This window comes from Canis aureus, chromosome 8 (assembly GCF_053574225.1).
Source record: "Canis aureus isolate CA01 chromosome 8, VMU_Caureus_v.1.0, whole genome shotgun sequence".
Classification (NCBI taxonomy): Eukaryota; Metazoa; Chordata; class Mammalia; order Carnivora; family Canidae; genus Canis; species Canis aureus.
Genome location: NC_135618.1, coordinates 73498055 through 73570143, shown reverse-complemented (window position 1 = coordinate 73570143; position 72089 = coordinate 73498055). Strand labels below are relative to the sequence as shown.

Below are 72089 nucleotides of genomic sequence, written 5' to 3'. Positions count from 1 at the left end.
CCATGCCCCACACAGACTTACTGTGTGAACCCTCAGGTCTCTGTGGGCCTCGGTGTCTTCATCGTCTAAAGAGGAGGAATAAATCATGTGTCCTACATGCTTCACGAGACTCAGAAAGATGCAGAAATGCATGTGAAGCCCTTTGCCCTTTTGAAACTATAAAGAGAGTGAGATATTAATATTGGCTTTGATGTTGTTACCATAATTTTTGGTGTATTTTAGAAGACAAAGCATTCTGGTTGGATCAGGACCATGCCAAATATGTATCTATATTCCTCAGACTTTGTTGAATGAGCAATCGTGGGGACAGCAACTGGGCATTTTGTGAGGAAAGGAGCTGAAATGGAATCCAGTGGAGCATTCTAATGGATAACTGAATGGATTCCATGGACCCTAAAAAGAGAAAGATTGTCCACCATCTTGGAGAGACTCTGCTCCTTTTACAACGACAGAGGCAAAGGGAATCCAAGTCAGTAAAGCTTTTTTTTTTTTTTTTTTTTCATCCCCACAAAGAAATGCTCATTTCTCAGTGCATGGGGGAATCAATTAGCCACAGTGCCGTGTTCAGGTAGACTTTAGATTAGCTCGAGACCACTCCACTATAGATAATTAACCTTCGTACCCAAATTAGCAGTGAAATAAGCCAGTTATTAGTTTTCATAATGAACAAAATTGAGTATTTTGGAAAGTTAAACCCCTAGAGCTTAAATTAAAATAAGCATCTGGGAGAAATCCCTAAAGTATACTTCAATTCATTAATACTACAAATTCCACACTAGATTGAACTGACAATGTGCCTTCTCTAAAGGAAATTGAGTCTCTCAAATAATCATCTGGATTGACCTCAGAGAGTGCTTCGACTCAACGCCCAGAATCTCAAAGACTGGCTGAATAAGTGAGTTGACGTCCTTTTCTTGCTAGGAGGCAAGAAGCAGGCAGAGAAGACGAGATCCTCTGTGTGGAACTAAAACAAACAAATGGTTTTATTAAAGGTCTCAGAGAAAATTGTCTTGACTCCAGCCTGGAGGATTGGCTCCCATTGACTTGACTTTTACTTCGAGAGCCAGCATGCCATGGATCATTGAGCTAAGAGTCAGAAAGACTGGTGCTCTCTCTTACTGGCCATGTGACTTGGGAAAAACCATTGAACTTCTCCACATCTCAATTTCTTCCTTGGTCAACTGGGAATGATACTGGCTGCCTTGCCATATCACAGTTTAGAGGATCAGCACGCCAGACTCTGAACGCAGAGGGGTGTTAGAAACATGAATGCATTCTTCCCTTTTAGCTGGAAATAACTTCATCTTACCCATCCCTGTCCTCCTAGGAAAATGACATGTCAAAATAATCAAGGACTTAGATATTAATAAATATTTATTAAAAGTATTTGCTGAATATTTCACATAGATTATCTCTTTTAATCCTTACAAAATCCTATCAGTTTGATGATTATGCTCATTGCCTGCCAAAGATCACTCAGCAATCAAGGGACAAGAGCGAGATCTGGGCATAGGCTGTCGCACTCTGGAGGCATGAGTCTCACCACGGTGCTGGGGATCCATGTCCTGCGAAGATGGGCCTCACCCAAATCCACAATGCCTGGAGGATTCTCAATACTGGTGAAAGTTCCATAAAATTGCCAACCACATTGGCAAACCCAGAAGGTCATCACCAGCATAGAATCCTTTGGAGAAGGGCAAATACCATAATCAAACACATCCCCTCATTTCCTTTGTAAGGCAATCCTGTTACATGACTATTATTGCCTTCATTTTATATATAAGGACATGGAGGCTTGCGAAAATTGAATAACCTGTCCCAGATGATGCAGCTAGAAGAGGTGGGGCCTTTTGCAAACACACGGCCTATGCTGTCTTCCTGGCCCATTGGCCTCCTAGGGAAGGACTGTGGTTATCATCCTAAGCTTGCCCCGGTGAGGTTTTTTTCCCTGAAACCATGTCATAAGGGAAGGCTCTTCAATTTTATGTAGGGGCAAGGACAATTTTCCTTATCCTAAGTCCCTATTTGGATTATCAAGACTGAAATTCCTCCTTCTGGTGTCTTTTGGAATGTACAGGAATGTGATCCCATGGAATGTGAATGGTGGAGCAGAGTAACATAACATCCAGCATTTCTATAGTGCTAGTATTTTCTCTTCCAAGTGCCCTAGACCACAAAATACTCAATATTATCTCTCAGATTTTTAAACAGAATAATGCTCAATGTATAAATAGGCATCCCCATCTGCCTCAGGCTTAGGAGACCCGCATTGGGATGGGAAAGTTCTAGGGTAGCCTTGGCCCAGACATGGCAGCCGGGGGCCAGAGGAGCCATTCCACCATTCTGCTCACCATTTGAAGTCACATCAGCCATTCCTGATGAGGGCAGAACTGAGCTGAACAGTTTGTGAGGTTGGGCTTGGGGTTGGTAACTACGTGTGTGGCATTGGGCTTTCAGGGAAGCCACTGGCTGAGGGTTTCTTTGCTTGGGCAGAGGCTTATTCATGCAGGAGGCAGACCAGCATAAACAAGGAAGGAACAAAGTTAGCAAACTTTTCTGGGGGCTACACAGTGCGTTAATACCAGACAGTGGAAGGAACATGCAGACGGTGGAAAATAATCAAAGCGAGGTTGCAATGGAGATGAAGATAAATTCAGAGGGATTTTTCACACGCATGAAGAGCCTGGAGTTGAGTAAGGGAGACATGGTGGCCTCAAAGAGGAGACAGGATAATTTATTGAGAGGGGAGGAAAACAATGCAACAGAAATTCAATGAATATTTGCCTAAGTATTCAAAAGGAGGCTGTAAGCAGATGCTTGGATTGAACACACATCCCCAAGGGAGAAAACACTATAGAAAGAAATCAAGACCAAATCGGAAAAAGATGATGAAGAAATTAGAAATTCTAAAGACAAACAGAACGTGGACGGCCATGGAATCCGTATGAGCTTCCAGGGTCCGGCAAGGAGAGAGACAAATCCTCCCCCTGGCCCCCGGGCCTGGCCCCTGGTCCTTCAGGTGGGATTGAGGCGTAGGTATCACTTAGCTCCAGTCTGAGGGTGTCAAGTCAGGGCCAGACAGGAGCCAGGGACTGGGGAGGGGAGTTAGAGCCACACCCAGGCTGGAAGTACAGCAGAACCACATAAAGAACTGGGTGTTATGCTGTATGTTGGCAAAGTGAACACCAATAAAAAATAAATTTATTATAAAAAAAAAAAAAAAGAACAGGGAGAGAAGCACAGGGCAAATCAGAGATCACAAAACCAAGGGCTCATCGGAGAGAGTGTGACCTTCTAGATGTTAGGGATATACCAAGATTCACTACAAAGGCCCAATCAGAACCCATGTATGATCAGAATCTGTGGCCCATTTCTGTGTTGCTGAGGAACACTTAGAGAAACTACTAGATTGAAACACACAGTCCGAGCTCAAATGGTTGGCAGGGTAGAAATGAAAGCTGAAGTCTGTACAAAGCCACTTCTCCTAGCCTCTCAAACTGTAGGAGTTTTGTTTCTGTTGCGCAGGCCCCTGAGTCCTCACTGTGACTGATTTACAAGGGTAAATCAGGATTCTAGAATTTCATGGGGATAAATAGGTGGACAAAGTCAGTAGGGAACATTTGAAAGTCCCTATAAATATTTTCTGAAGAAAGGAAGGGGTGCCTGGGTTGCTCAGTTGTTTGGGTGTTCGACTCTTGGTTTTGGTTCAGGTCATGATCTCAGGGTCCTGGGATCAAGCCCCACATCAGACTCTGGTGCTCAGGGTGGAGTCTGCCTGTCTCTCTCCCTCTGCATACCCCCTCTGCATAAATAAAAATAGAATCTTTAAAAAAAAAAAAAAGAAAAGAAAAAATGGCTTACCCAAATATAGAGAATATGAATTGAATTTTATATGCTTTCATTTAGTAATATTGCACCAATTTTCATTTATCATTCTTTCGTGCCCTGGAAACTTTTTAGAGCCCCCCTTCTTCGCAGTCTTAAATGGATTTGTTTTGCTCTGCTGCGGTTAATGTACGTGCTAAAGGCACTTACTGCAAGTGGGATCCTGCATCCAAATTCGGTGTGTTTCTGATTTTGCTGTGGTGAGTTCTCTCTGCTTGGATCTCACTTGGAGTCCCTGAGTGACCTGGATGCTTGAGGTAGTCAAAATTCCGTGTAACCTTGTTAGCCTTGCAAACCTTTATACATTTTCCTCAAAACTTTGCTTCTCATATGTGGGTTTGCATGGTAATTTGGAGCCAAAACAGAGGCTGGCAGACCTTCCACACCCATCAGCTCACTGCCCTCCACCAGACAGCACTTTTTTAAAATATTTTTTTAAAGATTTTTTATTTATTTATTCATGAGAGACACAGAGAGAGGCAGAGAGAGGCAGAGACACAGGCAGAGGGAGAAGCAGGCTCCCTGCAAGGAGCCCGTTGCAGGACTCCATCCCAGGACGCGGGGATCACACCCTGAACCAAAGGCAGACACTCAACCACTGAGCCACCCAGGTGCCCCCAGACAGCATTTCTGAACCCTGGGCTTATTTCCTCTCTGTTTTATGTGTGTCTCACTCCGAGTATTGCTTGTGCTCCACACCTTCCATACCATCTTATTCACCACAGTTTTGTTTCGACTTTCAATGCCCTCATTTTGAATGTCCCCCCTGGTGCAAGACACGACAGCACAGTGTTCCCAAGCATGAGCCTTTGCAACAGGCAGACCTGGTTTTGGATTCTGGCTCTGCGTTTCAATGGACATTTGTCTTAGCATCCAGTATCTGATGTGCTGTATTAGTTACCAACTGTTGCTGTAACAAATTGGCACAAAGTTAATGGCTTAAAACAATGCAAATTTATTATGTCCTCATTCTGGAGTTCAGGAGTACAAACCAAGTCTCTCTCCCTGGGTGAAATATGTTTGCAGGGGCTGTGTTCCTTCCTGCAGGCCCTGGGGGAAAATATGTTTCTTGCCTTCTCCAGGTTTCAGAGGTCACCTACATACCTTGGCCTGTGACCTGTTCCTTCATGTTCAAGGCCAGCAATGGCTGGTTGAGTCTTTTTCACGCTCCATCACTCTGACACTGACCTTTCCATATGCCTCTTCCACGTATAAGGACCTTTGTGATTACACAGGATCCATTTGGATAATCCAGGGTTATCTTCTTGTTTCAAGGTCAACCTTGAACATTGATTAGCAACCTTGACTCCATATGCTTCCTTAATTTCTCTTTGCCTTGTAACCTTAACCTAATATATTCATAGTCTCTGTGGACATCTTTGGGGCGGAAGACATTCTGCTTTCCACACCTGCCTGCGTTTCAGATACCTGGTTATGGACAAAGACCCCCTCCCACTCCAAGGGCTGACAGTGCTGGACACTCAGTTTTTCAGGCTTGGGTTTGTGATGTAGGTTCAGTTGATCAGAGGTGCCCACATTGGGCTTGAACTTAGGGCACTTAAGAACAAGGGAGAAAACTTTTGAGTCAACGATGGGGAACTTTTCCTGGCTGCATCAACTCAAGACTGGTGCTTCTGCCTCTCAATATTTCTATGAGTCTCCTGATGCCACCCTCCCACCCAAAATTATTTTTTCAGTATTTAGTAATATCAGACTCATCTTTCATTAACTGTTTTTTTTATATCTTTTTAAGAAATCCCTTTCCTGCTAACCCACAGTTGCCATTTGTTGCTTATAGATATGGCCCCCAAATGACAGAAATCTGCCAGCTGTGTGTCCTTGAGCAAGACACTGAACTTCTTTGCCCTCAGGTTTTTGTTTTTGCTTTTTTAAGATTTAATTAATTTATTTGAGAGAGAGAGCACAAGAAGGGGGAGCAGCAGAAGAAGAGGGAGAAGCAGGCTCTCATGGACCTTGAGATGAAGGCAGATGCTCAACAGGTTGAGCCACCCAGGTGCCCCCCTGGCCTCAGTTTTTTTTTTCTCATGAGTTTTGGGGACCGTAAATGAGTTAAGATGTAAATATTGTGATACAGAGCTTGGCTGTACCCTGAAAAACTCAATAAATTGTAGGGAAAGGCAGAGAATGGCATAATTACTATGTCCTGTGTGGAGAAATTAAAATCTCACAATGGTGGATGGTATACAGAAGTAAATTGGTGCATGGAAGCAGGAACAAAGCATTTCATTTCTAAGTCTTCATACTTAGAAGATGTTTTGGGGAGCGCAAAGTGCCGTTCAGAGGTTATATATAAGCCCATGCTATAAAGACAATCGATTGAGACACAGTTGTAGAAAAGATAAAGCTAAGTCGGTTGAGACATAACAAAAAAGGTCAAACAAACAGGTGATTATCACGGTGACAAAGAGTCTACAGAGAACTAGCAGGACTTCTGTGTCTTTGGGGACCACAGAGCAGATAATTTGGAGAACCAGCCCCAAAGAAGCCAAGCTTTGCAAGCACCGAGCGCCATCTTGATACTAAATGCTTCACATCCTCGGAAGTGACCCAGCTATGAGTTGTTGGCTATGCCTGATGCAGAAGGTTCCAATCACATGACGTCAAGAAGTCTCCTTTGAGATGGCATCTCTTACAATTGCTGGCTGGCCATGGAAACGAGTTCCATTGGTTGATCACTTAACACCACCACCACCTCCACTCCTCTAAGCACAAAGCAGGAGTAGAAATGCAAACGGTGGCTAATATTTATTGGGTTACTTACCATGTACCGACTCTGGGCTCCAGACTCCACCCATATTGTCTTACCATGGTTCTCCCAGGTAGACCTTTTGGAAGCAGATGCTCAGAGGAAGGAAGGAATGTGGAAAGTTTACTAGGAGTAGCATCTAAGAATCTAAGATGAAAGGAAGCAGGATTGGTCAGGGGGAGCTGTCGGGCTCTCTGCCAGTCCAGTGGGGAGTTCTAGAGCACAGGGTCCCATTTGGGGAATCCTTTGTGGGGTGGAAATGGCCTGGCCCGAGTCCCACTGCCTGATGCAACCACCGAGCAGCAGATTCCTTGAGAATAGTATGACCACAGCCCACTAAACTGAGGTGTACCCCCAAAGGATTAAAAACTGGAGGTGTCAGCTACACATCTGTGCTCCTCGCTGGTTCTCTGAGTCTGCCAGGTGAGGCCGAGGAAGCAGGGACCAGTTAAGGAATGTGCCTGCAGGGCCCAATGGGGAGTAACAGAACCGGAAGGCCAAACACCCCCCTCCACATCCCTAACCACCTGTCCCGCACAGAGGCCTCTCTCAAAAACCTTACAGAGGTCTCACAGAGATTAAATGAGATGAGGCATTTGAAATTTCTTTGAACAGAATAAAGGTCCATAAATGTTCAAAGGATTTGACAAATGGATATTAACGAACAATAGGCAATATCCCATTTATTAATTTTCCTCAATTTTCCCTGCCTGCTATTTGAGACATTTTGCTCCAGTTCCCAGAGAGGCATGAAGGAAGACTTTTTACGGCATATGAAGAGTATTAATAATTTGGTATGGTCTTAATTCATTTCATGATTCAGTTCTGCCAAACCTACAGAGACTGCTTCCAGCCTAGTAATTATGAAAGGTGCCTCCAAATCAGTTCTGACTTGATCTTACACTATTTGATCATTTTATTATTCCACTTTACTTTATTATTCGGTTTGATTTGGTTCTGTTAAGAAACCTAAGGCTACGTAAACCGTATATTTTATATCTTTAAAAGTTCTGTTGAGATAAATTCTTCTATAAAAAGGCTCTAATGATAAATCAATGTCATTTATTTTTAAATCTGAGGATATTGCTCCAAGAGCAGAAGTCTTCGATACTACTTACTCCTGTAGCACAGGCCGATACTACATATACAGCAGGTGTGACTCCGTTTGAGTGATTTTTTCCCCTTTTAACCAATAAATAAATTAATCACACTCTTAAAGGTTACTCTGTGCCAATGTCGAATGCACTACGATATGATTTTATTTTATAGTTTAATGATTTTGATGGAAGTGAAGAAGCCAGGAGGGAACTTAAGATTCATGGTGGTGGGGAACATTCAGGGAATAACTAGAAAGTGAGTGAATGCAAAGCTTTGGAGTCATACAGAGCCTAGGTTCGAATCCTAAGCATGTTCCTTTCTAGCTAGAACAGTGAAACACATGGGAGTTAGTTATGTGCTTCTTGGTTGACCAGTAACCTGAGATGAATAATCCTTTCTTTCAGGGCTCTGGGGAGAATTTAAGACTGTGGTGCATATGAATAGAATCTTCCTTACCCTTCTGTTGCCAAGCACAGTGCCCTGCTGTGATGGTTTGAATGTTTATGTTCCCCCCAAATTCTTTAGTTGAAATCCTAACTGCCCCCAAAATGGTGGTATTAGGTGGGCCTTTGGGGGGTGCTTAGGTGGTAAGCACCTCCACCTCCATTCCTCCTGAATGGGAGGAATCCCCTTTAAAAAAAAGGTTCCAGAGAGATTCTTAGCCCCTTCCTGCATGTGAAGAGACAGCAAGAAGGCGCTGGCTGTGAACCGGGAAGAGGGCCTTCACCCAACCATACTGTGCCTTGATCCTGGACTTGTAGCCTCCAGAACTGTGAGCAATAACTTTCTGTTGTTTATAAGCCACACAGTCTGTGGTATTTTGACTAAGACTCCAGCACATGGTAGCTTTCAACAAAGGACAGTTTGCAAAATCCTCCTCACTCCATTCCACCCTCCCTTTCCCTGTTCCTATGGAATGAAATGTTTTAGCAGAATTGACAGGTTGTGATGCTGACCCTGAGTGAGTCTCCCTGGAAAATCATTTTGGTCCCTTTGGATGGGATATAAATCCTACCAATCACTTTGGTGCTTTTTCTTGATTTGATGGCTTGTGTTAGTATTATCTGGAAGCATGTCATTTGAAGTACATACACTCTTAGCGAGCATGTGCCTGGTGCTGGGCCTTACCTTAGTGCTTTCCATGTAATCCTCACAATGGTAACACACTTGTTTGCTTGAGATGTAGGTGCAATTACCATGATTTCCATTTTACAAAAGAAGGAATTGGAACACAGATAATATCTTTAATTGCTACCAGAGGTACAGATGGGATTTAAGCTGGGCCACCCGGTGCTGGGACTCTCCCTGCTAACCACTATCCTCTCCAGCCTTTGATGAGCAAAGATACCACTAGAGGTATGTTGCAGAAATTAAAGTCAAACCACTGGCCTGAACGGTCAAATAATTTTTTTTTAAACAACCTCACTAAATCATCTGATTCTATTGGAGATGGGTAGTTCTTTTTATTCTAAAGCGAGTGATACCTTTGTCTTGGAGCACACAATCACACACACACACACACACACACACACACACACATCTTTATTGTCATACAGCCCTGGTTCATCTGGGGGTTGTGTGTGAACCACTTATCCTACCTGTCATGCATTCTTCCAACAAGCAGGTCCTGTGTTCATCCTGTGTACAACATATGATGCTAAGTACCATAAGGCACAGGGGTAGGTAAGAGCTATTCCTTGCTCTTCGGAAGGTTAACAACAAACTAATAAATCATTTGATCAGTTTTACATTTTGATATCTTTCTCTCAGCCTGATAAGTGTCTGTCTCATCTAGCATTTAACAAATTAAGTCTTTTCAGTTCAAAATGGCAGGAGACATGCCCCTTAGGTCAAGTCACCATTTGAGTGATGTAATTCTAGCGAATGAGTTTAAGCAAATGGCCGGCCAGTTAAACTCCAATCAGTGATCAGGTTGGGTGGTTGCAGTTGAATAGGGAGAGGGAAAGGCGGAGGGGGAGATGTTTATGAAATGTTTACAAAAGCGCTCCGACAAGCAGGCAAACTTGCTTTTTGATTTGCTCTGGGTTTGAACGAGCCTTTGTTCTGATAACAAAAGAAGTCTTGATATCATTATGGGAAGAAAGGCTCAGTGGATTGAATTCTGTATGTATTTGGCTACCTGCTCAAGCCACTGTCCTCCCGGGAATATGCCACTGATGCTTGATAGCATCCTGACAATAAGAGTCCTTTTTTATTAATCAGCATTTTCAAAGCCTCTTTGATTCTCAGAACACCCCCACAGAGATATCATGTCCTTTATATGGTAAACAGGCAACTGACACTCAAGGCGGAAGCAAATGTCTCAAGGTAGTGCTCTTAGGGAAGTGGTGGAGTCACAGTTCAAATCCAAGCTTCCAGACTCTTGCCCTCCTCTGGCCTTTCTTTGCCCTCCTCTGATACAAGGTTAACTCATGAACCAGATCTCTGTTTTCAATCTTCATAAACTAAAAGCTATTGAATGGGGTCCAGAGCAGATAGCTCTCATCAGGAATGGCAAATACATGTTTCCATGCTGCCCTCTTAGTATGGTGGTCTGGGCAGCCACCACTAACTGGAGCTGAGTCCCTGAGCTTATTCCTGAAAGTGTTCAAGCAGAGACTGATGTCCACTAGTCACTTAATGTCATAGGAGGCCTTTTGTGCATTGAATCAGGAGCTCAGGAACAGTGGTTCTCAGGCATGGTTGTACCACAGAATCTTCTGGTGGCCTTCAGAAAGGTGTTCATTTATTAATTTTTAATTGAGATTATTGAGGTCCAGCCAAGACCTGTGCAGCCCAGGAAGCCATCATTTATAAATTGTCCTGAGCTGATTTGGATGCAGTAGGTTCATAAGTCATTGCTTGGGAACTGGACCAAATGACCTCTAAGGTCACTTCTGAATTTGAAATCTGAATTTCATGACTTACCACAGCCCAGCACTGGAGATTTGATACATCATGCATATAGGATCAAGGGCATGGAGTTTCTAAATCACACTGAAGACAATTAGCCAGAACAGGTGAAAGCACCAACTAGCCTGCCATCCGCATATTAGTGGCAAATTAGACTCCCCATGTTAGCTGTGTTCTTGGCGATATTAGTGTTACAAGCCCTAATGTATTGTATTTTATACTTCGGAGAGCTGGAAGAGAGTACTAATTACATGCAAGTTTCCCAAGATTTCAGCTGGGAGTATTTCACATGAAAGTTAATTGTTCTTTTGGGGTTTTACCACTGGTTTATCCAATTAACACAGAGTTTGCCCATATATCATGGTTTTGCTTACAGAAGGGAAACTCTTATTATTCATTTGGTTAAAATGGGGCCAGTTCTAAGGGTATTTTGAAATCAGCTTGATTGCTTCTGGAACACATGCACAACCGTGTTCACCTGCTGCTGCCTTCTGAGCTGGAATGAGGTTTGTTCTGCAGGAGGACAGTAGAAGTTGCTGGTGAAATGCAGTGATTAAGAAAAAAAGAGGCCAAGCTTATTTGCTTCCAAGGTTTTCCCCTTCCTGTCATCTCTATAAACCTGGAAATGGCCTTAGATCAAGTGCAGGAATGGAACAAGCAAGCTTTCCATTGATATTATGCATTATTCAGTTCACAGGTCTTTGAGTACTGGTATTTTTCCCTATTGGCCCTTATGAATTTGGCCTATACTCTTGGGCGAATTCCAGACATTGGTGTATGACTTTTTTTTAATGGGCCCTGTTGTTTCCCAGAGAGAGCAGTGGGTACGGTTGGTGTGGCCTTGCCGTTAGGCTTACCAGTCTTACCATCTCTGCTTGGCCCTAGTTGAAGCTATGCATCTGCACCAGTTCTTGTCCTCTTTGGAATCTCTGGAGATTCAACATGGTTTTGGCATCGGGAAGAGTTGCAAGTCAGAAGCCCATGGGATCAGGATTTGAGATCTGTCCACTCAAGCACAGTCTGAGTACAGAATCAGGAATAATATTCAGGGTGATTGCCAGAAGGGAAAGCACAGTGACAAGGAGGGATCACCAAGAACTGTGGGTCAGGGAGGGGACAGGACCAAACATTGAGAAGTGGAGCATGAGTGCTTTTGGTGTCTCATGACACGAATATATGATTGTTGGGGCACCTGGGGGGCTCAGTCACTTGAGTGTCTGAGTCTTGATCTCAGTTCCAGGCTTGATCTCAGGGTCATGAGTTCAAGCTCAGGTCCCTCATTGGGCTCATTTTCTTAAATGGAGCCTACTTCAAAAAAAAAAAAAAAAAAAGAATATATGGTTGTTTGTGCAGAGTCAGCTAGTTCTTGTGGGATAGAGGCTGTTTTTTTTATTGGGTGGGTATCACTCAGCACTCAGGTTCACTCTTCTGAGGAAGCGTCAACTTCATTGCCAACTTGACTCATATTTGTCTGTCTACACCTCATAGCCCTAAATATCTGCGACTCTGAAGGTTGGGGTATCAGTGAATGAGTGGAGATCCTGAATGTTGTGGTGATAATTAAGTCCTTGTTACTCAGCACCAAATCCCCTGGCACCAGTACCCGGCGGTACCCTGTTCCCTTGCTGCCAGCACCAAGCTGGGCTCTGCCAGCAGGGGGCGCTGTGGGGAGGGGAGCTTGGACACCTGCCCAAGAAGCCATGAGATCTGCTTGCTTCTCCTTGCTTCCCCCTTGTTCCTGTCAGTAACATGCCTTTCTAAGGAATTACTAAGGAAGTAGTACCCTCCTGGGGCTCTACTGGAGCCTGGGGGAACCCTACTGAGAGTTGACATCAATATATGAACTTTGAGAAGGAGCCTTTCTGCTCAAGAGCATAGCGCCAGCTACTGGAATTCCTCTGGTACTTTTGCCAACAAACACTTCTTATGGGCCCCACATGCATCTGGGATCCTGGGGTCAACCGGCAGGCATCGGGACTTACAGGCAGGGCCGCATAAACATGGTCCTTCACTTGTTGGTAAGTGCTATCATTCAGCGAGGAAAGCCATTAACTTGGGGTTGGCTTTAACCCTTCTTTATCCCGCTGGCTCCATCTGTGAACCGTCCCCAAACAATCCTTCTTTTTAAGATTTTATTTATTTATTCATGAAAGAGACAGAGAGACAGAGACAAGGGCAGATTGTGAAGCAGGTTCCCTGGGGGAAGCCCAATGTAGGACTCAATCCCAAGACCCTGAAATCATGACCTGAGCCAAAGGCAGACACTGCACTGCTAAGCCACTCTGGCATCCCCGTCACTAAGCAATCCTAACACAGACAAAAAAATATGCTCATCCCTGTCCATTAATAGCCACCTGCACCCCCACCATTCTGCTATGGTGACATTACTGCGAACGACCTTCTCAGGTTGAGCTGACCACGTTTTCTCTTGGGTCTTCAGGGTCCCTTGTACTCGGCCTCCAAATGAGCCCCCATTACACCTGGTGACATTTATGTTTCTAGTTTTGACTCCGCAGTCATGCTTCCTGGCCGTCGCTCTGCCTCTGTCCATATGATGGGAAGGAGAGTACAGCTGTCTGCATCTCTTTGTGACTTGCTTTTTGCTCAGAGCATAAACAATCTTTTGTGGTTCATTCCTCTAGGCCCTGCTCAGTGTCTGGTTCGTGGTGAGTCAGTTCCCTGAGAGATTCGATGCAATGAAGCGGAAGTTGACCTGCTCTGAGGTTGAGGGAGGGAGACATGGGGCTCGCTCAGCCTTAGATGATGATGTAGGAAAACTTCTCTTTGATACTCAGTCTCATCCAGGTTCCATTGTGAGTCTTGATTAATGACCTTTTGGTTTAGGACTTTATAGCAGGAGTGGTAAGGAGGAGCCACCCAGAGTTCCTTGCAAAGAGGTACTGCTTAACTATTTTGAGATGAGAAAGTTCTCACCCTTCTTGGGCTTCTTGAATCTTTTAATGCTGAGCTGTGGTTGGCATCGATGATACATAAATAACACCAACATCCGTAATATCAAAAAACAGGACTAGAAAGAGAAAACCCGAGAATCACATCAGGTTAATTTTTTCTTTTGAAAAATATTCTGTCCTTAGTGAAGAAAGGATCCAAATGGCTGATGTTTACCTACTTCTGGAGTCTGGGTAACCAGAGGGCTTCAAGCAGAACGGAACTGTTTGCTGTTGCTGGCTATTTGTGAAGTCCCCCACTAAGACGCCAGCTTGGTGATGGCCAACAAGGACCGACTGTTCGTTATCAGACATCATGATGCAAAGCCAACTCTCACTTTGTAACTGCCAGTGGGAGGGACAGACAAGAGAGCCAAAGAGGGACCCTCAGAAAGGGTTTTCTTCCCTGTAAGGCAGGGAATGTGCATCCAGCAGCTGGGACAGCTCTGGATACGCTTTCTCTTGCTGCATGACTTACCGTTAACCTTGGAATAATTCTAAGTCCTGATTCCAGAAAATCAGCTACAGATTGAATTTGAGAAATTCTGTCCTTGCTCCAGCCACGGCAGTCTGACGAGCACTGGAGTGGAGTGCATGCTACAGATCCTCTCTTAAAACTGGGGTGCTTCAAAGACCTCTAGTGTGCTCACTGTCCAGTGGATTGGATGCTTTGCAAGACAGGGTGGTTTCTCCAGCAGAAATGACAAATGGAGCTCCGTGGCATCCCTCTCTTGTGCCAACAAGATACATCTCAGTGTTCTGGAGGCGCCTTCCAAGGAGGTGGGGCTGACTGTGTGGAGAAACATGAAATTTTAGAGCTGAGGGAATGTTCATCTAGTCTCTTCACTTTATAAAGGTGGTGATGAAGTACTCAGAGAGTCAAACAGCTAAGCTAGCTAATGCCGCACAGTTGTTGGTGACATTACAGAAGATCCCTCTATCTGAGATGAGAAAGTGTGGTTGCGTCTAGAAATAAAAAGCAGAAAGTGCTTCCAAATGAAAGTTGTTATTCTTATTCTAAATCTGAAAATCATGGGACCTAGAATTAGCTTACATCCTAATAGCATGCCTTGTTTTTTTTTTTTTTTTATTATAAAAACCTTTCTCCATTTTTCGACATTTTGAAGATAAAGGAGCAATTAAATGTCCCCTGGAATTTTATCACTGAGAGATAAACACTGTTACTACTTGAGTATACTTCTATTATCAACTCCTCACATTTTGGGAGGCAGGCTCACCATTTTACAGAGGGCTTCCGTGAGATCTAGAAAGGCAAGGACACTCAAAGAGAAAATTGTGGGACGGGGGCTAGAAATTGGGTCTCTTGGGGCCTCGTCTGGTGCATACTGCATAGAGCCTCATGAAGACAGTCCCCTGAGGAAATAGGCCTTAGGACCTTCAGGGTGGGCCTGGAAAGGGCATTTCAATGAGGAAGCCCACAAATGCTCTGGAAGGTACAGGGCCTGCAGGGTGATAGAGCTTTGCATAAGTGCTGTGAAGCCCAGGTGTCCCCTGCCCCCTGCTTCTCCTGCATCTACGTGATGCCAGGCCCCATGCCATACCCCTGGGCTAGCAGAGCTCACAAACCAGACCCAGTTCCTTCATTTATGGAGCTAACATGGAAGAGGCAGAGCTCACATGGCTGTGTGTGTGTGTGTGTGTGTGTGTGTGTGTGTGTGTGTGATGACCGATTCTTCTGGCACATTCAGTTCTCTTCCCTGTGACCTACCTTTTCCCTGTGTACCTGAGAGAACACAGCAGGTACAAGATCTGTTGTGAAGGGAGCCAGGTGGAGCATTTGTGTGGACACTGGCTTTTTTTCTTCCATCCCTGGCTGTGATAAAGTGGAGCGGCCGGGGGAAGTGTGAAGTCACAAAGGTTTTTGTGATGATGATCTAGGTCAACGCTTTTGCTTCACTGGTAAGAAAACCAGAGCCCGCAGCCTCACCTCTACGTAACTTAGCTAGAGAGATGGCAGCAAGGATGGACCTAGAACCTAGTGCCTTTGACTTCTGTACAATTCTTTTAATCACAGGAAGTAACTATGTTACAACTCTGCCATCAGCAAAAGAGGCCAGTAAGCTGCGTCCTTGGACAGTAACAGACAGTGGGTATTGAGGGGGTCCTATGTGTTAGGCACCGTTCTCAAGGTCTTACATTAAATAACTCATTTCTTCACACTATGAGGTAGTGCCACTCTCATCTTCATATTGCAGACCTAAGACACATGCATAGAGCATTAAATCAGTCATACAGGTCAGAAGCAGAAGGGTGAGAGGTGAAACACACGGGCTCATGCTCAACTGTGACATTGGGCCTTTCTGTCATGTCAGCTCACAGCAGCAAAGAGTAGTCTTGGGACACGGCTTCTAAAGTGTATGAAGCCCAGATCCAGGGGAACTTGTCTACCCAAAGCTTTAATACATCCTCCCCTGCCAGCGGGAATGGCCAAAGTCTAGGTGCAGAGAGTGACTCTCACCCCAAGGCCACAGTGATACTGAGATAAAATTAGCACCAGGTCACACAAACTCCCACAAAATCATAAGAAAAAGGCAATTCAAAAGAAAAAGAGGCAAAGAGACCTAGCTTTGTAAAAGGAGAAATCCAAGTGGCCTACAGACAGATGAAAAGGTGCTCATGCTTATTAGTAAGCTGAGAAATGCAAATTAAAACCGTCATGTGATGTTACTACACATCAACCAGAATGGCTAAAATGTAAAGACCAAGGATTTGGAGCAACTAAAAAGTAACATGCATTGCTGGTGGGAATATAAATTGTTTTGACCAGTTTGGGTGTCTGCTTGGCAGTATCTACTAATATGATACCGGATGTATGCACACTTCATCATTCAGACCCTCCATGTCTAGACTTACACCCAATAGAAATGTATACATATGTTTACACGTACACCAGAAAAGCAGAGCAACATCCAAAAGTCAGGCAGACGGAGAGGTGAGTTGTTTGCTCTGAATGGAGTCCCACTGGGCACTTGAAAACAGCAGGGGGAAAGCCAGATGTGAATATGTTATATCAGAATTGAGTGACAGGGAGCAGAGTCCAAAGATGAAGGCTTTGAGCAGTGGCTGAGCAAGTCAGCAGGAGGCAAGTCCTGGCTAATCCAGGGGCAGGACTGTGAGCTCCAGTTTCTGTTTCTGTGTTATTTCTGGATGGTGCCTGAAACCCAGTACGGATCATGGGCACCTGCCATAAGAGCCAGAGAAGGAGACGGGGCAGGAGGAGGTGAGAGCTATACCTTTGGGTGGGTCATGGTGCAGGTATCAGGAAGAAAGAAATGTGATTAGATGAAGAGCAGGCTCATGATTTTCTCTTTGCAGATACCCAGTACCTTAAGGATATGTCCTAGGGCATGAAATTGAAATATGCCCAGTAAAGATAGGCTGAAGCTTTTGAAGAAAGGGAGGAAGATAGAAGTTGCTAAGGGATGGGGTGGAGGAAATGAGGAAGCCTTGCAGGTGATATGGTGACATTGCTCGTGACTGTATCAGGCCGTAAGGAAGGAATCAACTCAGGTTCTCAGTATTAGACTTCAGCCCTGGGGACCATTTAAAGGAGGGATAGTAACACAAACAAAGCACCCCCAGAATCTTTGGATGTAACATTTACATATGCTTCCCCCCCAATTGGATTGAACCCATATTGTTGAAAAGTAGAGCTTGTCCTGTCAAACATTTAATTTCTACTTTCTACCAAGCAAAATATAGCAGTGTTCTCTCTCCTTGGTTATCTGTCACCAGTAAGACTTTGTGGTGTATCCAGGTGCTGAGAGATCCGTGTGGTCTCAGTCTCTAGCCATGAGTGGAATTTAGAAGGACATAATTAGCTCCTATTCTAAGACCACAGAAAAAGGATAAGATGGCTGTTATTGCCATCATGGGCTAAACAGTTAATATTTAATCATAAAAGGAATAACTTCAATGTGCTTGTCAGGCATCTTAGAATACTGGAAAATGCAGGGATTGCTAGAAGTAGGCTAAAATCTAAGAATTCGATGGAAAGTCTAAGAAAGGCTTTTCTGTTTTTTCCATGACTGTTCTCCCAGTACCTCTCAACCAGGAGCCCTCCCACCCATAGTGGGCTTTGGCAACACTCGTCTGTGCAGGTGTGTGTGTGTGTGTGTGTGAGTTTGTGTGACAGAGAGAGAGAGAGAGAGAGAGAGACTCACAATGACTAGGGAGCATTACTGACATTTCTTAGGTGAGGCCACAAATTCTAAGTAGTTTGCGATTCTCTGTATAATCCAGGAAAACGAAGAATTGTTTTGTTTAAAATGCTATCCTATTGAGAACACCAGACCCAATTCCAAGTTGCAGGTATAGCACTGGCATAAAGTACATCGCCCAGCCATGCTTGTCGGATGAACCTATAAAGTTGTGGACAGATATTCCGAAGGCGGCACTCCTAATTTTTTGCAGTTTCTCTTCTGAAATCTACTGGAGGGCTGAGCCCATGCCTTATGTAACTTTGTATATCCACAGGGCTCGGTGGAGTGTCTGGCATTCAGGAGGTACTCTGTAAGTATTCCCCAAAGTGTTGAATAGATAAATACTTTCATCAAGGCATCTCCTGTTTGTTTAGTCGATTGGGCCACTACTGTAGTACTAGAATATTTTTCCCATTTTATTTATTTTTATTTATTTTTTAAAGGTTTTATTTGAGAGAGAGAGAGAGAGAATAGAGGGAGGGAGAGAGAGAGAATCCTCAAGTAGACTTGTCACTGAGTGTGGAGCCCCCTGTGGGGCTCGATCCCACCATCCATAATACTAGAAGAGTTTTTAAAGATCAGATGCATCTGAACCCACAGAGGAGAAATAACAATAGTGAATAAGGTACAAATGGTTGAAAGGGGCTTTGCAGTGTCTCCCTCATAATCTTCAGAATTTACCTTGTGGGATGCCTGGGTGGCTCAGTGGTTGAGCGTCTGCCTTTGGCTCAGGGCATGATCCCGAAGGTCTGAGAATCAAGTCCCACATTGGGGTGCCCAGAGGGACCCTCCTCCCTCTGCCTCTCTCTGTGTGTCTCTCATGTGTGTCAAATTCTTAAAAAAGAATTTACCTTGTGTTAGGCAAAACAACGGTTAGTAACCTAGAATGTGCACATCCTAATCCCTGGAACCTCTGAATATGTTTCTTTTATAAAAGATTTTATTTATTTATTTATTCATGAGAGACACAGAGAAAGAGGGAGAGAGAAGCAGAGACACAGGCAGAGGGAGAAGCAGGCTCCATGCAAGGAGCCTGATGTGGGACTCGATCCCGGGACTCCAGGGTCACGCCCTGGGCTGAAGGCAGGCGCTAAACCACTGAGCCACCCAGGGATCCTCAGAATATGTTTCTTTACATGGCAAAAAGAATTTTGCCAGTATGAGTAAGTTAGTAATTTTGAGATGGGAGATTGTCCTGGCTTACTTGGGAGGCTCTGATGTAATCATGAGGATCCTTATAAGAGGGAGGCAGAGAGTCCGAATCCGAGAGCGATGTAAAGATGCTGTGCTGTTGTCTTTGAAGGTGGAGGAAGGGGCCATGGGCCAAGGAATGCAGGCAGCCTCCGGAAACTAGAAAGGGAAGGAAACAGATTGTCTCCAAGAGAAACGCTGCCTTACCGATCCACCCTATCTCTCTAAGAGAACACCTTTGTATTGTTTAAGCCAGTATGTTCATGATAACTTGTTACAGTGGCAACGGAGTGCTTATACACACTTGAAAACCATGAGTTCAAGAATAGTTGGGTTGCTGAACATCAAACAATGGGTTAATGCCAACATCAGCAAAAAACCCAAGTTTGCTGCTGATGCCTATAATCCTATCAGGTATTTTATGCTCAGTATGCATGGCCTGCAGGTGCAGAGAGATTTTTCAGAGGATAGAAGTGAAAGTGTCCTTAGTATGACTGATCTGAAACTTTTCTGTTTCCCTATCCCTGTGCATCAGAAGCTTCATTGGGCAAATCCAGTAGAGACTGGGAGTTACAATGGCTTAATAACAAAGAAATTTGTTTTGTTTTGTTTGGTTTGGTTATTCTTTTGTTTGTTTTTTCCCAAGAAAAATGAATATGGAAGTAGATAGTCCTGGGGTGGCTGGCAGCTTACCTCATCTTTAGGGAGCTAGGTTCCTTCTAGTTTCTCTTCCTATCATCTTTAGCACATGGTTTCCATCTTCAAAATCATGTCGTGATCCAGCGGAGCAGCTGGGAGAGCCAGACACCCCTAGGCCGAGGCAGGCATTAAAGCAGATGAACAAACGTGTGCCCCAGCTGCCCATCCTGACCTAAGGAACACTCCTGGATGTTCTGCTCGGTAATTTCTAGGTACTTCTCAGGATCAGAGCTTAGTCACAGAGCTGCATCTCGCTGCAAGCAAAGCTGGAATATTGGGGTTCTGTCACTGAGCAGAAGAGAAGACTCCATATGGGCTAGGCCACCAAGAGTGTCACACCTTTGGTGCCTGCATCCGTCCCCTGTGGTTTTGAGCCCAAACTCCCTGAGAATAGGGATCCTAACCCTTTTCCACTACAAGGCCTCAGGGTTTAACAGCCACCTCATATCATGCCAGCACCCCAGGGATGAGTAGGGTGGAGAAAGTTAGTCAGATTTTGTTGGTGCTGGATTAATGTAGCCGTGACTGGCCCTGACAATGTCAAATTGTACCCAATTCCTGCTCTCCTGGAAAAGAGCGAAGGTTAAAGGCATTCTCTTCACTCTTTTGTGTTCTGGAAAATGGCTTACTGCAAAGAACCACCCTTGTCCATAGGCCTTAGAGAAGACTCACAGATGCTCCCATTGTTTACCCATGACAGAGCCAGACACAGACCCTCCAAACTCCCATTCTTTACCTCGTAAATGATTAACTGAACTATTTAGTTCCCACAGATCAATTGAGACAAAATGCTTGTTACCCAAACTTTGGTAAAGTTTCTCTTTTCTCCCCCAGGGCCCTGACCTTTGGCCCACCCTCCACCAGAGCCAGCAGACAGGCCCTCCTGAGAATAGGCTCACCTCCAGGTACAACATTCTTGGATTCACTACCCAATCAGGCCACCTCTTCATCCCACTTCCCACATCTGCTTCTTTCTTGCCTTGCTTATCCCTCTCTCCTCTCTTGCTGTGCCTAATGTGTAAATTAAACTTTATCACAGGTATGTATGCTTAGGAGGAACCACAGTATAGATAGGGTTCACCTTGGGCAGTCACTGATGTCACCTGCTGGGGTCTTTAGCGGCTCCACCCGCCAGGGGCTCCTCCAGCAGGTGCATGACTGCGCCCGGCGAAGGGTGGAGGAGGGATCCCCAAGCCAGAGAGCAGCTCCCCTTGCCCATGTTGACTACTATCCCTCTCTAAGAAGAAAACCCCTTTTTGCCTAACTCTGAGTGGCTTCCAGATTTTGTGATCAAAGTGCCCCCCCCCCATTGCAATAGTCTCTCTTTAACCCCCACGCTTTGCAATAATCCTTGTGAATGACAGTCTCTCTTTACTAAGTCCGGATTTGATTTTATCTGACAGCCTAAGTATTGGGATACTGGACAGGTGCCCAGGACATTTGTGAATGAGAAGACTGGGGGCTATCGCCAAGTCAAGCTGAATCCCTGCTCTCCCATGCAGCTTGTGTTCTGTGCATCTGTTGTCCTTTGTGGGAGGCTCATAGAAGGAGGAGGGGAAGTCAGCTCGAGGACCTGGAAAGAGCCTCTATAGTTACCAGTGGCTCTAACTGTACTGCTGGAAGTTCCACAGAGCTGCCACTCTATGGCATAAAGGGTGCAAAAGGATTTGTTGTTGCAACGCCTGGGAACTCCTGGGTGAAATCCTGGGAACTCCAGGATAAACAGTTCTCATCCTTGCGGGGTTTTTCTGCAGGTACGTTGCAAGCTCCTCAAGAATAGGATACAGTAGACACAGCCTCCCCCAATTATTTGACCATGGAATATTTTATTAACCAAACATCCAGGAACATCATGTGGAACGGTTTGGGAAATGCATTTCAAAGCTTCTCGTATCTTCTTCTGCAGTTGCCTAATGTACCGTGCAGAAGACAAGCTTTTCTTTGAGCGATTGTGAGGAGAGGGGATTGATGTGTCGGAGCCGGTGGCCAACGCTGCCGGTTGGTTGGCACCGGATATGTTGGAGCGTCAGGCGTTCTCTCTCTTGAAGCAGGAGGTGTGCTAAGTAGCTTTATCCTGGAGAAAACACACTAAATGGGTCAGATTTCCCAACAGGAAGATGCTGTGTTTGAAACACATTTGATTTACGACAGCTTCTGCTGTGACCTTGGCTTCCCAGTTTGCGAGTAATGTCACCAGGGTATCTGACTAATGCACGGTTGTGAATTTTTCATGGCAAGGCACGTATTTGTGCTATTGGCCTCTTGGGCAAGGAAAAAAGCATGGCGTGTCAAGAGCAACATAAATTGTTAGGTAAATCTTTATTCCCCCCAGACCTCCCTGCAAAGACCCATTATTCGTGTCCCACTCAACCGTTCATTCATTTACAAACATTTATCGAGCAACTTCCATTTCTAAATACTGTGGGGGATACAAAGATGTATAAAGCCAAGTGGGGACCTAAGTGTTTGGGCAGCAGGTGTGAACGTGGACACGCACAAGAGGGTTTCAAGGGGGGGTCCCTCTTTGGAGTGAGTATGCGGGGTCTCGAGAGCCTGTGATCAACATGCTTATCTTGTAAAAATACGTCTTCCAGGTCCTCTAGGGGCACCTTGAGGGATCAGATTCTATGTGTCTTGTTGGGTTCAAATCCCAGCTATGTGACCTTAAGCAAGTTTCCTAAGGCTTTGGACTTAATCCCCTTATTTGTAAAAGAGGGTGATGGACACAGATAGTTCCTAAAGTTTTTTTTTCAGCTCAAAACAATATAGAGATAAAAATACACCCCAGACACATGTTCAAGACAGAAGGTACACATATGATAGAATGTGCACATTTGCATACACATATATACAAATACATATTTTTCAATTTATTTTATTTTTGAGATCTATTTATTTATTCCAGAAAGAGAGAGAGAAAGAGAGAGCTCATGAGCCAGGGAAGGGGCAGAAGGAGAGGGAAACAAGCTAACTCCCCACTGAGCAGGGAACCCCAAACAGGACTCCATCCCAGGACCCTGAGATCTTAACCTGAGCCAAAACCAGGAGTCAGACACCCAGCCCATGGAGCCAACCAGGCTCTCCAGAAATATACGCACATTTAAAACGGACATAGTAGGGGCGCCTGGGTGGCTCAGTGGTTGAGTGTCTGCCTTTGGCTCAGGGCATGATCCCAGGGTCCTGGGATCGAGTCCCGCATCGGGCTCCCTGCAGGGAGGCTGCTTCTCCCTCTGCCTGTGTCTCTGCCTGCCTCTCTCTGTGTCTCTCATGAATAAATAAATAAAATCTTTAAAAAATAAAATAAAATGGACATAGTAGAGGCTAGATTACTTTCAGCTAGATGTGCAGATAAGACTTGAGGTCTTTCTCTATCACGTGGGCTTTGAAAGAGGCCTGAGTGTTGGATTTGGAGACGTAGGAGCCTGGGATGATGCCTGCAGGGTGAAGCAGGGTTCCTGGCCAGGAGCAGGGAGGAGCCCAGCATAGAGGATCTCAGGGAGCCTGGGGGCTGGAGGGCAGGCCCAGCAGGAGTGGGGGCCCTGCATGTTACAGGGCCTGGATCTGATGGCAGGGGAGCCATTCTCCTGTGCTCACCTGGCTCTGGCCCCACCCGTCTCTCCCACGTGATGGCCGTTAGCACCTGCTCCTCTTGCTCTTCCTCACCTTCTGCGGGCACCCATCTGCAGCTTCAGGTCTCCTCCCTGCTCCTGCAGAGCTCCTCAGAGCCTGCCCAGTCTCTCCCTGCTCACCCTGTTTGTCACTATGCGGTTTATTTCCTGCAAAGCACTTAGCACTATTCGCAGAGACATATCCACCCCACCAGGCTTGTCCATCAGCTGTTTGTCATCTCTGTCCCTGGGGGTGGAAGCACCGAGAGGCAGGGGCAGGGCCGGCCTGGGCTGCTGAGCACAGGGCTTGCGTACTCTCAATAAACATTATTTGCATGAATGAATGAATGAATGAATGAGGTGGAATTTACAGCTATGAAGCAGGAGAGAAAACTACACTGTATATTTCTCAAGTGCACCGAGCCTGTGTCGTATTATTTAACTTACTCTTGTCCACACACCTACCCGGTGTCCAGCATAGACACATAAACCACATCCTCATGAAGATTTTTTAATGATATAAAGATATTTGGTCCCCTTGCTTTTCCAGTTTTGGTGATGAGGTCCCTTCCCTTGAGGCCCAGGAGTGGGGTGAGGGCAAAGCTGTGCAAACACCAGGCTCTCAATTCTACCAGACATATCTTTGCCTCTGGATGAGTAGGATCTCAGTGCCCATCTTGGCACTGTCCCTCCTGACACCACCTCCTTGGCACTGACCTCATCAACACTGCCTCCCTGACACTGCCTCCCCAACACCATTCCTCCCTCAACTGCCCTCTTTGGCCCTCTCTCCCCAAACCCTCCCCTGCCCCCAACACTGCCCTGCACACACCCCCATCCTCACTCCCTATATCCCTGCCCCACTCTCCCTGAGGCTGCTTCTCTAGGAGTCCCGCTCCCAAAGTTTAATACCACCTCTGGGTCTTGCCAAGGCCCTGTGGTCGTCTGGGAAGTGCTAACTGAGATTTCTTGCCCAGAGCTGCTCATCCTGTGTGGCTCATGCCCCCATTCCCTGCCTGTCTCCCTTTTTCTTCCTTCATCCCTATACCTGGTCACCTGGTAGCTGCCCTCAGGCCCTGCCCAGATCTGAGCTCAAACAGCCTTTTCCTCAACAGGAGCTGCCAGGGCATCTGATTCTCACTTTGTGCAAAAGCTTTGGGACTGTTTCCCAGAGAGAGCAAAGGCCCAGGTGATAATCTGCACAAATATTACCCAAATATCCCAAACTATGATGATCAGACCAAGTCAGAAATATCTGGCTTTATTTGAGGATGAATGTTGGTCTCTTAAGGTTGTGGCAAAACAAACAAACACAACAAAAAACGAGTAGCGTGAATTTGAGTACTTGGATTAAAAGTAATGATTGGCAAAGGATGATTCCATGCTAATAATAATAAAATTATAATAATAGAGTTGAATGATACAATACTTCTCTTTACCTGAACTCATTTAAGTCACTCCTGAATCCTGAGAGTGGTGTTTCATCATCCCAAGAAAACCGTGGCCTACAGAGTTGCTGGGCTGATGTCATTGAGCTGGGGAGCAGCAGAGGGTGGAATCCAGCCCATGGCCTCCTCAAGATGCTCCTGCACCTAAAAATAGCTTAGTGGGTTCCTTTTCCATGGAGCTGAGGCCTTGTGTGGACAACCCGGCATGATAACCACGAAGGGTTTAGAAGACCTGAGAAAAGTCATCAGGTAAGACCTCTTACTGGGTTTTCTAAAGAAGAAAAAGAGGGAGGTACCTGGAGGGAGGAAATAGAACCCTACTTCTGTTGAGAGCAAGAGTGGACTAATTATGGCCCCTATTTTTTTAAAATATTTCATTTGTTTATTCATGAGCGACATAGAGAGAGAAGCAGAGACACAGGCAGAGGGAGAAACAGGCTCCCTGTGGGGAGCTCGATGTGGTTTTCAATCCCAGGACCCCGAGATCACGACCTGAGCTGAAGGCAGATGCTCAACCACTGAGCCACCCAGGTGTCCCAATTATGGCCCTTATTTATCATCACTTAATTTCATCATTGAGAGAATGATGCCAAATTCTGCCAATAATTTTCATTCTACACGGGAATATATCTGGACCCAAAGTAGTGATAAGGCTTGTGGCAGATTATGTGCAATTAATTCTATCTCACAATGTTTTTTGCAATGTTACTTTGCCTCTTTCCATGAAGAGGTAGAGTCTAGGGGCACCTTGGTAGCTCAGTTGATTGGGCATCTGACTCTCGATTTCAGCTCAGGTTGTGATCTCAGGGTCATGGGATGGAGCCCTATGTCAGGCTCTGCATTCTGTGGGGAGTCTGCTTGGGATTCTCTTTCTCTGCCCCTCTCCCTGCTCGTACTCTTTGTCTCCCTAAAATAAATAAATAAATCTTTTAAAAAAAGAAAAGAGAAGTGGACTCTATTTCTTTCCCCTTGAATCTGGGCTGGCCCTTTGACTTACATTGACCATAGGATGGAAATGGCATTGGGTGACATCAATGGCCAGATCTTAATAGGGCTTTGAAGCTTCTACTTTCATGCTTTGGAATCCCGAGATCGCCATGCTCTGAGAAAGACCAAGGCCTACTGGAGGGTGAGAAACCAGGAGGAGACGAACAGAAGAAGCCCAGCTAACAGCCAGCAGTAACTGCCAGATGTGTGAGTGAGGTCATCTTGGATTTTCCAGCCAGCCAACCCTCCGCTGAATGTAGATGTAGGAGTGAGTGACTCTGGGAGAAAACAGCCAACGGACAGCACCATCAAACTTGCTGTGATTCTGTGAAGTTCTGAGAAAGAATATATTGGTTGGTGTCTTAAGCCGCTAAATTTGGGAAATCAGAACTGAAACAGAGATGGAACGTGGCCATAACAGGAACCCAAAATATGTGGGATTGACCTGGGGACCAGCTGGTGTCTGAAAGCTGGAGTGTGCGGAGGAGGCTGTTAGGCTGGAGAGAGGGCAATCCCCGGCACCCAGCAAGATTGAACTCTGAGGGATTTAGGGAGACAGAAATTGCACCTCATGAACCTGAGATCCTGGTGAAGGAAATTTCCAACAGCAATATGGAAGGGGTCATATTACTTTCATAAAGTAGTTTATTTGATCTGGATCTAATAAGAGATAGGAAGAGAGAGGAATTACAGAAGGAACTGTTTTATTTTTATTTTATATTTTTTGCAAAGAATTCAGAGAAAATCTAGAAGGCCCAGAATGTGCTGGGTTGAAAAAGAAAATTATTTTCATCTCCAGTGTGTTACAGCAAAAGATTCTCCAAATAAGAAATGTCCAAGGGAGGGACACCTGGGTGGCTCAGTGGTTGAAGCATCTGCCTTCTGCTCAGGTTGTGATCCTGGGGTCTTGGGATTGAGTCCCGCATCAAGCTCCCTGTGGGACCCCCTGCTTCTCCCTCTGTCTATGTCTCTGCTTCTCTCTCTGTGTGTCTCTTATGAACAAATAAAATATTAAAAAAAAAAAGAAATTTCCAATGGAGTGGCTGTAAGAGCCTCAATTAAGAGTTCAGATTTAAGGTGGTTCCTACAAGAACCTTTTGGTCTGAAAGGGGGGCTTCCGGGCCTCTTAAGGGCATGTCCTTAAAGCAGCCCCACCTGTCGCCTGAAGGTGAGCAAGCTGTAATGCCAAATAAGTATGGATGTAGCTTGTGTCACTTGGAGTCAACTGGACTCGGATTCATGGGAAGGATGGAGTTTCCAAGATCATTGTATTGGTAGCTCACAGTGAAGGGGTGAGAATCAAGTTTTCTTCTATGAAACATATATATATATATATAAGCTAATACATACTAAGTGCTTTCCATATGCCAGGGCCTAGGCTAAGGATTAGATACGTATCCCTGAACTTCACTGCCACACCACTGCGTTGCTGGGAGCCAGGGGCCCCTGCTCCTTCTGCTTTATACTCGGAGGAATGGGGGCTTGGAGAGGTTATCTGCCCAATAACACAGCCTGGTAGCTCACTATGATCTTCTCCACCCAGTGGCCTATTCGACTCCAGTGATACTTGTTTGGTTCACACTGCAATTCCACTTCACTAACCACGAGTGGGGAAAAGTTAAGATGCACCACATCCATCCGCCAGGAGAGTGATGATTTCCTCCTGGTCCCCTGTGTGCAGTTGTCCCTGTCACCGTTGGGTGCCCTCCAACTCCTGATATGAATTTCAGGCAGATTTCTTTTCTGGCTTCTATGAGCATCTGGAAAAGAAGACTCTTGGCTGGTTTTCAGCAAGCACCCGGTGCAGACCCGTTAGCTGTCTTCTAGCCCTAACTGGCCTCTGCCAATAATAGTTGTAAGGGATTCAAATGGTGTGAAAGACCTGGTTGTTGGAGAGGATAATCTGTTTCCAGGGAAATTGCACTTTCTCTCGCCCTCAGGGTTTCTGCCTCAAATGGTGTCTCTCAAAACAAAAAAATTTTTTTCTCTCTCTCCATACTGAAGTGGTGGTGCCTTTTGCTTGTTTTGTTTTCCCCTCTTCCCTCAGGAATAGAAACTTGAATTGCTTTGTACAGAAAACCAAATTATTGAATTACAGAAAAAAAAAGAGAGAGAGATCTATTACTCCTTCAGAATGAAGACAGATGTACAGCTCGTGGTATAATGCATCAATTTGAGTAGTAAATACAGAAAATAGAAATGATATTTATACAGAGAAAAGGAATAAAGATGTCACATGACCACAGAAAACCACAATCATGAAGAAGGCAGGCTGGGTTATAGAACTGACAAAGTTACACCGGGGGGTAAGGCCAGTCCCACTAGCGGATGTGGTGGTGGGGATTTCTACATGGTAGACGCAGAGATTGGAGATTGCCCAGTCCCATCAGCTACTCGTTGCTTCAGTACATGGAATTCAGCTCTGGAAAACTTCCTTCCATGAATAAGTGTTGCCACTTAAAAACAAAAACAAATAGTAATACCTAAATTTATCTGACACATATGGCAGAAGAATCTCACATATATTCAATCTAATCTTTACAGCAAACTTCTGAGATGGGTACTCATTATCATTACTATTTTACTGATGGGAAAAAAATGCACAGAGAAGTAAAGTAACTTGTGCAAAGTCACACAGCAAATAATGCCATAACCACAGTGCCGTACTACCTCTCGTCATTCCTGGGAGGGTCAGTTGGGTCTATCTCTTGCTCTTTATAGGCACGTGCTTAAGCAGAGACATGAAGGACATCTCCATGTGTGTCGGGCTGGGGCAGAGTCCCTGAGTCCCATAGGAAAGTGATTATGAGGGCCACCATGAGCTAATTTCCCCAAGTTGACCATATTGGCTAGGGTTGCCTGGGTTTGGAGGCCAGGTCCAGATAGAAATTGATTTTGGAAGACATGTGGGAGGCCCTACAGCTGATCTACTAAATCGTGGCTGCCAAGTACTCCACTCTGACCTCTGTGTGTTGGGGGCTGAAGACATCTGAGTAAGCAGGACATGTGATTTTCTTTTAAAGTTGGGTATTGCTTGGTGTCTGTGAAAGGAAGGGAACAGCATTGTGGGGATTTCTGTGGGAATCCTTGCCCTTGGGTCTCAGGTCCCGAGAAGGAAGGACTGTAAGGCTCTGTTGGCTGCAGGAATGTGTCATCACACTTAGAGGGAACTAGCCCCAGCAGGAAGCCCCAGAAGGCAGAGGGTGGGCTCTGCCTGCAGATGAGTGGGCTTCTCCCTATGCCCATGTGCTGACTGTCACCAGCTACTCTACTTAGGACCCTGCTGCCTTGACCTTCAAATACCAGATTGCTCAAGTCCAGGCCAGTTTATGAAATGGGTAGGGAGGAGTGGAACTTACCTCAATCTTTGCCTTGTTCCTTTCCTGGATGGTGCCTTGTAGAGCTCCTCTAGCCACCTGCTTCTGGATGTCATGTTCCATCTTCTTGACCCTTCTCTCTCCATAGGGATGGAACCATTCTGTACCACGCCTCCTTGGGAAAATGCACCTGTGCCTTCCAAGTGGACAATTTCTAAAGAAAGACAAAAACTGTCTTTGCTGATAGAATAGACCTCAGGATGATTCTACGGTGGCCTTGGGGACACCCTGTAGATTTGTGTCCAGCGTCTCATTAAGTTGATTAGTAGGAGTTTCAGGCCTCATAGGAGGGGTGTCCTCTATCTGTGCATGCATTGTTCATATATCTACAGATGTTGATTTCAAGGTTAGCTGCTGAGTTTGGTCATCACATTATAAGCCTCTTGAAGGGAAGGCTATTGCTTTAGGCCTCTGCTAGGTAAAGATAGCATGGTATCTTGTCCTTAGCGGATGTTCATATAAACAATTTCATGTCCCAGCCAGGAACGAAAGGGAAGCATGTCCATGGCTGGCGCCAGGGCGGCATGTGGCAACATCTTCTGGAAGAAAGGGAGAGACCCAAGCATGTCCCTGAAGGAGGAGGAGAAGCCAGGAAGGACAAGGTCATCCCAGGAGGAGGAGGAGGCCCATGTGCCAAGTGTGAAGGATGAAGAGCTCTGAGCAGATTAGCTTTTCATGGGGATCTCTGGAAATATATTTGAATAGATAGTTTAGGGCTGTTTCTAAGGTCCCTAAATTTGAGCTTATCTTATGGATGGTAAGACACTAAACATTTTAAGTACAGAAGTGATAAAAGTAGTATTTTTTAGGAAGTCTGAAGGAAAGATGGATAAATACTTGGATAGCCTCTATTTTTTTTTTCCAGACCAAAGCCTTTTCTTGAAAAATTGCCAGCCCATCATTGTTCTCTGTGCCCAAGTCTTTCTGTCTCTCTCTGGAAAGGAAACTGGTGCTTGTAGCCCATGCGGGTATACTGAACAAAACCAAGTGACAGAGCTGAAGGCAGAATGGGGAAGAGCTTCTGCTAGTGACAGCTCTTGGAAGAATCTGAGCCTCCTGCTGTCTTTCAGGGAGCCCTGTGAGGATGCTTCTGAACCTGATCCTTCATGGGACATGTGATGATGATGGCCATCTGGGGCAATAACCCTGCAATTGAAGAAGATAGTCTGATCCTGATCCTTTGGGAGATACAGACTTCCCATTTCTTTCTGGGAAAGGCAATCAGAGTCTGGGAAGTGGCACCTGCTGGGCATATTGTTCTGGTAGCATTGGCCTAGGGAGACACCCTAGCCTGGTGGTGTTTTCCCTTGGCATTGGAGGTATTGGGACAGCCAGCCATTCCTGCACATTGCATATCTATTATTTGAAGTAAAAATCAGGATGGATACTCTGAAAGCCTCTTTGCCTTCAGAAATGAGCTATTTCATGTTGGGCCAGCCCAGGTTGGAGGCAACAAGTTCTATTGAGGAAACCCTCTGCTTCTCTTTTCTGAAATTCACCTAAAAATCAAACCCACCTAATGAGGTGAACCAGTGAACATATCTGAAGCTCTTATAGCACATAGTAAGGCTCAACAAACCTCAGTTGCTACCATAGTTGTTGTCTCTACTGGGGGCACCTGGGTGGCTCAGTTGGTTGAACATCTGACTCTTGATTTTGGCTCAGGTCGTAATGACAGGGGTGTGAGATCGAGCCTGCATTGGGCTCTGTGTTGAGTGTGGAGCCTGCTTGAGTGTTCTCTCTCTGTCCCTTCCCATCCACCCCCACTCTCTCTCTCGCTCTAAAAAAAAATCGTTGCTTCTATGGAGTTGACCACCAAGAGGGTGCATTATTTTAGTAATATTATTCTTTAAAATTATAATTTTATTTGTCACTGAAAAGGAAATCTAATTTGAACACATCTGAACCTCTAGTTTATTCTAGAGGCCTGGTGTTGGCTCAGAATTTCCTGATGGGATGACAAGCAGTGCTCAGAGAATATCCCATGCATTTCTAGCCTGGGGGATATTTTGTTACATTATTACGTGCTACTGTGTCATGTTTTATTATTGTATCATTATACGGGGTTATTGTGGCTCACATTTAGCGAGTGCATGCAACGTGCTATGCTTGCATTGTCTCATTCAAGGCCTACAGCACCATCAGTACTTAACCTCATCTTGTACTCTAGAAAACTGAGGCCCAAGAGGTTAAATAATTTGCCTGGGGTTACACAGCTGGCAAGGGACATGGCCAAGATTTACACACCAGGGCCTTCTCTGCTACACCGCAAGTATTAAGTCCTCACACTTATAATGGTGAAACGTAAGAACTCATATGGTACAAGGAAGCCCTGGGCTCCCTTGCTCCTTCTCCACCCCCTCCCAGGGTTGGGGGGCAGTGGGCAGACACAGTGCAGAGTGTGAATCATTTCCTTACTGCCTTGGACCTATCCTGAGATGTCTAACTTCCTGTCGGTACTCATGCTATTTGTCGGCCTGGATGCCCTACCCCAACATCTGCAGGGTAACTGTGACTTGCCTTTGGATGTCATCACCTCCGTAAAGTGCTCTGTGATACCCTCCAGAGTGAAAGCACCTGCTGCCTCTTCTAAACCTTGGTTATGGGCTCTTCCCCTTCCCCTTGATGTTTTCCCATTATCTCCAATCATGCACATTTACTGTCCCCAGCCTTGTGAGGGCACAGATGGCATTTATATAAAGGAAGGCTTTGCTGTAGGTGATTTGCTGTAGCTGTCTTGGCCTGTATGGCTCTTCTCATCGCTCTTAGTAATTGGGCCTAGACATCCCCAGTAAGAGTGACATTTCTAAATCTCACACATCCCTGATGATTATCACTGCTTTATTTCAAATGGGCACTTACTTTGCTCTAAGCACTAGCCTAAGCACCTGATGTATAGTATCTCATTTATTGCTCCTGATCTTACACTGGGCCTTTAACTACATTTATAGAAGGGAAGCTGGGCTCAAGGGCACAAGGTCAGTAAGTGGCAGTCTAGACTTGAACTCAGATCTCACCATGAAGCTGGGCCATAACTCCATCTCTCGCTTACCACCACCACCACCACCACCACCCTCGATTGTCCCTGTTCTTGACTCCCACCTGACCCTCGTCCTTCTCTGTGACCCCACCATATCTCAGTGTCTGGCACAGCCCTGGGTGGGGTTGCTGGTAAGATCGATAAAGCTGGGATAGAATAGAGGCATACAGCCAGAGAGACTGACATACACAGAACACAGGAACAAAATGAATCATAAAAACCCCGCAGTGTAAGGGACTTCTTGTTCCAACTGCATCAAAGAGTCACCAGGACACAATGGAGAATCACAGTAGTGCCTCCATAGTAACTGAGGCTCTCAGGGCAGATGCAGCCTGACTTATATGTGGAAGATGCTCATAAATATGTGCCAATGAATGACTGCTGTTTTTTTTTTTTTTCATCGTGAAGTGAATTGATCCCTCTGTGCCCAAAAAGCTGTGACTTTGTTGTCAATAAAGCATCAATTAAAATAGAACGTGGGACTTGGAAGGGCCTTTAGAACCCAGCTAGTTCACCCTTATGTCATGGTTGAGGCTCAGAGAGTGTGCCCCCACACCTGCTGGGAGCAAGCAGCAGTGTGTCACCTCTCATCCCCTTGACTCTCTTGGCTTGGACAGCCCGGACAGAGGAGCCAATGATGGAGCCGGTCCTATGTGTTTGGAAATGGGTGCCAGCTGGGGGGAGGCAGTTGCCAATAGACTCCTTTCCTCCTACTGGTTTTCAGTACTGTAGCTACCCATGCAAATTGTCCCTTGGAATGGCATAGTTTTGCACGTGGCGACTTGTGTGTCCATACCAAGTTGTCTCTGTCATGCTAGGTGCCAGGGAAATTGACTCTGTCATCAGTAATGTGTTCGGAACCTGGCTCTGGTGCCAGAAAACCCTTTTTATATGTGGGCTCACCATTTAGCTGTCTAAATACAGGATGATTAATCTGGGCTGCCAGGGAGAAGAAAAAGGGTTTGAAGCATGGGACGTGACAACAGTCAGCAGGACTGTTATCTTAACCATGCCAGTAATCACCCCCCAAGATTCAGATGTGAATGAAGCCGCTCGCAGGCCCCCACTGACGGGGGCACGATTATGCCCAGCTGGCCTCGGAATTCTGCAGCGATCTTGATCCAAAGCCCTTTCCTAGGGAAATCGCAGCTTAGTTTCTAAGCAGAAGGGCTATGTGGGGCCTTCCTGAAAAATTTCCCTGCGGCCCAGAATTTAAAGTCTCACTGGTACCGAACATAACATTAGACTCTGAAGTTATGAGAAGCGCTCCTACGCCACAGGCAGAAATCAGTCTGCTTTCATTCCTCTTGTTGGTCCTTGGGGTCTAAAGTGAGTCATTGCTTAAAAACTGAGAAATGAGAGAAATAAGGATGCCTTCTGAGTGTTAAACTTTAATAGGGATACATAATAGATCAGAGCAGAACGCTGCAGAGTCACCTTAAAGAAACAGGAAGAAGAGACAGCCACCTTATTACAGCTGTTCGTGTATTCAGAGAAAGACCTTGGCAATCAGGAGTGCCCCGGCGGGAAACGTAAGGTGCCAGCTGGGAGAGGGACCCTTAGCAAAGGTCTCTAAGTGTTTCTGGGGCTGGAGGCACCTGCAACCAACTGCTGGGGGTGGTCGTGGAGTTTGTGGCTAACCAGCTCCAATCACGCTGATCCCATGGCTGAGGTCAACTTTGCTTGCTTTTCAGGCTCTCAAACGTCAGTCCAGCTAACACGTTCTCATTCTGATGATGTGCTTCTCCGACACTCTTTTCTTTTACGTGGCGGCTATACATTTTCTCACTGTAAATTGGGAAACTGTGACATCTGGTTTTAGACATCAGGCCTGGTTAAAGTGAGCCTCACCGCGGGAGAGGAATCTGCTTTATGTGAGTTGGTAATATCGCATTTCTGGGCAGCAGCGAGGGACGGCAAAGGCAAAGTCATGGGTGGTGGTATGTTACTTAAGGGCAGGATGGGGCCCCATCCTGAGAACACATCGAGGAGAACCATCCTGGCTTCTATAGGGTGGAATGTATTCCAAATTTGCTCCATCGAGGCCAAGAGCAAAACATTGTTTTCCTTTCTAAAATATGGCCTGATAGAAATAGGCCCATAGATCCTCGAAGGGTCAGCTTGAGGCTAAAGAACGAGGACCCTGGGTCCTGACCCTGGGTGGCTCAGTCAGATGAGCATCTGACTCTTGATTTTGGCTCAGGTGGTGATCTCAGGGTCCTGGGAAGGGGCCCCATGTAGGGGGTGTCTATGTTCAGCGAGGAGTCTGCTTGAAGACTCTCTTTCTCTCTCTCTCTCACTCTCTTTCTCCCTCTTTCTTTCATCCTCCTTACTCTCTGTAAAATAAATAAAATCTTTTTAAAAAAAATACTAAAGAACACAAATCAATGTGTAGACATGAGTTAAGCCTGCTCGGTGCAGTCTGGGGCTAGATGAGGGCAGACCCTGGACACAAGGTCTAGGCTGCAACCACAGAAAGAATTTTCATCCTGGACTGACGGGTCAGTTACTAGAGGCAGTTCTACATCATTTAACTTCCCCCCAACAGACAAGAGAAATTGAAAAGTGAAAACTGCCAAACCTTAAATTCTATGATTCTGCGGTTCTATTCTGTGTCAAATGGTGAAAAGCCAAACAAAAACAATAATAAATACTAATACACATTGCTGTACACTAGACCAGAATAAAATGGTTCTTTCTGTTACGGAAATTATACTGTTAGCTTTTCCCACAGCCATCTTCTTGTTCAGCAGCCACATCCTCTGTCCCAGGCTGGCACCATGGTTGCTTGGGATTGTCAAGAACCAAGTATTTTTGCTTAGCTATCTTTCGTATGTGATCCCCTCTATGGTGTGATACAGTCCCTGCATGTCCCCTCCTGACCTACTTTCCTGACCATGTTCCATGCAGGAAGAAGAAAGAAGGGTGAGATGAGATGCTGTGTTCCAACTGAGTGAACACCTGTAAGGAGCTTTCGAGAGAGTTCTACTCAGCAGTTATATCTTATTAGCCAGAATGGTGTCACATGGTTACTTTTATCTGCAAGAGAGTCTGGGAAGTGTGTTTTTTAAAAATACATTAAAAAAAAAAAAAAAACCATCAGCACGAGTGGGAAAAGGGGCAGAGGGAGAGGGAGAGAGAGAATCCCAAGCATGCTCCAAGCTCAGTGCGGAGCCTGATGCAGGGCTCAAATTCATGGCACTGAGGTCATGACCTGAGCCAAAATCAAGAGTCAGACGCTCAACCAGCTGAGCCACCCTGGTGCCCCAAAAGGTGAGCACAAAGTAGCTGGGTTTCTGAAGCACATGAAGAAGGGCCGGTGGATTGGTAATAGGCAGTCTTCACCAGGGATACCACGTCAGGGACCAGGGACTCCATCTGGACTCCTCCCTCAACCTTGTCACCCAAGAATTCCCACCAACATGCCAACATGTCACTCATGGGTGTCCCTCCCCTGCTATACCTTCCTGCTCTCCTTCCCTTAGCTCAGGCCCCATTATGTTTCCACTGTAGGATGTGAGAATCAGACTCCTGTTCAGGTAAGCCCTCCCTTGCTCTTAGCTCTTCAGTGGCTCCCCATGGCCCTCAGAGTGAAAAACCGATTTTGCACATGCAGGTTTCTTCCTGTTCCATACTCTGTGTCTCCAGCCTCACATCCTTTTTCTCTCCTTGCTCAATGGGCATCCACAGCAGTGAACAAGACCGTGTGCTCCTGATCCTCTGTGACTTCTCTTTCTCCCACACCCCATATCTGATCCCTCCATCTATTCACCACCTTCAAAAGGTACGCAGAATGGGACCCCGTCTTGATAATGATTGTGAATGATTGTGAATGAGTGAGTGAACACTCAGCGTAATGTTTTGATGGACTGGTTCACGTCCTTTTTTCCTATGATTTGATATTTTCTCTAGAGACAGTGAAAGCGTTGGTGAATACCAGAAGTTTAAGACTTGGAAAAGAGAAGGGCACCTGGGTGGGTCAGCAGTTAAGCATCTGCCTTTGGCCCAGGTGGTGATCCTGGGGTCCTGGGATCACGTCCCACATCAGGGTCCTGGCAGGGAGCCTGCTTCTCCCTCAGCCTGTGCCTCTGCCTCTCTCTCTGTCTCTCTTGAATAAATACATAAAACCTTAAAAAAAAAAAAAGACTTGGAAAGGAGACAAGAGTAGTAGTGATAATTGTCTTCAATAACAATAACACCTGGATGTTTCTTTTCAAGTCATTGTTTTGTTCTGGTGCCTGAAGGAGACAGGACAGGGCAATACTTATGACAGGGAGACATGGGAGACTGGAGTTGGACTCTCTGGTTTATTTTCTTTCTTTTTTTAAAATTGTTTTTGACTCTCTGGTTTCAAATCCTGGTTCTCTTTTGTGGCCTTGGATAAGTCCCTTACCTTCTCTGTGGCTCAGTTTCCTCAAATGCAAGGGTTGTTGTGAGGACAAAGTTGTAAGTGTTTATAACAGCACCAGGTGCACAGAAGGCCATCCGGAAATGCCAACCAGGAGTAGTGATGGTGGCACTCGTGGTAGCGGGTGCAGCCACGGTTGTTTTTGTGGTAATAACAGCATTGACGATGTGATATTTCTAATTCCGCCTGCTTCGGCCTCAACTAGTAGCTTTGTGGTTCATACTGAGATTAAAATGAATTCTTGTCATTTTGACCACTTGCCAACATCAGAGGGAGAACTTTGGGCATCTGCAGTATTTGCTCTTCATTTCAGGAGCATGAGTGCTTCCTTGAAGATTTGTTTATTTATTTTAGAGAGAGAGAGAGAGAGAGAGAGAGAGAATGGTGGGGAGGGGCAGAGAGGGAGAGAGAATCTCAAGCAGATTTTGAACACTGAGCATGAAACCTGACACAGGGTTTGATCTCATGACCCTGAAATCACGACCTGAGCCAAAACCAAGAGTTGGACCCTTAAATGACTGCGCCCCCGTGCGCCCCAATGAGTGATTCCCTGAAATGGGTCAGGAACTGTATCAAGGAGGTGAATAGTTAGTTGCTATTTGCCCCTGATAATCCAATCTTTTATTTTCTTTTGGCAAGAGTAGTCAGAATTTTCTTTGGGAACTTGTTAAAAATGCTAATTTTCAGACCCCACCATAGCTCCATTGTGTCAGAAATCCTGGGGCTGGGGCCCTGCAATCTCCATGTTCTGACAAAGTTTTCTAGGTAATTCTGATGCACGTTGCTGTCTTACAACCACTGAACTGAGGCCGTGTTACTCCCACTGTGGTGGCTCCTCCATCATGACCTAGAAACTTGTTAAAAATGCAAAATCCCAGGCTCTTTCCCAGACTGACCGAAAAAGTCTGCATTTTAATTCCAAGTGATTCATGGGGACATTAACATTGGAAGACACTGATCTTGGGCACTGGTTTTCAAACTTGGCTGAACCTTGGAATTACCCCTAGAGCTGGAAAATCCAGCTGGGACTCCCTCCCAGAGTCTGGTGCACTGATCTGAGAAACAGCCTAGGTAATGGGATGTTTTTAAGCACCTTCCACCACCCCCTCCCTCATCCCCTACCCCTCCTCCAGGGAACTCTAATATATAGCAAAGTTTGAGAATCAATGACCTAGAGCAGGGTTCTCTAAGTGTGGTCCCTGGGCCAGGAGCACAGGTGTCTCTGGGGAACTTGTTAGAAATGTAAATTCCTGAGCCCCACCCCAGACCTGCTGAATCAGAAACAGAAGCAATCTGTGATTTAATAATCCCAGCAGGTGATGCAGGCTGAAGTCTGAGAACCATGGCCTAGGGCCCCAAAACTCTGTCTATAGCTGGCAGACAGCCATGGGGGTCACTAGGATGATTAACCATTCCAGTTTGTCGGAGACTGAAAGATTCCCCAGGACACAGTGCTAAAACCAGGGCTGTCCTGGCCAAATTGGGGTGGCTGGTCCACCCAGATCAAGGAAGATTCCATTTTTTTTGTAAAGTGGCACGGTACACGGTCCATGCCATTGGCTAAAACTTAGCCCTTGGCCACACCTTACTCCAACGGAAGCTGACAAATGTGGTCTAGCTCTGTGCCCAAAGGAGAGAGAAACGTGTTTGGTGAGGAGCTAGCTCATCTCTGCCACAGCTCCTGACCAGTCAGTGATGGTCTCACCCTTCAAATATGCATGGAGGGGTGCCAAAGTCTAAAGATGCCTCTAAAAAGGGCTCATTAAGAAAGGGTAAGTCCTTCCTCTCTGGGGATGCTCTGCTTGCTGTTGACTTTTCACTGCCAGTTCTTGGATTGTGACATCAGCATCTGGTATTAGCAGTTCAACAGGAAGGGAAAAAAACCCCAACCCCAAAGCTTCCCCAGCAAGTCTACTCCCCGATTGTAGGAGGCTGCAGCTGGGATGTGATGGAGTGAGCATATGGCTTTAGGGAGGCCCATTTGGTTCACTTAGCAGAGTTCTGTGGCCTGTGAATGTTCAACACATTTTAACATTAAAGTCTTCAGGCAGCTGGCCCAATTCCTGCCTCCCCGCGCTGCCTCTGAGGCTGGCTGTGCAGAAACAGAGGCGTGGGGCAGATGATCTCCAGCGAGGCTGATGGACGGGAACAGAGCAAGGGGCTTTCTGAATGCATCACCTGCTCCAGAGCATCTCAATTCAGGCTTTATGCAAATGTCATGTCATTTGCTGAGGCAGGGAGGTTGTACTCCTCTGAATAGGAGAACCAGTCCCCTTCGGTCAAGGGGCTTCTTTGAGGCAGAGAAAAATTAGGACACATGCCAGGCAAGCCTTGGCCAGCAATGAGGAGAAAAGACATGCTCTGGAATACATTTTGAGTGAGATTTGCAGATGGAAATACAGTGGGGTCTCTCTGGTAGGCAAGGTGTTAGTAAGGGTCATCGTTTTTGATCCCTAGATAGAGCCCAAGACATCCTGATCTTTCTAACCCGTAGATAGGGAGGCATCATGTGTGGTGGACAGGGCACTGGACAAAGGCCCAGAAGATGCAGACCCTGGCTCTGCCCCACCTGCCACTCTAACTAGCAGCTCAGGCATCACAGCCTGCTTAAGCCCTTTGCATTACCAGGAGTCGTTGGGGGTGCAGATGGGAGTCTGGGGAGGGTCCTTTGCCTGGGTGCAGAGAGGCCCCCGAAGCAGAGTAAGCTGCGATTCCAGGTATGATAGAGCAGGGGAGCCTGCCCTGAAAAGTATAAGTGCCGGAGGGTGGGGGGTGGGGTGGGAGGTCCTTGATAGAATAATGAAACCAAGCAGGCACACTACATTCTCATGTACAGAGGCCCTTTTCCAAGGACAGTGATCCTTACCCGGCTAGACGAGATTTTGACTGACCTGCATGACCTTTTCTCCCAGGTATTTTTAAGTTAGGTATTTCTTACCTTTTCCCAAATGTTCAACGAAGACAGCAATTTTGGTCTTTCCCTTCCTCTGTCTTCTTCCCACCTGCATTAGTTTCCCATGGCCGCCCTAACAAACTCATCGGCTGAAAACAATGCAGATTCAGTATCCTACAGTTGTAGAGGCCAGAAGTCCAAAACCCACCACACAGGGCTGACGTCAAGGTTCATTCTGCAGTCTGTAGGGGAGGATCTGTGTCCTTGGCCTCTTCTGCTGCTGGATGCTGACTGCATCCCATGGCTCCTGACTCCTTCCTGGAACCACTCCAGTCTCCTACTTCTATCCTCCTACCTCCTACTTTGTCCTTTGACCTCCTTGCCTGCCCCTTTTATAAGGACCATGATCACATTGGACTCACCTGGGTAATCCAGGAGAATCCCCTCATCTCAAGATCCTTAGCTTATCCCATCTGCAAGTCCCCTTTGCCATGTAAGGTAGCATTCACAAGTTCTGAAGATGTGGATAATATGGGGTGGGGGGCATCATCTACCTCACTACAGTGTCCTTCTTTCATTTCATTCACAAATGCTTACTGAGGACTTTCAGTGGGTGGGGTCCTGGGCCTGATGTTGGGGCTCTGGTGACCACAAACAGGCATGCCCCCTGGCATATGAGTTTACACTCTACAGGGAAGACGGACTTCAATCAGAGTTGCACACATACATGTAAAATTATGCGACCATCGTCATGGTACATGGGACTATGAGACTGTGTCATAGAGGGATTTGCTTGATCTAATCTGAAGCGGGGAAGTAAGGGACTGTTAAGTGGTTTCCAAAGTATCTATGGAAGGCCACGGAGACCATGTTAGGAATTTTGGTCTTTGTCCCAAGAACAAAGGGGGGCCAGTGGAATGTTTTAACTAGGAGAGTGTTAGAATCAGATTTGCATCCCAAAGCTCTCAGCAGAGACTGTGTGGAGAATAGGTTGGAGGCAAGCCATTGCAGTGGTCTGCTGGGAGTTCAGGACGGTGTAGACGAGCTCTTGGTCCCAACTGTGCAGGCAGCTGGGTACCTAAAAGATACTAGTCTCTCTCTTTCACTCACTCTCTCTCTCTCAGTGATGGATTGTCTGAAGCTTGCATTGTAGAAGAACATTATGAGATTGAACACGTTTATATCATTGCGCTTTGAATTTTAACCAAGACCTCTGTGGCAAGTGAGAGGGTGGCCAGGCATGGACAGCTCAGTCTCCAACAGAGGGGCTCTCACATCTGTAGCTCGAGCCCAGGAAGGCGATGATGTAGAGGTGGTCCACAAGGAAGTAGTCTGGGGGCCTACCTTGTTCTGAAGAGCTGAAAACCTCAAGTGGGTGTGGGGGTCATGGGAAAATGAAGATATCTAAAGTGCTTTCTAAGAGCACATGACAACAGTTGGACATTAACCACTACCTAGGAATCATGTTCAGTATCAGGCATGATTTGAATGGAAAATCCAGGAGACATGGAAGGGTAGATTTTTGCCATGGACACTCCATGAACGGCATGATGGGTGTTACAGACAGCCCAACATGTAGAAGGAATGACCTTGTGAAAAGGAGATGCAGAACCAACCTAATACCTCTATTCAAATATCTGAAGGGTTGCCATGTAGAAGAAGGGATATAATTATTCTGTGTGACTTGAAAGAAAGCCCTAAGACAATTGGATGAAATGATAAGATTTTGAGTCAAAAGAAAGAAGAACTCTATAAAACTTAAAGCTACCTAACAATAGGATGATGTAGGGGAAAGTATACGGGCTCCTACTGTATACCAAGTGCTGTTGGGGCTAGAGGTCAGGGAACCATGGTTCTTGTCCTTTATTATGTAATGTTGGAAGTCAAGCAAGACCTAAATCCATGATGAAAGTATTTTACACACAAAAAAGGAATCAAACAAGATGCTCTGTGGTCTTGGAGGAGGGGCAATTGTGTGAGCTTGAGTTGTGGATGGTGACAGACCCATGAAAGATGGGCACCAATTTGACTCTTGAGCACCAGAGGGAGTGTGGGAGTGGGCACTTTTTGTTGAGGGAGTTCAGGATGTGGTCAGCACACTGCAAGCCATCTCCTACCGCCAAGGACCAGAGAAACCCCAGAAGGCAGTATGGAGCGAGCCTGCACGTGGCGCGTGGGGATAGAGTGAGGTGGGGTGACCCTCACTCTATCCCCACGTCCTGCCAGGCCAGCCTTCTGTAAATGGCTGCCTCTGGCAGCTGAGTCATCATGGCAACATGTCTTCTCGAAGAAGCAGACTGTCTCACAGGCCAGATTAAGATGTGATGGATTGTGTTAGCCTATCTAAAGAGTTTCCCATTAGCCAGCTATGAAAGCATGACGGATAAAGTCACTGAGGAAACGCCTGCTGCAATCCCGCAGGTACAGTCCCGTGGAGAGGGGCCTTGACCCAAAGGTGAGGTGGATCTGTTTCTGAAGGCATGCACAGCCTTGCGAGAGACCGCATGGGAACCTGATGCCCGAAAAACATACTGAGCCTAAGACAAGTGTCCCCTGGCTCTGCCTCCCTGCTCCAAAGAGTGCAGATGATTCAGGTTTCCTTGCAGTTTTCCTACAGGAAAATCATGTTCGGGCCTCTCGAATGTCTCATCAGCTAGACAGTTAATCTGTTTTTTACTGCATCACCTTTCTTTCTTTCTTTCTTTCTTTCTTTCTTTCTTTCTTTCTTTCTTTCTTTTTCTTTCTTTCTTTCTTTCTTTCTTTCTTTCTTTCTTTCTTTCTTTCTTTAAGATTTTGTTTATTTATTAATAGAGATGCAGAGAGAGAGAGAGAGAGAGAGAGGCAGAGACACAGGCAGAGGGAGAAGCAGGCTCCATGCAAGGAGCCTGACATGGGACTTGATCCCCGGTCTCCAGGATCACACTCTGGGCTGCAGGCGGTGCTAAACCACTGCACCACTGGGGCTGCCCTGCATCACTTTTCTTGATGCATTTCGTCCATGTAAATGTTTCCACGAGTCAATAATTTGTAGTCAGGCAATGACTCTGGGTCATAACCCTGAGGACCAGATCCTGCACTCTAATGCATTCACTAAGGCACTGTCGGTCTCTTTGGCCTTTCGGTGGCCACCTAGATGGACTAGATGGACTCTTTCTAGTGGCAGCCACATCCCGTCATGGCCATCTGTGCCAGTCATGTGCTTATTTGCCCTCAGACCCATCACCAGGTCTTACTCTGTAAATGCACAACAAAACTACAGTTCCCAGGCTCCTTTGCCACCTGGCTTATGGCAGTGCTCTGCCAGTAGGAGACTGGAGGGCAGAGGACAGAGAAGCTGCAGCTGCTCCCTCATCAGCCCAGTTCATCCATCCGCCTCACAGGCCCACTGTGCTTCCAGTTTCTGGGGAATGGACCTCAGCACCTGGTTCCAGCAACTCTGCCTCTTCCTTTGTCTGCAGCCTTGGGAGGCGTTGATGGGGAGGGTGGCAGCTTTCTGCTGTTCCCTCTTTGATGTTTTAGTTCTTCTGTTGTCTTTGTAATTGGCCCCCTCTATAAAATTCACTTTTTAATTTTTTTTTATTTTTTAAAAGATTTTATTTAGTTATTCGTGAGAGACACACACACAGAGAGGCAGAGACACAGGCAGAGGGAGAAGCAGGCTCCCTGTGGGGAGCCCAATGCAAGAACCCAGGATCACAACCTGAGCTGAAGGCAGATGCTCAACCACTGAGCCACCCAGGTGCCCCTAAAATTCCCTCTTTTTAGATTATCAGGAGTGGCTTCTGTTTCCCTGTGCATTTAGCTTCCAGGTCGTTGCCACCGCGGACCCTTAGATGGTAGCCTGAGAAGTTTGGAACTGAACCTGGGAGTCTGTCCTTCTCATTTTGTAACACAAAATAATCACTGTACATTTTCTTGGGTCATTAATTTTATCTGTAGATGCAGGACAAACAAAATAGCTGTGATGTTGTAATAATACACAACGGATACATGGTAGTGGAAAAGTGACGTGATTTTAAGATTAAACCAGAAAAATTCAGTCTTTTTGCACTTGTAAGAAGACCATGGATCCCTTTTTCTTTTCAAAGCACTTTAGAGAAAAGTCATTAAAAGCACTGTCATAGGGATGCCTGGGTGGCTCAGTGGTTGAGCGTCTGCCTTCAGCTCCAGGCTTGATCCCGAAGTTCCAGGATTGAGTCCTGCATTGGGGTCCCTGTGTGGAGTGGAGCCTGCTTCTGCCTCTCATTCTCTCTCTCTCTCTCTCTCTCTCTGCATGTGTCTCATGAATAAATAAATAAAATCTTAAAAACAAAAACAAAAACGGGCAGCAGGCTCAACATCCCCCAACCCTTATGAAAGGTAATGGCAGTGGTGGTGGTTGGGGTGGTGGTGGTGGTGGTGTCAGGGGGCTTTAGAGATTCCCAACAGATAATTACCTGATTGAAAGTATACTTGCTATAGGGAGATCCATAGCCATGAGCACATTTATTTGGAGAAGGGAAAGGCCAGGGGAAGTCAGCTGAACAACTGTCCTCACATGCAGATCAAGAGGTCTGGCCAACCTAGACCAGGTGTAGGCAGTCACGTTGGGAGAGCCATTGACTTGGTTTCTCATCACATGCATCATTCACTCCCATGGAGATGGTTCCAATTTCCCCTCCTTGCTATAAATTGTGGGAGCCCCCAGGCCATCATTACTCTGTTCTTTCCTCCTTGGTTTCTGCAACCTTTGCCAGAGCCACCTCTGTTGACTCATTGTGTTCTCTGGGACACTGCCTAGAAAAAAGCGGGGCTCTGAGCCACCGACCACCCGCCCCCGGGCCCCTTGGATCGCAAGAGTGACTCGGGGCCTCTCTCCCTGGTTGCAATGCCTGCCACCCTCCGCACAAGGCATCCCCGAACGCATCCAACTAATTAGTGTTTGCAAAGTGATTCCCGTGGCTGAGGTGAGAGCCACCCAGAAGGGCCAGGTATAATCACTGTTATATCCGCGGCTTACATAATTCCTGGTCCACCCTGGAATGATTTTTGAAGCCTTGGTAATTGGCGAATTACAGTGTAAGTGCTGAGAACCAGCTGCGGTTGTAAGTGCCTCGTGCGTTTCTGTAGGTGGTGGGGAGCTGGGCGTGAATGTTGACGGATGGGTTAGGGAAATTACAGCTCAGGTTCCTGTGCAGCTGCTTTGAAAGAATATTGGACAAAGGACACTTCTAAGCAGATGCGCCGTTAGCAATTAGATGATTTAAAAAGCCGCCCGATCAATATTTATGGCTGGATAAAGAAAAGATACTTATTGCACTTGGGTGACCTGAGTGAGGGCTGAGCACCGATCCGGGCTGCCCGTGATCAGCTCCGGGGCTGCAAGCGAAAGGGCCCGAAAGGAACACACCAGAAGTCCTAGGACTCGCACCTGGGAGGTGATCAACAGGGTTTGTGAATGAATGCGTGAGTGATGCAGCTGAGCCCGTCTCTATTCCCAAGATCTCTCATTCCAGAAAGAAAAAATTTTCACTGAGGATTATTAGACACCAGTGAGGCTCCTTCACTGACCAGAGGCTCCCCGATTTCCTTCTTCAACAGCTCAATGCCTTCGTAAAAGGTTATTTTACTGAGACTCATTTTCCACCTCTGACCTACCTGTCGGGCCCTGAAGGCGTCTGAGCTTGCATCTCCCACGGAAAAAGGCACGGAGCCGCCTCATTTTCCCTGGCCTAGTCGCACACCTCCTGTGCCACCTTCGAAGGACTCCTGTCCTCTATCTGTGCCCTTCTCACGCTTCTCTCTCAGGGGCCCCACTGGCCAACAGCGCCACGAGCAGTGGGCAGGAACCCTACCCATCTCCACTCCAGATCTGCAAGAGGAAAATGACTCCCCCCTCGGGTTCTGCGGGGTGGCGCTCAGCCCCGCGTGTGACAGGGGCTGCAGTGCCAAGACATCCATCCATGCGAGACAGAAAACCTTTGTTGGAGGAAGGCAGGCCAATCCGGGGGTGGGCTGGGGTGGGGGGACGTGGGGGCCAGGAACCTGACAGGGTGAAAAAGGGGTGTTGATGGATGTGATGTGAAAAGAGAGGAGAGGCAATGAGCCTGAGCGTCCAGCTGGGCCGTGCCAGACAGCTGGGCCGCTGACAGCACACCCGCTGGCTGCCCTCTCCCCCCAGCCCTCCACCGGGGCAGGGAGATTGGTGTCCGGAGCTCAGACAGGTGCAGGGGACGGATAAGCGATGGCTGGAGCAGAAGGAGGGAGAGTGCGTACCTTTGATTCGGCTTGCTGGCCTTCAGCACGTGCTAATTCTCGAGCTCCGTGAAGAAGGCAGGCTGACACTTCTCAGGTCACCAAAGGCCATTCATGGGCTTCCTCTTTGTGAAGGGAACCGTCCAGAAGAGGGCACGGGTGGACGACGCAATCAGAGGCCCTCGTGGCTTCCAGTCCTTGGGTGTTTCTTGCCCCAGAGAAGTGAGGCCCGGCCCTGCCGTGTTTACCTGCATTAGCAACGTGCCCAGAATACAGCCATTGTCGAGGCAATCCGCTTTGTTCTCTATGCAGACATTCTGGCTGAGTGCTGACTGTGGGCTAATGCCCATGGCAGGATGGAACAATGGTGACATTCATGAGTCAGCATTAGGTCAGTCCTGCTCCTGTCAAGGCTCATTATTTGTTGCTTTTAAGAGGGAGGCTTTTTGCCTGCAGCTAAGCCACCAACACCCACGGGGAAAGGGAAACGCATGTGGATCTGCCCTGGTGTGTTTGAATTGTACATGTTGCGTTTCTTGGCAGTCCGGGCCATCAGACCGCGAGGACTCCACCACAAAGCAGCCATCTGCTGGCAGGGCAGGTGCCGGGCCTGCCTTCCCGCTTTCTCTCAGGCACGCCCAGGGCCCGCTCAGAACTGGGGCAGAGAAGAGACTAGGCCTGGAGTCCGCAGAGCTTGGGGTGCCAAGGGGAGCCGCTAAGGAACCAGCCTGCAGCACCCATGGGGAGAACCTTTCGTGACGGTGTACAGGAGTTTTTATTGGTGCGGTCTTTCCAAGATCGCTTTTGCAAGAGCTATCAGATGCGCTTACAAGCGTCAGGACACCTGGATCCTTAAATCTTATGTCCGGGAGGTGGGATAAAGACAGAGCTCCCTTGAAGGTGTGGTCGGGGGGCGGGCAGAGGCCGGAGGAGCCTCAGGGTCCTTCTTGGCAAATCTGTACTCTTGCATCTCACAACTGGCAGCTGCTGGCAGCTCCGCCCAGCGCTCGATATGGGCACTGCGCAAAGACTTCCCTTTGCAAAAAAGAAAAACAATTGCTCACGGTGGGCTTCACAGAGGACTCTAACAATTCAATTTTATAACTGTCCTGTCCTGCTTAGGGACACTCGCTGGTGTGAAACTCACACATTCAACAGATGAAATAAGATAAGTGTTCATCAAAACTGCCTCTTCCCCCCCCCCCCCCAGATTCTGTTGGAGCTCGAAAAACAAACCTAACAAGCAAAAATCAATATGGCTCGTTCCGATTCGATACATGACCCCAAACAGCGCGTCCATCAGCGTGTGCGCACACAGTCGGCTTTGTGCTCGGACCTCTCCCTTTTGCAGAGTGAAATACTGAGGCACGAGGATGTCAGCCTATTCCCTGGGGCCCCGGGCGAGGCAGAGAACATCGGGCAAGATTGAAGTCAAGGCCTCTTCTGCTCCATCTCCCAGCAAACAGCTGCTTGTCAGGTGTTTACATTCTGCAGGGCGAGGAGAAACAGGAGCAATTAAAAACAAAAGCCTTCTATCCATCCGTAGCGTTACCCGAGCCTAGCTGGGTCTGCAGCTTGTAATGTGTTATTTATTTTTGGTTTTAATTGCTGGCAGTCCCAGAAACATTAGTGTTATATATAGTGCTAGGCTCAGCAGGAGTAATTAAAAGGCGGGGGCCCTCGTGGTTGGTAGTAAAATACCAAGTGCTGGCTGTTTAAGAAAAATGTGCCATTGATTTGCCATCAGCAGAACACGGGGTGGTTAGGGAGGAGCAGAAGAGAGACTCCAGGCAGAAAAATCTCACCGATCAGAGAAGGTTGATGCACAGGCCGACGTGTGCCGAATTTTAGAAAAAATACGACTGATTTGGATCAAGCTTTTAAGCAGTGCCATGGCTAGGAAGAAGAACCAATGCTTATTGAATGCAGTGCCAGGTACTTAAATCTGCATAATCTCATTTAAAACTCATGAGACCCCTTCCAGGCTGGTGTTGACGTTCTTCTCAGTATCTGTTACACGGGGGACAAAAACAGAGTCCAGACGGCTCTACTTTGCTCAACCAGAAGATTTTTTCTGGCCCTCTCTGGGAGGCAGATCATGGTGAATTTTTTTCTCTTGTTCTGCTTTGGTTCTGATGCTCTGGAGAGGGATGGGCAGAGGGAAGGGAAGTAAGATGGTGAAGGGGACCGAACAACGGGAGTTTGTGTAAAGACGTAGAAAGGTGGAAGAAATGGTGGACTCACGAAATGATCGTCGCCTGTAATTATTACTCATTGTACAAATACTGAGCATCAGTCTCAAAGAGCTTGAAAGAAGCTTTCCAGAGCATGGGAAATATGGTGCCATGTATGTGCTCACAATACGCATGGATGACAGGGTCTAGTTTATGCATGGCTTTGCTCCCAAGTAGAAAGGGCTGACCCTTATCCCTCACTAGAATTATTCTGTGGTTTCCCAAAACCTTATTTTGAACAATTTCCAACCACACAGGAATATTGAGGGCATGTTGCAGAACACAGCCAGTGTTGAATATTACATGGAACAGGTACCACCATAAGGGCTTTTCATGCGCTACCTCAATTAATCCTCCCCCAGATGCCGTGATGTTATCATTATTACTGCTACTATCACCATCCTCACTTTTTAGGGGAGGACACTGAGGCACAAAATGCTTAAGAAACCGGTTCAAATCACCATGTTTGTATCCTTTGGATAAATCCCCAGGAGTGCAATTGCTGGGTCTCAGGGTAACTCTATTTTTAACTTTCTGAGGAATCTCCACACGGTTTTCCAGAGTGGCTGCACCAGTTTGCATTCCTATCAACAGTGCAAGAGGGTTCCCTTTTCCACATCCTCACCAGCATCTGTTATTTCCTGACTTGTTTATTTTATTTTATTTTATTTTATTTTTAATTTTTTTAATTTTTATTTATTTATGATAGTCACAGAGAGAGAGAGAGAGAGAGGCAGAGACATAGGCAGAGGGAGAAGCAGGCTCCATGCACCGGGAGCCCGACGTGGGATTCAATCCCGGGTCTCCAGGATCGCGCCCTGGGCCAAAGGCAGGCGCCAAACCGCTGCGCCACCCAGGGATCCCCTGACTTGTTAATTTTAGCCATTCTCACTGGGGTGAGGTGGTATCTCATTGTGGTTTTGATTTGCATTTCCCTGATGTCCAGTGATGTTGAGCATTTTTTCATGTGTCTGTTGGCCATTTGTATGCCTTCTTTGGAGAAATGTCTATTCATGTCTTCTGCTCATTTCTTGACTAGATTATTTGTTTTATGGGTGTTGAGTTTGATAAGTTCTTTACAGATCTTGGATATTAGCCCTTTATCTGAGAAGACATTGGCAAATATTTTCTCCCATTCTGTAGGTTGCTGTTTAGCATAGTGATTTGAAGGGGCCCATGCATCTCAATGTTTACAGCAGCAATATCCACAAAAGCCAAAATATCAAAAGAGTCTAGATGTTCATCAACAGATGAATGGATAAAGATGTTTATATTGGAATATTAGATGTAATATTGGAATATTACACAGCCATCAAAAAGAATGAAATCTACCATTTGCAATGATGTGGATGGAACTAGAAGTATTATGCTAAGTGAAATAAGTCAATCAGAGAGACAAATATATGATTTCATTCATATGTGGAATTTAAGAAACAGATAAACACTAGGGAAGGGAGGGGAAAAATAAAATAAGATGAAATCAGAGAGGGAGACAACCTGTAGAGACTCTTAACTCCAGCAAACAAACAGGGTTGCTGGAGGGGAGATGGGTGGGGAACGGAGTAGCTGGGTGATGGGCATTAAGGAGGGCATAGGATGTAATGAGCACTGGATGTTATATTCAATTGATGAATCACTAAACTCTACCTCCGAAACTAAAATAAGAAAAAAGAAAAAAAAAAAAAAAAAAAAAGGAACTGACCCAAGCTTATGCAACTAAGAAAGGAAGGGGCTTGTATTGCAATGTAGACAGCCTGGTTGCAGAGCAAGGTTCTTGACCACTGCACTGTTTTGGTTCTGAACAACTATTAACATTCTTTTCAGGAACCTGAATATTGGCTCAGGAGACTGGAAGCAAGGCAGTGTGGTAGGCTTGCTCCTGGGTAATGATGTTCTCAGGGAAGTCCAGATAGGCATACCACAGGGAAGGCAATGGGCAATCAGTAGAGGCCCAGGTCATTTTGGAGGCCATAGGCATCTAGTCAGTGGACTTCACAGGGGAAAGCCCGAAGAAAGGATTTTTAGGAAGGAGCCAAGAAGGGTAGCCATTCCCTGAAACAGGACCACAGTTTATAGCTGAAGAGGTTGTGACCCATACAAAGACATTTAACTGAGGGGTGAGTGAGGCTGGAGTCAGTCCAGGCTCTGCTTTCCAAGATGTGTTCTTGTGGGTCTATTCTAAGGAAGTCCAAAGAACCAGAGGTGCCCAAACTGTGGACCTTTGGAGCTCTGTGTGCCCCAAGAGGCACTGATCTAATTTATATAGTGGAATTTTCCAGGCTAGCCCTCAGCCCAGATGTACCAACAGAGTGAAGGTGTTCCCCTGGAACCTACTAAGATGTCCAAGACCTAGGAATTCTCTTTCGTTGATCTCAGCTCTTTGGCTCAGCCCACCTCTATTGGTGGCTTAAGTGGCTGGTCTGGGACTCCTAACTACAGTTGTTGAAATAATGGGAGAAGTAAAGGAAAAGAGACTTTAACTTTGCCTGGAATTTTAAAATCTCTCTAGCATATGTTGAGCCTCTCTAAATTTCGATGACCTGCAGAAAAGCCCACATAGCAAGCTTAGAGTCTACTATGCCCAGGTTCAGTTGATGCCAAGATGTGGAAGGAGGTAACCATGAAGACACTAGCACCAACTTTGGACATCAGCAAAATATGAATCACATGTATGGGCTGTCACACGTCAAGGAACAGGTGTCCCTGAGAAGCTCTGGAAATACTTAGGGTACCTATTGCTAGTCAGGGCATCTGCGGGGGTATAGGAAGGAGAACAAGGCTTCCAAGGTCAGAGTCCTGCTTGTCAAAGGTCAAGCCTCCAAAGAACTTGGGAGAATGGAAACCCAGGTTTTAGAAGGCTAGGGGTACTACCCACTCCTGGCCTGTGAGTTCTGGATCGCTTTCATTTCTTTCTTTCTTTCTTTCTTTCTTTCTTTCTTTCTTTCTTTCTTTCTTTCTTTCAGAGAGAGAATGAGAAGGGAGAGGGGGCAGAGGAGAGAGAATCCCAAGCAGACTCCCTGCTGAGTCCAGAGCCCAAAACAGGGCTCGATCCCAGGACCCAGAGATCATGACCTGAGCTGAAACTTAGAGTTGGATGCTCAACCAACTGAGCCACCCGGGTGCCCCTCTTCTATTTCTGTGTCCTTTTCTCCTCTTCTTTCTCCAGCCAGTGGTTAGCATGCTGCCTGGCACAGATAGGCACAGGCCTCTTTCGCTCTTTGCCACCCGGGCCGTCTGTGCATTGCTGGTCTGTAGCAGTTCTGAAGGACCCCACTGTGCCTGGGCCTTCCTAGTGCCAGCCCCAGCAAATGAAAGAATTGAACACAAAGGGCATTGCCCACAATTGAGAGTTTGAGGCTTGTCTATCTGGGGCCCTTAACAACCCAGTGGGGAAAAGTAAATGTAATTTCTCTCCTTGGTTTTGCCTCAAATGCATCACAAATTGGAATCACTTCATGTCCGAAGGATCATTAGAAATGTTCCTGAAAGGCAATGCAGCCCATTAAGACTCATTCTGAAGAGTGATTTTTATGTGCTTCACATTTGTGTCTATATTTGTTAAAGATCAAGTTCAATTTTTGAAATCTCCAGATGTCTTGGCTCAGCTACAGATCTGAGTCAGAGCTCTTAGGGGATACCCCATTTGGTAATGATAAAGTTCCCCTCCCCTTTGAAAGGCTCAAGATTTTAGCCAAGGGGATCATTATTGCCACTTCAAACCCAGAATTGCAGATTGAATTCACTTCATCAAAATCATTTTCTGTAAAAATGACTGATCTTGGATTTTAGTGAATATAGCCGATCTTAGCTACCTCATTTGGTACCCATGGCAAAGAGTAACTTTCTGGACGTGCTAATTCTGGAATCCTCACCTTGCTTCCTCTTCTTCATCACTCTGAATTACTGGCATTTGAGTCCTAAGTTGTAAATCTTAGAGATTTAATCATGAAACCAAACAAACATGGTGTATTGTAACCTCTGCTTTTTTTAATGAAGGGATGGAAGCAAAGTTACCAAATGAGACAAAGCCTCTTGATGTCAAGTAATTCCACACATGTCTTCTAACGGGCCAGGTCAGATGCCACTTGGCATCTTGGGGGGTAAGTGGGTGGCTCCATGGGGAGGCCGGAAGCAAATGAAACCAAGAGGAAAAAGTAGAACTATAGAACGTAACATATGCTCAGGATCAATGGCAAGGAAGGACCTGGTGGGGGATTACTGAGCCAGGATGTTCCAGTCGACAGAAACAGTCCAGGAAGGAGAAGGATTACAAGGAGCAAGGGAAGAATGTTGCTGTCTGGAGGCAGATGTTGGGTAGACTTATGGGAGAGTGTGAGTCCTGGCCCTATTGATGGGGCTGCCTGTTTTAAATGCTTTTTACTAGATGGGGTGGCATCACCATTATATGGCATTTATGATAGAAACGGGATCTGCAGGCCCTTCGAGTTTAGGAGCAGTCATGGAATACATTAGACATTGCTGTTCTCCAGTATTTCATTTGGTTGATGTTTACAATTGCTCTTAGAAGTTGATCATAGAAATGTCCCAGGAAGGTAAGCCCAGAAGCCTTTGGATCCAACCAACCAAGGAAATGAACAAACAAACCCACAGAGAAAGGAACAAGTAATATTGCAAGTTTTGTGAGACTTCCGTAAGTAATAGAAATTCTAAGGATTGTAGAGCTTAATTAGGCCTTCAGAAATTACTTCCTCCAATTAAGCTCATTTCAACCCATGCGCATAACAAGCCCCAGAGACCCAGTGACACAAGCCAATCGGTGATACTTCCTGGACCCAAGACCAACTCTCCTACCTAACGTGGATTTCTTTATTGTCGTCTCTCTTAACAAAGTGTTGTGTTTTTAAAAAATTTTATCGTATTTAAATTCAATTAAGTAACATATATTATTAGTTTCAGGGTAGAACTTAGTGATTCATCAGTTGCATATAATGCCCAGTGCTCATCACAGCAGGTGCCCTCCTCAATGCCCATCACCCCGTTACCTCATTCCCCTACCCACCTCCCCTCCAGTAACCCTCAGTTTGTTATCTATGGTCAAGAGTCTCTTATGGCTTGTCTCCTTCTCTGATTTCATCTTATTTTATTTTTTCCTCCCTTCCTCTCTGATTCTCTGTTTTGTTTCTTAAATTCTTAAAGAATTCTTAATTTTTTTTCTTAAAATACAAGTGAAATGTGATAATTGTCTTTCTCAGATTGGCTTATTTCGTTTAGCATGATACCCTCTAGTTCCATCCAGGTCGTTGTAAATAGCAAGATTTCATTCTTTTTTATGGCTGAGTAATATTCCATTGCCTATATATACCACATCTTCTTTATCCATTCATCTGTTAATGGATATCTGCGCCCTTCCCATAGTTTGGCTATTGTGCACAAAGCTGCTCTCTTAACAAAGTTTAACCCTTCCCATCTCTACATTTTAATAATGTCTGTTTTAAAAGCAATTCAAACTCTCACTGGGAATACCGATTAGAAGCTCTGTACATGGGCAGCCCTGGTGGCTCAGCAGTTTAGCACCGCTTTCAGCCCAGGGTGCATCCTGGAGACCCAGGATCAAGTCCCACACCAGGCTGCCTGCACGGAGCCTGCTTCTCCCTCTGCCTGTGTCTCTGCCTCTCTCTCTCTCTTTCTCTCTCTGTGTGTGTCTCATGAATAAATAAATAAAATCTTAAAAAAAAAGAAGCTCTGTATGTGTGCAGGACTATATTTAGTAACTCTTGTGTTGTAAGCAGAAGAACTTGGCATACCTTTTAGAGGCATGGTGTTAAAGAAGGCTCCTCTGCATCTCCACGTACCTTCTTTCAAGTCTTTATCTGGTGCTGGAAATGTTTGCTTCATGGTTAAGAAAGTAGGAGAGCAGAGTGGTTAGTGATCGTGGAGACAGCTATTTCTGGATTTGAAATGTGTCCAGCCCTTTGCTAGATATGCGTGGGTGGTTCTCCTCTGGTCTGGTCCAGGACACACTGTCTTTTGGGAGAGGGCCACAGAAAACATTGCTGTCCCGTTACTGAATGAATTTGGCCATGAAACTTGGGTAGAAGGGGTTGGCGGAATGTGTAACACATGCAATTTCACAGAGCCTAGAAAGGGCTCCTCCTTGGTTTAATGCCCTGCTGATGTGGTCTTGAAATTCATAACAATTTTTAACTTGTATTAAATTCTTAATAGCTTTCAAACAAGGGGCCCTACATTTTCATCATGCACAAGGCCGATCCTGAGGGAAGGTGTGATGAAGCTGAATTTACTGATCACTCCCTGGCTGAATGACCTACGCATGGGGGAGGGATTGTTGACACAGGTGCCCAGCATTGAGAGCAAGGATGCTTTGGAACCCGTCGGAGAGAGTGCCCCTTGGTAGCCATAGTCTGGAGCACTAACGTAGAGCAGAGACTCATGAGATCAGAATTCCTTTTGGAAAGGCTTGTGGAAAACAGGGAAGGAGGCAGATTCCTCGACCACCAGGACAGCCAGGTCTTCACAACACCCAATCCTGTGTTCTTTGGAGCAGCCTGAAAGATCTCCCTTGGGAAGACTTGAGTGAGGTCAGTTCAGCCACAGAGAGCTTCTTGAGTTAGGGTGCACAGTTTGTTGAGTGGACAGGTTGCAGAGCTAACGCTTATCATAGAAGCCAAGGGAACTTGGCCATTTGAATAGGAGGTAGACTCACTGATGCTCATGGGGCCCTAGGAGTCTCAGCACGCTGTGTCCCTTCATACTCTACATTACCATTGCACATGGGTCTCTGTGAGCTTGGGAGGACTGCCTGAGCCCTTTGGGCCCATCAAGGACCAGCAAGTCATCTCTGAGGATTCCGAGAGCCTGACTTCATTGAGTACTCCCTATTGGAATGGTCTAAGGAGACCACGGGCTCCTGCCTTACTCAACAAGGCAGCTACTGGGAAGCAGTTCCTTCTTCAAAGTGATTTGTACATCATTGATCTCACTCCTGCAGTAACTGTCCGCAGTCAAACTATCCATCTTTTCCTCCAGTTCAGGATTCTTAGGCTCTGGAACAAGATGATGATACAAGAGAGGTATTGTAGAGATACATCTACATGTCTGAAAGCATGGTGTACTTAAGTGCAATCAGCTATGCCAAGCAGATGGATCTCTCAAATCAGATTTGTTGGGGGTGTGTGCATGCAGGATGACATTCACTTGACATGTGGCTTCTGTGAAATTTCTTTATTGAGTTATTTTACCTGGCATATTTAAAATGTAGTTTCATTTGCAAGAAAGATGAATTTATGTTCCCTTCCTTGAGAAAGCTTTTGTTACTGCATGGGATAAAAGCTGTGTACAGCAAAATGCAATGACAAAAGCAGTTTTTACCAATGTTTCTTAACAACTGGGCTTCAAAATGAGGTAAGGATAAAAAATAATAGGGGCACCTGGGTGGATCAGTTGACTGAGCACTTGACTCTTGGTTTTGGCTCAGCTCATGATTTCCTGGGATCAAGCCTCACATAGAGCTCTGTGCTCAGTGTGGAGTCTGCTTGTCCCTCTCCCCCCACACTCCTGCATTCTCTCTCTCTCTCAAAATAAATAAATAAAATCTTTAAAAAATAGTACTCATACAAGTATGCCACAGATAGATTTCTGTGAAAAATAGTCAAAATACACAGAACTCGCATAGTGAAGCAGTCTGGACTCTATTTTCTTAGAGCATTGATATGCATTTTCCTGTCTTTTGAGCATAAATCTAGCCACACAAATTCAGATGTTCAAGAAACCTCATGTTTTTCATTTTCCACAACTCAGTATGCTATCTGATTGCAACCCCTCACGCTGTCAAGCTGGCAGAAAACTTAATTGCAGACATTTTGGAGATCCGCCATTGCATTGGGCCCAGTGGCGGGTCTTTAGCAGGGCTAAAGCATGGCAGGTTCCCGTGGGGTTTTGATCATTGGTCCTCGAGGTTATTCATCAGATGTCCCTTGTCCCCATCCTTATGGTCTTCCTAAATTAAGGCTCTCTGCTTCCCCGAGCTCTGCTCAGGGCAGGAAGTTTCCCCCACAGTCTGCAGACCTGTCCCCTGCTGCTTCTCTAAGTTTCTGCTGCTTCCCAGCAGGACAAGAGTGGCACCTGATTCCAATCTGGAGACTTCAGAATGCTCCCTTCCTGCTCAGGGGGAAGGTGTCCTTTCTCCAGCTCTTTATCCTCAAGTGACTTTTCTTGTGCCCCTGCTCAAAGATCCCACCTCATTCCCTCAGTGAGGTTTGATGAGTCTTTTATACTGTAAGAATTCTTGGGCTTGCAGGTTGCTTCTGCTTCTGCCCTACTCAAATCCCTGGCTCTGGGAACAACAGAGTTTAGCTACCAGTTTGGTAAAAGGTGAAAGATTTATGTGATCTGAAGAGAAACCAGAGTATAGCTACCAGTTTGGGATGTGAAGGGAAGAGATGAGGGCATATAGGGGAAATGCATCTGAATTATCCACACACTTATGTTCTCATTGTATATACCTGTACTCTCCCCTAAGCCTTTTCCTCCCATAGTTCTCCCCATCTCTGTTAATGGCCTCTTCATTATTTCATTTGCTTTGGAAAAAAGAAAACAACTTCTTTTGTCATGTTGCATGTTCACTCCATTGCTTAATAAATCCTGTTAGCTCCACCTTCAGAATGCAATGGGAACTCACTCTACCAGTTCCCCATTGTCATCCTGGTCCTAGTCACTAGTGTTTCCTCCTCTTATTAGCCTCCTAAATGTCCTCCCTGCCTCCACTTCTGGCCCCCAGCAACACAGCAGCCAGGGTGACCCAGGCGAAATAGCACTTAGATCATGTCAGGTCTCTGCCCAAGACACCAGTGACCTGTTGTCTCATTCAGGGTTAAAGCTGGAGCCTTTAGGATGGGCTTGGAGCTCTCTATAAAGTATCCCTCACTACTTCTCTGTCTGGTAATCCCTTCTTTTGTCACCCCACCCCTCTTCCTTTATTCATTCTGCTCCATCCTGGGTACAGGACTCTCACACTGGCTAATCCCTTTGCCTGGAATGCTCTGTCCCCAGATGTTCACGCCACACTTACTTCCTTCAGATCTTTGCTCTCCCTGTTACCTATACCCAGATAGCAATGCCCCCTCCTTAGGCCTTCCTTGTCTTACGCTGCCTTATTTTCCTCCCTGCCACTCACTGTCATCTGATACATGCCATAGTATACTTGCTTACTTGCTTCATGTCTGTCTTGTCCCACCATAATGGAAACTTCCAAAAACACGAGGAATTTTGCTGTTTTTTTCATCATGGATTCTTTAACTGTCAGAACATTGCCTGGCACATAATAGAAGCCCAAAAGATCATTGTTGAATGAATGAATGAATGAATGAATGAATGAATATAGAGGGAAATGATATTTTCTGCCTCCATATTTTATGTAAACCCATTCATATTATAGCGATGTTTCTACACTTGGCTATTGTTTTCCATTTAATAATAGACCGTGTTGGTCTTTCCATGACAGTACATAAAGAAAAAACACACCATTCTCTCTTAATGGCTGCGATAGGAGGACGGCTACAACAAAACGTGTTCAACCAGTTTCCTACTGATGGACTTGTTTTCAATTTTTCTCCATTATAACAACGCCGCCTCTTTATGCATTCAGAATATTTCTCCAGGACAAACACCCACAAGTGGAATTGCTTGGTGAAAGAGGGGAAGCCAATTTTGACAATGTCGTTTGCATTTCGACTCTGTTTCCCCTCCTAGGTGAGCATGTTTATAATCCAGTACTTTCTTCTGCCTCCCTGCTTTTCTTCTCCCTTACCCTTGCTGGGGAGAAAATTTCAATAATTTGCTGGTGACAGTACAATTGGTGAGAGCGTACTATTTTCAGCTGCTAAGTACATGTGAGCCATGAGTTGGAGTGTTTGCAGATTCAGCTGTGCTGGATTTTCTCCTTCTCTCAACTCCTTTGGCATTTAAAATCTGTACTGCCCAAATTGGGGCTTGATTGTACATTCTCTCATATTGTTTCATGGAATTAATCTTACTCCTCAACTCAACGATTAACTCCTTGATGTCTGCTAGTCCTGTGGATTTTTGCATTCCCCTCTGGATGAAACTCAGTGTCCATCACTTTGGCAGTGTTCACTGGACTCTTGGACAATTGTGTCCTGAGTGCAAGTAAATCTATGGTTGATAGCATAAAGGGGGGTTTCAGTGTGATCACAGAGTTTGGGCAAAGCCTCGAGGGAACAGTTGGAGGCTTCCAAATGGGTACATCAGGGGAGAACATTCCAGACAGAGGAAAAAAGAATGTACAAACATGTGGAGTTGTGAATAGGCTAAGTGGGGTTGGTAGACCCACAGTGCTTCTCCATGATGAGAGTCTAGGTGGCAGGTGAGCTCTGGTCTGAAATGAGTTGGGAAGACTAGATCGAGGCCAGTTTCTGAAGAATCATGCCACCAGGGCATATGAATGAGGATACCTCCGATCACATGTGCTAGAAGCACAGTTCACCTGGCTAAATCTCCCAGCTTTATTATCACTTAGATTAAAGCACTGGTTCTTCTCAAACTCAGGTACATGAATCCAAATTACCTTGGACTACTCTGTTTGGCCATCACCAGGGGACTGGGGCCATGGAACTTTTATCTGAGCACTGCATTTCGTTGGAGGAAGAAGTTCCTTAAATCCAAATGGACAAAGAATGCACCCTATATAGCACCCTGATCTTGCATTTGCTACAATTGGTTAAAAGATTTGTCTTTCCTCTCAATGTTTGGAAATGAAGATGCAGAAGGTCTTGAGTCCTTATGGCTCCCTGGTGGGCCCCAAACAGCTCTAGATGTCAGTCTTTGGCAGTGATGAAGCAATTCATTAAAGGGAAGCTCTTCACTTTCCAAATCACTGAAATTAAAACCCAGTCCATGATGCTATAGAATTATGAAGAATTTTGCCTCCAGAGTATAGCTGTGGTCTTTTCTTTTTTAACCAGGTCCCAGAGCAACTCTCCTGTATGCCCCCTCCCTGCCTCCATGCATGCTATTTCTTATGTAATAGCCTGGCATCTTTGTCTTCTTAGCAAGATGAGTGAAGGGTAGAATGTGTTTCTTTACTTCTTTGGTCTCCTCTGTCTGGCATCTAGTTTTGTAAATGCAAGGATGACTGAGTGCCTGTCTTGAGAAAAACATGGAAGATGGAGGGGGGCATAATTCTTGATTACTTCATCTTGAGCTATAAAAAAAAAATAGTATGCCAATGAGGAGGTGCTGAAACCACCCTTCAATATCTAATATGACCTTTGGGTTTGGAAAGAACATCATAGTGCTTGGAGATCTTTGAAAGCCATAATCTCATTTGGTCCTAGAACCGCCTGAGGTAGGAAGTGGAGGAGCTTGTGTCCACATTCTGTAGATAAGGTGGTATCAGGATTGTTTGTCACCTTGGAGATCATTGGTTCCATCACTTCCATTTTTTCATTTGACTCAAAATTAGCTCAAAAGCTAACTGAATGCTCCCAAATGTCACAGGTACTGACTGGCAAAATCAGTGCAGGAACCAGATTCCTGCTCCCCCCCACCCCCAATGATGGCATTGCATCACAGAGCACCACCTCCTTGCCAACGTCTTGAGAATTGGAAGTCAGTAAAAGACCCCCGGCTCCAGTAGCACAGAGGGGCTGCAGGAGCTGGGAGGCGGGAAGATGGCAACACAGCTGCCAGCCGCTGAATTAGAATAAGACTCAAAAATGAAATAGGAGAAGTGACAGCAGAGAACATAATGAAATACATAAACCTGGGTAAAGCAGTGCAATGGGTAATAAAAAGTGAAATCGGACGGAGGGGGTGAGTTGATTGCAGCCACATCTGTCACTGGTGCGTTGAGTGGAGGAGACAGTGAGGAATAAGCGGGACCGTCTTGCAGAATTCATGAAAGGAACTTCCAAGTGCCCTTGGTGGGAAACAACCAAACTCTGGTTCGAGGCTTGGTATGGGGGCCTTCCTGCTGTTCTCACATAGCTCGTCCTGCCCTCAGACCCAGAACCACTAACACCCGATTCCATAATGAGGGTTATGTAGACACTCGATGTCAAGAGTCCTGCTAATGAGTCTGCTGGGCTCGCTGCACCTCCCAGGCAGGTAGACCTGGTGGTGCCACCTGCCCTGGGGCCTGCCTGGAACCCCAGGCATTTCCTGTGACATTTAGAAGCACCAGCAACACTGGCCTTGCTCCTCTTGAATGCCTCAAATTGGGTGCCCCACGGAGTTCAACCCAAGGGCCATTTTTCAATAGTTATTTTTAATGTTTTTTTTGGGGGGAAATAATCTTTAACCGGGAGACAAAGAGCTGGCACATAAATCTTCCTAAGCAAACCCGTGTAAAGTACTGATGCACTTTATAAGCTGTAAACTAGGCTTTTATTAGCCATTTATGAGCCATTTTTTATGATGCAAGTTTAATATTAAACTATAAAGTTCACAATGCACTTATAAAGACAGATAGACTCATTCACTTTATAATTCTTGATTTGGATGCCTGGCAAAAGCCGACCGTATCATGTCATTTCAGCAAACTGGCCCAGTTGGGACTCTGGAAACTGGTGTAGGATTAGGTCTGGGAATTGATAGGCACTGGGGTATGTTGTAGGCTGGAGTGGGAGGGAACAATCAACTGCAACCATAAAAATAAATGCTCAAGCTGGGAGGTAATTTTTCTTCTGACTTTTCTGGAGCGTGGGGTCTTTATAGCCATTTAGGAAAGGAGTATTCTCTAGAGTAGCAATTCTTTTTTAGAGCAGCAGCAATATATTGCCGTTTGATTTTGTGCACCCTACCTTCTTCCTAATAGATCAAGCATGGCTGGCACTTTTTTATTCGATGTGATGAAAATTAAGTTTGTTTGGAGAGCTCAAGGCCATGTAACTAAACTGATAGGAGATAACTGGGAGTGGGATCAATTTAGGCTTGCAAATTCTATTTTTCCTAGAAAAGAAATACTTGGCATGTGGAAAGCGGATGGCCCTTTGTGGACCTTATGCTGAATAGATGAATTATCAATGGAGGATTATTCTAATTGCAAGCCGCATGATGTATTGAAATCTCAAGCTTTCTGTCTTTGGGCCACACTTTGGAATGCTGGAAGTGCTTTGGGTTTTGTTTTTGAAAGGGTCGAAGACTCAAAATAACACACAATGAATCAACAGTAATTCCAACACTTTCACTGCTAGAGAACCACGCTAGCCCCTCAGGCTGGAAAAGCATCCATGGTAGCTGCACGGTACACTTGGTGGCTCTTTCCTGCTGGGTGACTCTGTGACAAGAGTTTTACTGCTCCAACCTCTCTCAAAGCAAAGTCCTTGCACCTTCCAGGGCCCCTGCAATCTTTTTCATTAGTTAATCTGTTCATTCCTGAGCCTATAATATGTGCCAGACTCTTTTCTAGACACTGGTGCTCTATTGAGGGACTTCATTTGTCTTTGTCAACCATTTACTAGAAACCTTTCCTCACAGAGGGTGTTCTTGGCTCTGCCCAGGGTCCAACTGCCCCATTGGCTCCATTTTTCCCTCTGAAAGGTTTTTACCATGGTCACTTGTGGGAAAACGAGATCGTTTCTTATAGCAGCATGGTAGCAAGCTTGACTCTTCACAGAAGATGGCCCTCAAAACTCTGGACTCTGGTCTGTACTGGTTCCTTCCAGCTTTAAGGAGCCCTGGGGACCACTCTCATCCATGCAGTCTCTGGAAATCCAAGTTTCCCTGACATCCGTCAGCTCTTGGCTCTTATTTTATTTCCCAGTTACCTTGTGCTACTCAATTTCACTCATTTCCTCAGGTTTCCCAAACCTTTGTGAAGAATTCTCTGGAACCACATTCAAGCAGAGGCTATGCTGTCCTCTCTCTTGGAGGGGAGACTGTGTCTCTCTTTCCTTGAATTGCCACCTCTCCTCCGTTTCTGCTGGGATGACCCTGAAATCTAATCAGACTCCTTCCAGTCGAGCTCTATTCACTGCCTCCACCCCCAATCCCTCTTGCTCAGTGATTCCTGAAGATCTGATTCACGATGTTCCTCTCGTCCCCATCATTGTCCTCATAATTGGGGCCACCATATGCCTCTGGATGAAAGGTGGCCTAACTACTTGGAATCTTGGGATCTGGTTTTCTCACCTACAATGACTCTTTCCTCACCATGCTGGGGCTGCTCTCCTGTCATGTTTACTTCTTTTTCAGTAACAACACACCACCTCCAAAATCTCAATTTCAAGCATCCTTCCCTCTGATCACCACTTCCTATCTTCCACTTTATTTGCTTTACTCATTCCAGTAACTATTGCATTGAGAATGCCAATTCATGAATTCTAAAACTCCTTCTTTACCCTAACTCTCTTGCTCCCTGGAATCTTCACTTCTCTACCAACCAACCCTACATTCTATAATCTGGCAAGTACCCTTACACTTCTCACCTGGCTTTCTCTCTTGGTTGAACTTAACTCATTGAACTCCATACTTGGTGAAGCCCAATGATCTACGTCCTTCTCTTTGCTCCTGAGCCCTGAGGCGGGGGTGGGGGGAATCACTCTCCAGCTCTCAGACTATTATTTTTGCTCTCCTATACAGTGAAACTTAATAAAATATTATCTGTGTTGTATATCATCTCCTTAACTATCCTCATTCACTCCACCCAAACCACCATTGTCAATGTTTCCACTGACACTGTATTGCCAGGTCCAGTGGCTACTTTTCTTGGCCTCATACACTTAATTCCTCAGAAGCCTTTGCTGCTGAGGCCTTTCATCCTCCTTGATATATCTTCTTTCTTGGCTGGCATAATTCTATTGGTATTTCTCCTATTTCTTGGGCCATTATTCTCACTCTCCTAAATCTTCAATTGCCCAAGGTTTTGCCCCATGACCTATTAATCTATACTTATTTCTCTTATCATCTCATCCAATTCCATAGATATACATATTATCTCCTGGTGCATGACAGTATCCCATATTAATTTGTTCACTCTCGAGTTCTGCAACGAACTTCAGTTGTCCAACTGTCTCACATATTCATTGAGATATCAAATAAGGAGGCACCTAGGTGGCTCAGTGGTTGGGCAGTTGGGCATCTGCCTTTGGCTCAGGTCATGATCCCAGGATCAAGTTCCGTGCCGGGCTTCCCTCAGGGAGTCTGCTTTCCCTCTGCCTATGTTTCTGCCTCTCTCTGTGTGTCTCTCATGAATAAATAAATAAAAATCTTTAAAAAGAGATATCAAAGGCCACTACAACCCAGCACACCCAATCTGTACTCTAGATTTGCCCCATCCCTGGATGTGCCTCTGCTTTAGTGTTCCTTAATTTATGAAATGGTGCCACTCAGTTACTCAACTAAAACAAAACAAATACGCTCGCATGCATAACTCCCAAACCATCTTTTTTTTTTTTTTTGGCTTTTCCTTCAAAATAAATTCGGAGTCTGGATCCTCACAGGGCTGGCTTCTTCTCTGACCAACCTGTCTTATCTTAATTTTAGTCCATTGACCATTGTTTTACTCCATTTAATTGTCCCTATGGAATTTATTATTATGAAATTGTTTGTTTATTGGTTGATTGAATGATGCCTATAAGAGTGTAAGTTTCAAAAGAGTAGGGACCTTTCCTTATTTTTTTTTTCTGGTGTATCTCCAGAGCCTGACCCATTGTTGACACATGGTAGATTTTTTTTTTTTACCCTTTTAACTTCAAAGTAATTGCTGATTCACATAATAGACTCTGTGTACCCTTTACCCAGTTTTCCCCAATGGTAAAGTCATGCTGAACTATAGTATAATACCACAACAAACATATCTACATAGATACAATCTATTGCCTTTATTCAGATGTTTTAAGTTTTGCTTGTAGCTGTGTGTGTGTGTGTGTGTGTGTGTGTGCTTAGTTCTGTGCAATTTGAGACATGTGCAGGTCCGTGTATCCACACACAGTCAAGAGTAGCTGTACTATTTTACATTTCCATAGCAATGTGTGAGTGATCTCATTTGTCTGCATCCTCACCAGCATTTGGTATTGTCACTATTTTTTATTTTATTTTAGCTATTCTGATAGATGTATCTTGATATCTAATCATGCCTGATTTGGGACTTGATCCCAGGACCCTGGGATCATGACCTGAGCCAAAGGAGATGCTCAACCACTGAGCCATCCAGGTGCCCCTCCTTCAGTAATTTTTAAATGACATTTTTTGTGGCTGCTCTAAGTCCACCAGTATACATTTTAACTGACCATAATGTATTTCATATTCATACTAACAATTTCAGTGCTATGTAGAAATGTTAGTCACATATAGCTCTAACTGCTCTTCTGTTTTTGTACTGTTATAGTGCAAAGTCAAGATTTTCTCTTTGTGTTTGTCTTTCAACATTTTTACTATGGTATATCTGAGTGTAGATAATTTTGGCATTATCCTACTTGGAGTTCATTGAGCTTTTTAAATGTGTGGAATAATGGCTTCCTTTGGTGTTGGGAGTTTCATCCATTACTTCTGTAAATCTTTTTTTCTATTTCCTCATTGATATTTCTATTCAATGAGCCATTGTCATCATGCCTTCCTTTACTCACTTAAGCATGGTTTCCTTTAGTTCTTTGACCATGTTTACAACAGCTGCTTTAAGTCTTTGCTAACCCAACATCTGGGACTTCTCAAAGACTAATTCTTTATCTGCTTTCCCCACCCCCAGTGTATGGGTCACACTTTACTTTTTCTTTGCAAGTCTCATAGTTTGTTGATAATATGTTATGGCAACTCTAGATACAAATATCCCCACCTCCTCTTCATAGTTGGTTACTTTTGTTCTTTGTGTGTTTATTTGCTTTTGTGACAAGACTGGACTATTTCAGTGAGATCTATTTCCCCCACAGTGTGCAACCTTTGATCTAGTTACTGAAAATTTGTTAAATAAGTGAATGAATAAAATATGTTTTTAAATTTCTTATTTTAATCACTTTTTAGGAGAAACATCTCTTATAACTTACATAAATTTTATTTTTACCCAAGTTGGAGATTTTTTTTGTTTAATGTTTAATGTAAATTATTTAAAGATAGAGAGGGACTGTGTGAAAGTTAGAGATGGAATAAATGACACCACTATGTCCTGCTCCACTTCTAACAGCATCTGTCTTCCATTTAACATTAAGTTTTCATTAAACATTTCCTTTCCTCAAGGTGCACGTGGTTCAGCTTTTTTTTTTTTTCAAAGTATTATACCACCAGATGGAAAACCTGCTTTAAATTCTGTCTCTTGAATTCATTTGTGCCTGGGGCACTAGTTGATTTATCAGCAACACAGGCATAATAATATTTTCCCTTGTTGCCTTAAAAGAATTGTAGGTGTTAAAAATGATGTCATACGTAAATTTTGAAAATATTACAAAAATGTGCCCTTGTAAGGCACTGTTGCTGCCACTATTATTAGGAAGGGTTAGATGTTAAAATGGTGGTAATCATGCTCTTGGATCCAAATGTAAACAAACATATTTTGAAGAAAATACCTGTCAGGAAAGATCATGACTTCCATCTATGATTTGAATTCATGCCCCTGCCTCTCCAGGTCCTAAACAAGCCACCATTTAGTTATTATAGTTTCCTGCAACTAATATTCACCCATTGAAAGAAAGGTGACTCAGATGTGAGAAAGTGTAGTGCAAGAACACATGATTTGAAAGTAGCAAACTGAAACTGAATCTTAATCCTCCCAATTTCTTCTGTCTAATCTTGTCCAAATCTGCTTAATCTTAAAGAGTCTCAGTTTCAGCCCCAGCTAAATGAGCATCTTTCACAGTATCACAGGAGAGGTTAGATGAAAAGGCACCCATCATCATCCCGGAACATAGCCTGTTCTCAGGGTTAATAATAGTACTTACATCCTGAACATTTATCCTGTGCCTTCCTCATGAGATGATCTCTTCATTTCTTTTTTTTGGGGTTTTCCATGGCCCTTGGCATAGCTTGAATAAGAATAGTTTAGGAGGGACATCTGATCTGAGAGATTGGTTGGATCTTATTGAATTCTCCAGATATCTTCATTTCATTTATGAGAATAACTGGCAGAGCACAGGACTCTAAGGATCTGACACTCTAGAGTGGTAAGTAATGAAGAGAAAAATCTCTGCAAAAGGGGCAACAATCAGGTGGGGGCATACTGCGAGAGGTCCCCGTGACCATTGGACATAACCTGGCCATATTGGTCACTTGGAAATAAGTTAGGGATGAACAGGAAGAATGGAACCCTAAAGGAGCAAGATAAGGATATGGGAAACTTTTTCTTTGAAAAAATGAGTTTTCAGATTCATTGTCCTGGTATTAAATGTGAGCACAGAGATCTGTACCAGTGCTCCCTTTTCTATATGCCATCAAGAATGCTGTTCTGTGATTTTCTGCTGTGGAAATCATGTCTTGAAAAATGTTATCTACTAAGTGCAGCGCATTTATGTAATTTATTAAGTAATTTATTTTCTCATTTTTACTCCTGTAAGATATATCCATCTGCCAAAGAGAATTTCTGTTTTTTATGAGATAAAAAGCAAATGACTTCTCCATAAATGCTTCCATCTTTTCTTCCTCTCGACAGCACCCGCCCCCTCCTCTTTTTGAGTTTCCCTCCTTTTAATTGATCCCCATCAAAGCTGTATTTACAGATGCACAGTGCCAGTGACTGCCATTAAATTCCACTTTATCCTACTTGCCTGCCTCTGGTGAGTGGTGTGTGGTCTGTATCCGCAGTGCAATCAGCTGCGCTTCTGCACCTGTGAGGCTTGTGTTGTCTGTTGTGGCCAGGGACTGCTCACTGCTGGCTTCTCTGTGAGAGTGATGCATTCTACATGCATTAAATAATTACCGACACTGTCATGGAAATAGCAATTTTATGTTGTTCTAAGAAGAAAAATAATGTGTATGGCTTGGAGAGCAGTGTGCCTTCTTTTACATAACTCATTACATTGGAGGATACATCTTTTGTAAATAGAAGTTGCAATTCAGGGGTGCCTGGGTGGCTCAGTCCGTTTGGTGGCCAACCCTTGAGTATGGCTCACGTCATGATCTCAGAGTCCTGGGATTGAGCCCCATGATGGCTCCACACTCGGCAGGCAGTCTGCTCCAGGATTCTTTCTCTCCCTCTGCCCCTCCTCTTGGCTTGCACATGCTCTTTCCCTCTCTAAAAAATAAAAATGATATATATAATAACAAATCTTTTTTTTAAAAAAAGAAGTTGTAATTTTTCTGCAACTCTCCAAATGAAGCTGTGCAAAATCATGTAGCCTTCTGTGTGAAAATGAGGCCCAAGTTACTTGTTTCTATCAGCTAGCATTTTTCCACTAACAAGGAAGTATATCATTACCAAAAAAAAAAAAAAAAAAAAAAAAAAAAAAAAAAAAAAAGCTCTGTTGGTCATTGCTTTCACTAGCTTCTGTCAAGTGGAGTCCAAATCTTTTTTTTTAATAATAAATTTATTTCTTATTGGTGTTTGCCTCAGTGTCCATCGAAAGATGAATGGATAAAGAAGATGTGGTTTATGTATACAATGGAATATTACTCAGCCATTAGAAATGACAAATATCCACTATTTGCTTCAACATGGATGGAACTGGAGGGTATTATGCTGAGTGAAATAAGTCAATCAGAGAAGGTGTCCAAATCTTTAATGAGTGGCTTCAAGTTTGTCTCATCTCGGGCAGCCTGGGTAGCTCAGCGGTTTAGCACTACCTTCAGCCCAGGGCCTGATCCTGGAGACCCGGGATTGAGTCCCATGTTGGGGTTTCTATATGGAGCCTGCTTCTCCCTCTGCCTGTGTCTCTGCCTTTCTTTCTCTTTGTGTCTATCATGAATAAATAAAATCTTAAAAAAAAAAAAAGGTTGTCTCATCTCAGAGTTTTTTTTTGACCAAGATGCAGAAAATACTAGATAGAGAGGTCTGGAATAAAGATTACTTATGCTTCTGAGATAGGATTGAGTCTCTAGTGCCTCTTATTACTGCTTTCATCACTACATAATTCTTATTTTTCATAATAATAATGGTAATATGTATCACAGAGTAATTAAATAATTCAATGAGGTTCCCCTGCTTAGGTGAAGGAAGAGCTGAAAGAAATCCAAGATCTTCTTGATTTCAAAGCCCATATGTTATCATTTCTACTGTATACCATTTCTACTACACCCTCTTCTGCCTTAGTTTCTCTGTCATACAAGTTCCTAGAGCCTGATGCCCTACCTCCTTAACTACTCAGCTTCGACAATAAGGCTCAAAGTCGCAGCTGGCAGTCCCATCCTCACTGTTCTCTGGACATGAGGCATGGCTTGCTTGGTTGTTCTTCTAAGCACCACTTCTACAACCAAGTTTATTTCTTCAGCCTCATTTTACCTTGTAAATACATGATTATAGCTACCCATGGTTAACTGGATACTAACTCTATGAGGCATAATATCAGGGATCCACCAATAGTTCACTTTTCTTTACCAAAGCACCCCTTCATCATTTCCTCAAGGCCTGGTAGACCAGTTGATCATGTTACTCCATTTGTGTGGCACATGATCAACTGAGGTCCATCAATTTCTCCAGGAATAGACACTGGCTGGTGGAGCAGTGTGTGGATATACCTGATTTGAGACATTGGGATGGTATCACCTAGCAGCACAAAGATTACCCATCATGAAACTCCCTGAAATGCCATGGTTCCTGCCTTTCCTACGACCTGGTTGGTCTATTGTTTGATTTTGTGACACCTCCAACTACCCTAGTTCTTCCCCATAAATTCCCTTTATTACCTAATTCACCAGAGTGGATTTGAGTATGTCATATGCAGGTTCTTCATCAAATGATACGGAAGTTGGTTGTGGTTTGAGTTTGGCTCATGACAGTTCTTGTGAGGATGTCCCAACTGTCTTTGAGCTTGAGGGAACTGCCATCTTGGAGAAGACATTGAACACCCCTGCCCCACTGTGTGCGCAGTATCTTTTCGACTGAGGTGTGAACATTTCACAGAGTTGTTTTCACATTCTTAGCACAAGTCCCTTCACTGCCACCAGAGTGCATTTGTTTTGCTCATGGTTCTGTGTAAAGAAGAGGACCCAAGTGAACTGAAAATTCAAGATTGTGAAGCTCTGAAATAAAGTCTGTCAAGGACAGGAGTCTCTTTTTAGAGTGATGAAAATGTTCTGGAACTACTTAGGTGTGACGATCCACAACAGTGAATATAGTAAATGCCACTGAATTTTATACTTAGAATGGCTCAAATGATAAAGGAAAAAAGAAGCATGCCATTTTGATTCAAACCCTTTCCGAACTCACCCTTAGCTTCATCAGGGAATTCATTTAAACAGTGGGAGTCTTGCTTCCTACATGTTTTCACATTTGAGCTCCTGCAATAAATGATCATAATTGCTCAGACAACTTAAGTAAACTGGAGGGATTTGAAGAGGCCTATAGGAGGCTAAGCAAAATTCACTTTATTTTCTTTGTATTATGTGATTAAGGGAAAGACAGGAAATATGAGGGTGGATATTAAATATCAAATTTCTAGGAAGCAGCTCAAACCCAATCTTTTCATATTTTTTTTCATAAGAAACTTGAGCATGCTTCTCTCCACATAATGTTTTGCATCATCTCTAGCTTTATTGAGACATAATTTATATACAGTAAAATTCTCCTGTTTTAAAGAAATAGTAATGATGAGTCTACCATACCAACCCAATCTCCTGTTTTAAAGAAATAATAATGATGAGTCTACCATACCAACCCAATCTCCTGTTTTAAAGAAATAGTAATGATGAGTCTACCATACCAACCCAATCAAGGTATGGACACCTCCTTCATGGCCAGAAGTGCAGCTGAAGCTTTCCATTCCTTTTGAGGTGGATTCCCTAATCTGACTCCTGGCACGAGGCAACCACTTATCTGACCTCTGTCACTATAGTGTTATCTTTACTACAATTTCATGTAAATTACATCCTACAGTGGCATTTTGTTTGACATTTTCTTACTTAGCATTGTGGGTTTTTTTAAAGACTTTTAAAAAGTTTATTTATTTATTTATTCATGAGAGACAGAGAGAGAGAGAGAGAGAGAGGGAGAGAGAGAGAGAGGCAGAGACACAAGGCAGAGGGAGAAGCAGGCTCCATATAGAGACCCCAACTTGGGACTCGATCCAGGGTCTACAGGATCACGCCCTGGGCTGAAGGAGGTGCTAAACCGCTGAGCCACCTGGGCTGCCCTTGCATTGTGTTTTTAATACTGATCCATGTTGCCATGTTTATCAATATTTTGTTCTTTTTTGTCATTCAGTGTATTCTATTGTACAGAAATTTACCAATTATGTATTATTGATGACATTTAGGGTGCTTCAAATAGCTGACTGTTATCAATAAGGCTGCTATGAACATTGGTGTATGAGTCTTTTTGTGGGCATGTGTTTTTATTTATTTAGATCTTCCTTCATTTCTCCAGTGGGTTTGCCTAGTGATAGTGCATTTATGTTTAGCTTTACAAGAAAGTGTCTCAGTGTTGTCCAGAGTAGCTGCAGCATTTCATGTTCTTACCGGTAATAGATGAGAATTCTAGTTGCTCCCCATCCATACCAATTTTTAGTGTAGCTAATATTTTTTAATGTTAGCCATTTTAGTAGGCAAGTAGTAGAATCCTATACTAGTTTTTTTTTTTTCTTTTTTCTTTTTGGTAAAATATATTTATTTATTTGATAGAGAAAGAACACAAGCTGGAGGGGCAAAGGGAAAGGGAAAGAGAATCTCAAGCAAACTTCACTGTGCACAGAGCCCAGTGTGGGGCTCGATTTCACAACCCTGAGATCACGACCTGAGCCATAAACCAAGTTAGCTGCTTAGCTGACTGCACCACAGGCCTCCTCATACTGGTTTTCATTAGTACTTCTCTAATGAGAGGTGATGGTGAGCATCTTTTCATGGCCTCTTTTTTATTTGTATATCCTGTTTTGAAGAGTCTACATAATTTGAATGTTTTTTTTTCTTGGATTTTATTAACTTCTGAGATTTCCTTGAATCATTTGGATATATGACCTTGTCATATATATAAAGATGTATATGTTTATATGAAAATGTGTATATATATATATTAAAGATATAGATACATAAGTAAAGATATATAGATAGATACAGATATATATATATATATATATCTTTGTCAGATGTATTAAATGTCTGGTATGTTAAATATGTTAAATATGTACATTTGTGCTTTTAACTATGTCTTTTTAAAGAACAAAAGTTCATAAGTTTGATGATGCCATTTGAACAGTTTTTTTATGCTTTTGAATCTTTTTAAAGAAATTTTTGCTCTACTCAGTATCATAAAAATTTCATTTCTGTGCTTTCCTCCTAGAAATTACATAGTTTTGGGTCTAATGTTTTGGTTTATGATCCAGTTTGAATCAAGTTATTTGTATGATATGATAGGTTCATTTTTTTCCCATACTAATATCCAATTGTTTCAGCACACTTATTGAAAAGGCTGAATATTCCCCACTGAGTGATCTTAGGACCTTCATCAGAAATCAATTGGCCTTATCCGTGTGGGTCTCTTTCTTGACGCTGTCCTGTTAATCTTTTTATTTTAAAGATGTATTTTATTTATTTATTTGAGAGAGAGAGAGAGGGGCGGGGGTGATGGCGATGGTCGCAGAAGGAGAGGATATCAAGCAGACTCCATGCTTAGCACAGAGCCAGATGTGGGGCTCAATCTCACCACTCTGAGATCATGACCTGAGCCAAAATCAAGAATCTGACACTAACCAACTGAGTAATCCAGGTGCCACAATCTTCTCTCTGTTTTTTTTTTTTTTTAATTTTCTAAGATTTAGTTTATTTTTAGAGAGAATGCAAGCCGGAGGAGGGGCAGAGGGAGAAGGAAAGAGAGTTCTCGAGTAGACTCCCTACCTTGTGTGGACCCTGACCCAGGGCTTGATCCCAAGACCCTGTGGTCATGACCCCAGCCCAAACCAAGATTCAGATGTTCAACCAACTGAGTCACCCAGGTGCCCCGTGTCCCATTACTCTTGACGTCTACCTCCTTGCTAGTTCTATACTATTGTGATGACAGTAAATTTGTAATTATTATTAAAATTAGGAAATGCAAGTCAAATTCTTTTTTTTAAGTTTTAATTTAACT

At 44.8% G+C, this 72089-nt stretch overlaps 1 long non-coding RNA gene across 4 annotated transcripts; it reads right to left on the bottom strand.

The window, feature by feature from the left end:
- Positions 1–21549: 21549 nt before the first annotated feature.
- Positions 21550–46066, bottom strand: LOC144319747 (uncharacterized). 4 transcript variants are annotated; one of them, XR_013385470.1, is made up of 6 exons: positions 45741–46066; positions 29127–29298; positions 27370–27527; positions 25778–26102; positions 24772–25012; positions 21550–21798 (listed from the first exon to the last, which is right to left on the bottom strand). It is a non-coding gene; the product is annotated as an uncharacterized LOC144319747 (long non-coding RNA). The 4 variants fall into 4 exon arrangements; XR_013385469.1 differs by lacking the exon at positions 27370–27527; XR_013385472.1 differs by lacking the exon at positions 27370–27527 and having other exon boundaries at positions 24772–24924.
- Between the last annotated feature and the right edge of the window lie 26023 nt (positions 46067–72089).